General features: G+C 38.7%; 2 protein-coding genes and 1 long non-coding RNA gene across 12 annotated transcripts; 2 read left to right on the forward strand and 1 right to left on the reverse strand.

The window, feature by feature from the left end:
* The first annotated feature begins 3,074 nt into the window (after window positions 1-3,074).
* LOC136683884 (uncharacterized) lies at window positions 3,075-30,582 on the forward strand. 9 transcript variants are annotated; one of them, XM_066659055.1, is made up of 19 exons: window positions 3,075-3,099; window positions 3,195-3,254; window positions 24,191-24,305; window positions 24,586-24,693; window positions 24,782-24,835; window positions 24,914-24,985; window positions 25,190-25,567; window positions 25,645-25,746; window positions 25,862-26,094; window positions 26,184-26,362; window positions 26,443-26,524; window positions 26,599-26,949; window positions 27,051-27,168; window positions 27,304-27,395; window positions 27,511-27,628; window positions 28,139-28,243; window positions 28,934-29,098; window positions 29,514-29,696; window positions 29,976-30,582. In XM_066659055.1, the coding sequence occupies exons 5-18, from the start codon at window positions 24,799-24,801 to the stop codon at window positions 29,678-29,680; spliced, it is 2,199 nt and encodes a 732-aa protein (XP_066515152.1). In that variant the 5' UTR covers window positions 3,075-3,099; window positions 3,195-3,254; window positions 24,191-24,305; window positions 24,586-24,693; window positions 24,782-24,798; the 3' UTR covers window positions 29,681-29,696; window positions 29,976-30,582. The 9 variants fall into 9 exon arrangements, with proteins under 9 accessions (XP_066515152.1, XP_066515151.1, XP_066515155.1 ...); XM_066659054.1 differs by lacking the exon at window positions 3,075-3,099 and having other exon boundaries at window positions 3,166-3,254; XM_066659058.1 differs by lacking the exons at window positions 3,075-3,099; window positions 3,195-3,254 and adding an exon at window positions 21,762-22,003.
* Window positions 30,583-33,057: 2,475 nt separating this feature from the next.
* LOC136683886 (uncharacterized) lies at window positions 33,058-41,865 on the reverse strand. Of its 2 annotated transcripts, none has more exons than XM_066659064.1 (10): window positions 41,365-41,865; window positions 39,352-39,560; window positions 38,895-39,051; window positions 37,424-37,711; window positions 36,975-37,022; window positions 36,590-36,669; window positions 36,271-36,313; window positions 35,441-36,044; window positions 35,045-35,186; window positions 33,058-34,959 (listed from the first exon to the last, which is right to left on the reverse strand). In XM_066659064.1, exons 2-7 carry the CDS (start codon window positions 39,556-39,558, stop codon window positions 36,296-36,298), a joined length of 798 nt encoding a protein of 265 aa, XP_066515161.1. In that variant the 5' UTR covers window positions 39,559-39,560; window positions 41,365-41,865; the 3' UTR covers window positions 33,058-34,959; window positions 35,045-35,186; window positions 35,441-36,044; window positions 36,271-36,295. The 2 variants fall into 2 exon arrangements, with proteins under 2 accessions (XP_066515161.1, XP_066515160.1); XM_066659063.1 differs by having other exon boundaries at window positions 40,944-41,865.
* A 7,560-nt stretch (window positions 41,866-49,425) lies between these two features.
* On the forward strand, window positions 49,426-51,635 carry LOC136683885 (uncharacterized). The gene is made up of 5 exons (XR_010799377.1): window positions 49,426-49,491; window positions 49,753-49,848; window positions 50,576-50,676; window positions 50,821-50,990; window positions 51,490-51,635. It is a non-coding gene; the product is annotated as an uncharacterized lncRNA (long non-coding RNA).
* Window positions 51,636-65,955: the final 14,320 nt, after the last annotated feature.

Genomic DNA, 65,955 nt, shown 5'->3' on the forward strand with positions numbered 1-65,955 from the left:
TGTTTACAGACTCACATTTTTAGTTATACAAATACACGCATTTTTGTGTGTGTACGATTGTTTACATGTGTAAGGAAGAGACGTTATAAAAAAATAACTAAATACTCTATAAAGGACTTAAATCCAGGATAATAAGTCTGAATTAATGAAGACATGGCCCCTGTGCATAACTCGTGCGGGAGCTGGCAACGCCAGCCATGGAGCTTTCCCATTGAAGCCAGTTTGCTACGGTCTCTTTTAAATATCATTTGATTAGAATACAACATTTTACATGTGCTTAATGAATATATTTTTTGTTAAATATTGGTTTTAATCATAACATAAATGTGTCGCTTTGTCAGTTACCAAAGTTACATCAGCCAGTAATGTTAAGCTACAACCCGGTCTCACACCTACTCGTGATATAGTAGTCTGCAATTCGTGACATATCGCATATTTTCAGCATGAATTGCAGTCTCCTATATATGTGACTATACCACGAGTAGGTGTGAGACCGGGTTGTAAGCTATCACTACCTCAGGATGTAAAGGTCTTCCATGTGTCTTAGCAAATTGCAAATAATTTAAATAAATGTTTTACAGTTACTGAAAGACATCTACGAAGAAATGTACTGCTTAAATTTTAATTGTTATTTTATTTTATTTTATTTTTTTTTACAGAATATTTGTATGTTAGCATCTGCTAATGTTAGCTAGCATCCAGTTAAAAGTTCTCCTGTTCCACCTTAAACAGAGTGACAGTTATTTTCTGATGAAACAAGAACAAAAAGTAACTGCTTCAGCATTTAAAAAAGAACAGAAAACTCCAGTATTGTGCTTGTAAATAGGGATTAACATTTAGTGCTAGTTTTGCTATGCTGTGTGTGTTTTGAAAATAACATTGTGTTTGGTATTTAATATGCAGACTTTTAACTTTGGGAATTGTGTCAGTATAACAATTAATTTATGTTTTGTATTCTTTATTCCAGATTGCAAACATATGTTCCTGCACTTTTTTAGACTTCTGTTTTTTTTTTAAACTTCCTGCTATATATATTGTGTTGAAAAAAAAGCGTATTTGACAATACAAGAAATTGTATAAAACTTTATCTAGACAGTATAATAATTACATTAAGCAAGACCATACATATTTTTGCACAAATCACTAATATAAGCCTTTTAAAATTCTAGTCAACTGAATGGAGAAAAAACACATAGGGAAGAAATATGAGCATCTGCAATATCTTCAGACCATTCAGCTATTTATTATAATGTTTGTAACAGCTATTTAATACTAAAATTTAATTCAAATCAAATCAAATTGTATTTATATAGCGCTTTTCACAACAAAAAGTCGTCACAAAGCAGCTTTACAGAGATCCGGGTCCAAGCCTCCTATGAGCAAGCCAGGGGCAACAGTGGCAAGGGAAAACTCCCTCAGCACATGAGGAAGAAACCTTGGAAAGAACCAAGACTCATACGGGGAACCCATCCTCCTCGGGTCCACACCGGAGACACAACAGAGAACAGAACAGAAGTAAAAGTGAAATGATGACAGATGAAGGGGTTATAGTAATGTAAATGTAGTATATTAGTGATGTATGAGTCTGAGGAAGGAGAAGGTGATCAGGGATTCTGTGTGAATTAAAAGTAGGTGCAGAGTTAATCTGAGGTAAAACAGCATGGCCAAGCATGATAGTGTAGATGAGACAAGGCCAGGATCTTGTACAGGATACACAGGGGCTGGATCAGGGCAACACCTGGAGAGCAGCAGGACATCTCAAAGCATGAGAGAGAGACAGGAGAAAGAAAACCAGACAAAGGGAACAAAAAAATACAGAGATTAGTAGGGTCATGGTAAAGAACAGGCAAATTTGTCCTGCGAAAAAAGCTTCCACGGGTCAGGCAAGAGAACCCAGTGACAGACAGCGTGTTGGCGGTTACTAGAAAGCTAACTAAAAAAGCTGTAGCTATGGTAGTATGACAGGGTTAATACAGAACAGTGATAATTAACCTGATGCTGTGTATGGGGAAAAAAGCTTGTTCCATTTAGGGGTGGGGTGGGCGTGGCTAGGTCCCAGAGGAGGTTTCAGAGCACCTGTAAGTCCAAAATCGATGACGAAAGGAGATTCACGGTGAACGTAGTCTTCTAAGACCCACCCACCCTTGAAACTTCTGTCAAAACTCAAGCAAACCACGAAGCAGACTCTGGAGAGATTCCAGAAGCAAAAGACCTTATCAGCAAAATCCAAAAAACAATAATGAAAGCAAAGACTGGCAAAATTCAAATGAAATAATGTCAAATAACTGCAAAGAGTATCTTATAAAAATAAACTTAGCACAAAAAGTAAGGAAATTTGTGTTTGGTAGATTATTTTTTTTTGTTGTAACAATGCTTCTTGGCAGTTTATCTCATACCGTTGGAAAGCCTGTTAATTTCCCCTTTAAACGGTGCCACATTTGTAAGGAACATGCATTTGTGGGATGAGCAGTAGAGCTGAGAATGTGGGTTGCGCCTCTTTAAAAGGTAAATGTGGCATCATTTAACAGGCTTTCCAACTGTATAAGATTTATTGCCCAGAAGCATTGTTACAACCAGGAAATAATCTACCAAACACAAATAACACAATTTTAAGAAATTTGTTTATTGTTTTTTGTAGAAATTTTTAAACAGAATTATATTTCTTAAAAAGTTTAGCTTTTTCAAAGTTTCTGTAAATACAAGGGTGTGTTTAGTGTTGAGTGATATTTTTTTTAGAACTGGTCTAAACTACCTCCATGATAAAGTTTTTATAGCAAAGTTGTATAATTAGTGTTCATTGTAAGTTGAACCAGAAAATTTGCACTGAAATATTTTTAATATGTTTACTGTATCATCTTTCAATAAGAATATAATTAATTAATATAATGTGTGTGTGTGTGTATTTATTTATTTTTTTTCCACATAAGATATCAACACAGAGGTGTCTTACACGAGGGGAAAAAAATTGTTGAACTGATGGAAGATGAATGCTGATGCAGCACCACAGACACTTGTGATAATGGGCATTGCAGCAGTGGTAATGGGCAGTCTTTGAATTTACCACAGCCTTCATGAAGCATTTTAGACAGCTGAAATTCGGTGTGGCTTTTTTGAATTTGTTCTGAAAAACGTGAGTTGGTGTTGTGGGCTGTGTGACAAGAAGTTTGTGCAGTCAACTAATACGTTGTGATTAGCAGCTATCGGATTCTGGAGTTTTCAAGCCCCAAAGAGCAGAGGAGCGCGCGCCATGTCAGGTTGGTAACAGTCATTTTGTTTGAAGTTTGTGTTTTTTTCTTTAGCCATCTCAAGTGAACAAAGTCATCAAAACTTTTTATTGCATTAGGCTTACTTTTCTAATGTTTGCTGCAGCTAGCCAACGTGTCATTATGATGAATAGCAAGTGTTCTACTTAGCTTTTAACCCACATTATGTAATGTCTGAGCTAATAGCCAGGTTGTTAAATTTTGAAATTTGAATAATTACTTACAGTCTACTTGAGGTTGAGAAGTAAAATGTTTCTATCATTGTTTCTCAATATGACAACTTTAGAATGTGATCATATACTTTGATATATGAATCACGCTATATTATAGGGTAAGTGTACTTTTAAGGCCACCAAAATCAGGTTTTCAGGTATGTTTAATAGATATTCTTCTGATTTCTATTTGATATCTGTGGGGAAAAGGCAAGGTCATTTGAAAATGTATGCATTTGTTTATGTACATGTTTAGAATATTAAATGGTGATATTTTATGAAATATGTCAGAAGTGTGGTATGGACCTTATTGACAAAATAAAAATGTTGTTGATTAAGGAGGCCTTGACTTACATAGGGGTGTGATTATTTTCGTAACTGGGATTTTCTCTCAATAGAGTTAATGGTGTTGAATATAGATTCTTATAAACTAGGTGCACTGGGATAGACACTTGACTCCCACAATACACACTCCAGCCACTGGGGGGGGGTCTTACTTTTCTTGAGATCTTGAAGTGGAGCCTTTAAAGGGGAGGACCTCTGGTTTTGGAGGCCAGATACCGGAGCGTCGTTTTGGATATATATAAGATGGTGGAAGTTTTGGCGCTGATTTTTCTCTAGCACTCTGGAAACTGTTGCACCTCCAGATTACTACCTACCCTTTTGAATAATCTCTACATGCTTGGGCTGGTCGACCATGGAGTCAGCGCTTGGGTTCTTCGAGGATCTTTAGGTAAGAAGAGTGAACCCTCCCAAGTTCTCATTTCATCACAATAGATTTCAACACCTTATTTTCGTGATCTAATTGTTGGCTGTGTGATTGTAACTTGATAGTTTTGTGCTCTGTTGAGGTTAGCTGTTTGCTAAGGTGGGTATTGGATTGCAGAGTTGCTTGATTGTATACAGTCTAGACCTTTGGTAATTGGGTATGTTTGGTTGAGTTCTCAGGAAATCTGATTTGGTGATGTTGATTTGACTCAAAAATACCTGTTGGAAATTGTGGCCTACTTGGGGCTTCTTGAGTTGTATGTGTTCTTTCAGAAGTCCTATGAGAGGACTTGAGGTAAGGTGGCCAAAATTGTCAAGTACTTTTAGTTTTGTAGTCATACTTTGGTGGTACTTAGGGATTTTAGGCCAATAGGGGAATATAGGTTACCTCTTGGTGTTTGAATTTTAGTAGCCTTAGAGTTAGGGGTCTCTGGTCTGTCCTCATTTCGGCTGGGGGGCTTTTGGTATTTTTTTAATTTTTTCCCAAAAATGTCTCAGTTTGATCCGGAAAGTTTTATCCAAGCCCATCTGCAGACAACGGACTGGATAAAATTAAAGAAGCCTCAGTTGCTCCAGCTTGCTGAATATTATGAGATTGAGGTAGATTCAGAGTTGAATAAAATTAAGATAGTAGATCCTTGCTCAGTCCCTAGGTTTGAGTGACTCCATCATTGAGGCAAGATTGGCTAGGGAACAAGCAGAGAAGGGTAGGCGAGAGAAGGAGAAGGATAGTTTGCGGGAGCTGGAGTTAGCTAAGATTGAGTTGGAGAAGGTTAAACTCTCGCAGATGGAGAGTCAACAACAGCGCAGACATGAGACTCGGTTTGATGTATCCAAATGTCTACATCTAATGCCAAAATTTCAGGAAGACGAGGTAGATGTGTTTTTTGATGCCTTTGAGAATATAGCCACGGAATTAGCTTGGCTGGAGAATTGTTGGACCGTTTTGGTTCAGAGTGTCCTGTAGGGGAAAGCTCGGGAGGCTTATGCAGCTTTGAATTCTGCACACTCCATGGAGTATGACACGGTGAAAACGGCAGTGAAGAATGCCTATGAAGTTGTGCCAGAAACTTACAGGCACAAATTCCGTTCTCTTAGACGTAAGCTAGCGGAAACCTATTTGGATGTAGCTAGGCAGCAGGAGGCAGTGTTTGAACGAAAGCATGTGAAGTTTATACTTTTGCAGATTTAAAACAGCTTGTTCTTATGGAACAGTTTAAAAATAGTCTACCTGTTCTTTAGGAAGTGTACATTCAGGAGCATGGGGCGACTGAAGTTAAAAAGGCTGCTATGATGGCAGATACTTACGAATTTACCCATAAGGAGTCGAGAGTGAAAGAGAGATCAGTGGTTGGAGAAAGGCTAATATAGAGGTTAAATCAGCAGAGACTAAAAGTCATAGGGAAGGGCCATCTGGCTCTAAACCTCATAGTCAACTTCAAAAACCTGTAAATTCTACTCCCTCGGGAGAAATAATCTGCCATTATTGTAGAAAACCTGGCCATATAAAATCAGGTTGTCCAGTTCTGCAGAAGTGCAGACGTGGGTCTTATACTGACTCTTCAAAATCTGTGGCATTGGTAGTTGGTTCAGAGAGGACTATTAGTTGTGTGGATCCTGAGTCTGAAATAACCCCCTCTCTGTATGATGGGTTTGTCTCCTGCTGTACAGTGTCCATTGGTTCTGGGGAGCCAGAAACCAAAATTAAAATTTTCAGGGACACTGGTGCAGTTCAGTCCTTGTTGTTACAAGGGGTTCGTGATTAGCCAGTTTCAATGACTCTTCAGTGTTGCTTCAGGGTGTGGGAAGTTTGTTTGGTGCCATGCCATTGCATAAAGTGTACCTAACCTCTAACTTGGTAAATGGCTATGTTAATGTAGCAGTAGTGCCATCATTACCAGTCCCTGGAGTTTCTATGCTAATGATCTTGCTGGGGTTCAAGTTTCGGTAACCCCTTTAATTAGTCACATGCCATGTGAGGTACCAGAAACAGAGGCTTTGGCCAGGGAGTATCCTGAGGTGTTTTCAACCTGTGTCGTTACCCGTGCCCAGTCTCGCCCCAAGGGGGTGGTTCCACAGAGAGGGCTGGAGGAGGCAGCATTTGAGCTTGGAGATACCTTCTTTGGAAAACTAGGTTAATCAGATGCAGCTCAGTTTAATAGGGAAACCTTAATCAAGGAGCTCAAGGAGGACCCTGAGTTGGCCTCATTGTGTAAGGGGGCTGGTACACGGGAGGAGACAGAGGAGTCGGCAGAGGTCTTCTATATGCATCAGGGAGTGCTTATGCGGAAGTGGAGGCCTCCTTATCATCCTGCTGTTGAAGATTGGAGTGTTGTGGAGCAGATTGTGTTGCTGAAGAGTTTTAGGTTGAAAGTGTTGCGCTTGGCACATGAAGCACCCATGGCAGGGCATGTGGGTATTCGTAAAGCCCAAGAGAGAGTCTTGCGTTATTTTTATTGGCCGAAGATGCATCGAGATGTAATCTCCTACTGTCGGACATGTCATGCTTGTCAGCTAGCCGGTAAGCCAAATCAGAAAGTGCCTTGTGCACCATTGTGTACTCTCCATTTTTGCGAGTGACGATAGATTGTGTTGGACCTTTGCACAAGACAAAAAAGGGTTATAAGTATCTGTTCACAATATTGGATGTGTGTACTAGATTTCCGGAGGCTGTACCCTCGAGAAACATTAAGGCAAGAACTATAATTGAGTGTTTGTTTCAGTTCTTTTCTCGGTGTGGGCTGCCTCGTGAGATTCAATCAGATTGTGGTTCAAACTTTACATCTGGTGTTTTCCAGGAAGTAATGTGTGAGCTAGATATTAAGCAAATTTGTATTCATTAAAGGAGCAGGAACACTCTTGTCTGTGATGTTTCTCTTTTCTCTGAGACCTCCTGTAACAAAATGCACATATGCCATTTGTTCAAAACTGTGATCTTCAAAATAAAATTTGGGCATTTAAACCATCTAACAGTGATTATGGAAAAGCGAAGAACCACTATGTTAGTACACAATAGGTTTCTGAACAGGGGCTCAAGCACTCATGAATAATAATTTACAAATAAACAAATAAGTGCTCATTTATTCTGGTTCATCCTGAGTAAACAGACCTCGGTGTGCATTTACCTCAGATCAGTATCTGGTAATGAGGGACAAACAGGTTTGTACTCACAGTAAAATCTTTAATGCTTTGTTTTAGACAGAACATTAGCTCAATATCTGCATTGATTGTCGAAGTTTGCAGGTATTTCATCGTTTTAAAACAGTAAAGTACAAAGAGAATTTGTGTGTGTAAAGTTGTTCACTCTTTAATGTTAAAATCTTTCCTGTCTCTCCGCTGCTGAGCTGCAAGTAGGTGTACGCATGTGTAGTCCAAAATGCCTTGGGCACTGAGTTGTCACTCAAAAACTCATTAGCCAATGGGAAGGTACCCCTGAGAAAACCCGCCCACACGAGAGCTTTTTGCCAAAACTGCTTGCAAAACTCAAGGATCCAGTGTACAAAACTCAGAGAGCTCGTGCACAGAACTCGTGCTGCTTGTGCACAAAACTCAGAGAGCACACGCAGAACTCAGAACTCACACACTAAAGCCATGGAGCGTTTCATATTTGGCACAAATCTGATTCCATAATCCTTGGAATCCTGAAGGTTCCAAAAAGCTGTGCAAGCCTATTCTATACTTCACTCAGCACATGGAGCATTTACAAAAGAGGCGTGAGCCTAATCTTTATTTTTTTTAGCACATCTGTAACATTCCAAAATGCTGCGAGAGCCAATTCTTAATTCTCGTAGCAACCGGAGCGTTAAAAAGGGTGGCGTGAGCCTACTGTTTATTTTTAGCGCATCCTGAAGATTCCAAAAAGCTGCAAAACCTGTTCTTAATTCTTGTAGAAACCGGAGCGTTCCAAATGATGACGTGAGCATGCTGTTTATTTTTAGCATGTGCTGAAGGTTCCAAAAAGCTGCACGAGACTATTCTCAATTCTCGTAGCAACCGGAGCGATCCAAGTGGTGACGCAAGCTTGTTTATTTTTAGCGAATCCTGTATGGAACCTGATTGGTGCCAAAAAGAATCGCACAAAAAAAAATTAACATCAAACGTAAAACTTAAAGGTTACCCTCTACTCATGTGTTTACCTAGCTTGACTGGAAATAGGAATCCCATCTTGATATATACAGTTATACATTTTATGGACTAGAAGAGGTCTCCATATCTCAGCTTTGGGATATGGTAGAGCGAAAATAACCACACCACTGTCTTTGTCAGGACTTCCCTGACACACGGTGTGGGTTTGGAGAAGATCTGAGGAGGTCACAGTTTTCACCCCAAAAAAAAAATAATAAAGGGTACCCCTTTGTGTTTTTTTTTTTATACTAAATTTTTGACCGTCTCAGACTTCTACCTCTACCTCTACCTTGCTAGATGTTTTTTTTTTTTTTTTAGCGCATCCGGAATCTTTCAAAATGTTGCGCAAGCCTATTCTTAATTCTCAAAGCATCCGCAGCATTCCAAATGGTGACGCAAACTTGTTGATTATTTTTAGTGAATCCTGTATGGAATCTGATTTGTGCCAAAAAGAATGCACAAAAAAAATTCATCTCAAATGTAAAACTTATAACTTGCAAACAAAAAATCCAGCTCTGACATTTGTGCTCCATGACTTTGTGCGTGAGCGCTGAGTTCAGCGCATGCTCTCTGAGTTTTGTGCGCCAGCTGCACGAGTTCTGTGCGTGCTCTTTGAGTTTTGTACGCCTTGTTCCTGAGTAACTGTAAACTGCTTATGCATGCAAATTCATTAACTACAGAACTTCAAATGTAAAAGATTATGAGGTTATAGTACAAACGATTATGCTACAACTGATGCTAAAGATCTCATCTAAATAACTTAAATTAACCTCCTATTTGCTTTTCTCCCTGCCCACCATTTTTCACTGCCCTACTCATTTTTTTTTACTACAGTCCATCTTTACATAATTACATAAAGAAAATGAATTAGTTCATGTTCATAGTTAATTTTGAAAAAAATGTACTAACTTCACAGCTCCAAAAATAAACTACTTCACGTGCTTTTGTTTATTTTTTTCTCTCAGTAAATAAGCTTCTATAGCTTTCATATAACCTTCTGCAACCCATTAATCACCAGCCAAAACTCACTGCTACTCACTAACAAAAAATGAGTGTATGTGAAATTATATATTCAAAATATTACTTTACACCAAAAAACCAGCACTGAGATTGAGAATGTATTTTAACCCACGTAGCTACTACTTTATGTCTTCTTAATGTGTTTAAGCAGTTTTATTTCTTATTTTATTTCTTATACTGAGGGAAGCGGTTCTGTGACATAAAAAATGCTCACATCGTCTTGTAAAATTCGCCATCAAACCACATAATTACTCAAATTAAAATACTCATGTATGAGCGATTGTCATGTCATTTAAATGTTTTCTATGTCAGAGGGGAAAAAAGAGCTAGCTAGAGTTAAACAGGTTAGCTAAAGTTTGTCATTTGGAAAAAAAACAAACAAACAAAACTAAAAACGGTTCAATATTACGTATGTACCATATAGCAGTTGATAGAATAACGTACATAACATTAACGATGTTGACTACATTTGGGCGATACCAAAATACATATGTATCCAAAAATAGAAGGTTAAATTGACATATTTATGGGATGAAGCTGTTCCCTGAGGCTGGTGAGAGCTGCTCGCGTGCCGCGGTCACTGAAAAGAGTGCGTAGCTTCATCGTCTTCTTCTTCTGTGTTTTTACATCAGTTCTCTTCTGCCACCTTCCGGTTTCTCACTCAGAGTTCATTCATTTTAGAGCTGTCGTTCCAGTCCAGTCGTCTTCACTTAAACTTAAATAACAATCTCCTCCCTTCAGCATGACACTGAATGTTTCCATATGTGTTTAATAAAATGCTCTGATCAGTGTAGTGTGCTAACTGCAATCCCAGTAAACATTTAGCCGTTGATTCAATGTTGAAATAATGTACTTGACTGTGGTCTAATCAACGTTTTTTTAAGGTTGAAAATGAAAATGAAACACTGACGTTGAAAAGACGACTAACTAAGTCACATTAAAGACGTCCTTTTAAAGCCGTTATTTCAATGTGGAAATCACGTACATAAATGTCATCCAATAAACTCTGGATTAAAGTTGAAAAGACATCCAAACATCAACTTTATTTGTATAGCGCCTTTTACAACTGACGTTGTCACAAAGCAGCTTCACAGTTTCAGAACAGAACATTTAAAACAAAGCCCAATGCGAGCAAGCGGAAGGCGACACTGCCAAGGAAAAACTCCCTCAAGGCTGGAGGAAGAAACCTTGGGAGGAACCAAGACTCACAAAGGAGACCCATCCTCCTCTGATCAAACTATAGATTGAATTTTAAATGATCACCAATGAATTGTCATTATGCTACATAATAATAATAATGATAATAATCATAATAGTGACATCAATCTTGGGGCATAATAATAGTGCATCAGATTTGGAAGAATCAGTCAATGTTGCTAATCTGAGTCCATTTCTACTTCAGTGTAGTTGATCATGGTGAGTGGTCAGAGGCTGGCAGCAGTAGATGGAGGTGAGCAGCTGGTCTGGTCTGGTCTGGGCCGCAGGAGAATCCAGCAAACAATCTTCCATCAGTGGGCCACCATTTTCTCAGAAAACAGTAAAGGGAAGCGGTTAGTTTAGTTGAGTGCAGCAGAGAAAAAGAGCATGTGACGGATCTGACTGTAACAGACTGGGAGGAGGGAAACCAGAAGGAGCTCAGGCAAGGACGTCCTTCAGCTCCAAAAAAGAGAAATTGTGAGCACATCATCCGCGTTTACCCTGATTCCCCATGTCCATGAGTTCCTGAAATGACAACCTTAAACTAGACAGAGGTTAGTTGCCAAAGGCTAAACTGAACAAGTGTGTTTTGAGCCTAGACTTAAACATAGTGACTGTGTCTGCGTCCCGGACACTAGCTGGAAGATTGTTCCAGAGCCGAGGGGCTTTGTAGGAGAAAGAGTTTACTCAAGTTTCTGCTGGAGCATTCTGATAAAAGTGCATTGCAATAATCTAATCTTGATGTAATAAAAGCGTGAACAAATTTTTCTGCATCTGGGTGGGATAAGGAATTTCTTAACTTAGCGAGGTTCCGAAGATGTAGGAAAGCTGTTTTTGTAATTTTACCTATATGCTGATCATGATGATAGATCTGAATCAATTATGGCACCCAGATTTTTAGCTGATGAGCTAGGGAGAACAGGGAAGTCAAAATTATGTATTAAGTCTGATACCTTATTTATAACAGGTTTTGGACCTAGAAGGAGAACCTCGGTTTTGTCGCTGTTTAGCAGAAGGAAATTGTATGACATCCAATGCTTCACTTCTTTAACACAGTCCTCCATTTTCTTTAGTGTAGGTTTGTCATCTGGTTTGGCTGATATGTATAACTGTGTGTCATCTGTGTAACTGTGGAAGGTAATGCCATGCCTGCTAATAACTCTGCCCAGTGGCAGCATTTATAATATGAATAGTAAAGGTCCTAGAATGGAAATTCCAGATCTCATTTTTTTCTTACAAAGAAGAAACATTATTTACTTTTACAAACTGGTAGCGATCCTTGAGATAAGACTTAAACCATGATAGGGCCGTTCCTGTTATTCCAACCATGTTTTTTAATCTTTCTAGCAGAATAGTATGATCACTTGTATCAAGAGCTGCACTGAGGTCGAGTAGAACTAGCATGGATACGCAGCCTCGATCAGAGGTGAGAAGAAGGTTGTTTGCTATCTTAACTAAAGCCGTTTCGGTGCTATGGTGTGGCCTAAAACCAGATTGAAATTTTTTATATATGTTATTCTTATGCAAGTATGAGGGAAGTTGTTGGACCACAACTTTTTCTAAGATCTTAAATATGAAGAGAAGGTCTGTAATTGGATAGTACACTAGGATCAAGATTCGGTTTCTTGATCAGGGGTTTAATAACTGCTAGTTTAAATGCTTTGTGTACGTGATCACATACAGTATAAGGGACGAATTTATGATTGTTAAAAGGGGATTGATTATGACTGGTAATACTTCTTTAAATAGTTTTGTTGGTATTGCATCAAGTGTGCAGGTCATACAAACAGGTCAATCCAATTCTAGCTGTGGTAGTGGGTCAAAGTCCTCTAGTCGTCCTTCTCTGTTTTGTTCTATATCATCCACACCAGATGACAGACAGGCTGGATTTAGTATATTGTTTGTCTAATATGTTCAATCTTATTGTTAAAAAAGTCCATAAAAGCATTGCTGGTGTGAACAGCTGGGATCTGTGTATCAGTAGCTGCCCGATTGTTTGTAAGTTTAGAGATTACATTAAAGAGTGCTCTAGGATTGTCTTTATTATTTTCAATCAGTGAGGCCAGATGTGCTGAACGTGCATTGACGAGCGCCCTTCTAAATTCGATAAGGCTGTTTTTCCAGGCACAGTGAAATACTTCCAGTTTAGTCGACCGCCATTTCCGCTCTAATTTCCTTACGGTTTGTTTTAAGGTGAGTGTTTCTTCATTATACCAGGGAGCGAGTTTTTTCTGTCGTAGCTTTTTACGCTTAAGTGGTGCTACACTATCTAAAGTTGATCAAAGTGTGTTATCTAAGTAGTCCATTAGTCTGTCCAGCTCCAGTGGGTCCGCTGGACTACTGACTGAGGTCAATAAATCAGTGATGTTTTCAGTAAATTTAGGGGAAGTAGATGGGGTTAGTGAGCGCTTTATATAGTAATGTGGGCATGTACATTTTTTTTTATATCTAAACTATTCATACGAAATTATGTAGTGGTCTGAGACTGTGGAAGACTGCGGGAGAATATTTAAGTTTTTTATGTTCGTGCCCAGGGTCAAAACCAAGTCTAGTGTGTGATTACAATAATGAGTAGGACCTGATACATTTTGTGTGAAACCAACAGTATCTATGATTTATGTGAATGTTCTTTTTTAGGGGATCATCACTTTTCTCAAAATGAATGTTAAAGTCTCCTACAATTATTAACGTATCACAGGACACTGCTAAATTAGCAGCTAGTTCACCAAATTCTTTTATAAATTCTGAATATGGCCCTGGTGGTCTATAAATGTTTAATAAGGAGATTGTGTTCTTATTTGTGGCGGGGTTAATTATGTTAATGTACATAATTTCAAAGGAAGTAAAGTTGTAACCATGTTTTTGGTTAATAATTAAATTATTTTTGTAAATTATACATAATCCACCCCCTTTGCCCGTCAGTCTGGGGCTGTGTACATATTTATAGCCTGTAGGAGTGGCTTGATTTAGTGCTAAATATTCATCATTTCAGACTGACAGACAGTCTTGATACTGTAACAAATGTTTATATTCCTTAGAGCAAGCTTTGTACATACACCCTTACTATGGGCAAACAAATGGCCATTATCTGTAAGTGTATCCTTAAAATCACTTACCTGTTCGCTGTGTAATCTACTTGCCTGGTTTGTGCTGGTGGGTGGGGTTAGTCAAGTCTGGCGCAGACGTCGGACATCCCATTCCCAATGTATTTTAATTGAATGCAATAGATTGGAAGTGGGACGTCGGACACGGAACTGACTGATCCCATTCCCAATGTATTTGAATTGAATGCAATAGATTGGAAGTGGGACGTCGGACCCGGAAGTGACCGATCCCACTCCCAATGTATTTGAATTGAATGCAATAGATTGGAAGTGGGACGGCAGACTCGGAAGTGACCGATCCCACTCCCAATGTATTTGAATTGAATGCAATAGATTGGAAGTGGGACGTCGGACTCGGAACTGACCGATCCGACTCCCAATGTATTTTAATTGAATGCAATAGATTGGAAGTGGGACGTCAGACTCGGAACTGACCGATCCCACTCCCAATATATTTGACTTGAAGTTAGGCTTACACAACTTCACAGGCTGTCTCGTGGGGTGTGCACAATAAACATATTAACATTTGGGGTCATTCGGACCCTTTTAAGGGGTGTCCAAAACCCATGAATGAAATTTGAATGGGAATAAATTGGGAGTGGGATGTCCAGAAACTGAGCTTGGGGGGGTCTACCGACTTCACGGCGTCGAGTACTGAATCATCTGAGTCCCCCAAACAACATATCAGAAGATGGGGTCACTGGGATCTTGCGTAGTATGTTATGTTCAGCAAATTTATTCATGAAAAATGTTTTCCTTTGTTTGCCCACTTCCAATCTATTCTAACCAAGTCAAATAAATTGCAAGTGGGATCTTACTTCCAATCTATTCCAGTCAAATCAAATAAACTGGAAGTGGGATCCCACTTCCAATTTATTTTACTATTTGGAATTTGGAAATCTTTGATTTTGGGGCCAGAACTGAGGCCTATATTGACAAATTGGGACCCTATCTCACTTCCAATTTATTCCAGTCAAATCAAATAGAATGGAAGTGGGATCCCACTTCCAATCTATTCTAACCAAGTCAAATTGGGGTCAATTTTGACAAATTGGGACCAATTTTGGACCCAATCTCACTATCCCATTTCCAATTGATTTCATTCAAGTCAAATAAATTGGAAGTGGGATCCCATGGAACATGTACATGACTTGGCTGAAATAAATTGGAAGTGGGATCCCATGAAACACGTACATGACTTGGCTGAAATGAATTGGAAGTGGGATCCCAATTCCAGTCTATTTCAGCCAAGTCAAATAAACTGGAAATGGGATACCACTTCCAATATATTCCAATATAGTAAAATAAATTGGAAGTGGGATCCAATTTCGAAAACTTTGACTTTGAGTATTTTGTGCCTGCTGCGAGATCTCTGAGGCTTTTCTTGCGAGCTTTGCGATCTCTTTGAGTGTTTTGTGCATGCTGCGAGATCTCTCTGAGGTTTTTCTTGCGAGCTTTGCGATCTCTCTGAGGTTTTTTTGTGAGCTTTGCGATCTCTCTGAGGCTTTTCTTGCGAGCTTTGCGATCTCTCTGAGTGTTTTGTGCATGCTGCGCGCTCTCTCTGAGGTTTTTTTGTGAGCTTTGCCATCTCTCTGAGGCTTTTCTTGCGAGCTTTGCGATCTCTGTGTGTTTTGTGCGTGCTACGCGATCTGTCTGAGGTTTTTTTTGTGAGCTTTGCGATCTCTCTGAGTATCTTGTGCATGCTGCGCGCTCTCTCTGAGTGTTTTGTGCATGCTGCGCGCTCTCTCTGAGGTTTTTTTGTGAGCTTTGCCATCTCTCTGAGGCTTTTCTTGCTAGCTTTGCGATCTCTCTGTGTTTTGTGCGTGCTGCGCGATCTCTCTGAGGCTTTTCTTGCGAGCTTTGCGATCTCTCTGTGTGTTTTGTGCGTGCTGCGCGATCTGTCTGAGGTTTTTTTTGTGAGCTTTGCGATCTCTCTGTGTGTTTTGTGCGTGCTGCGCGATCTGTCTGAGTTTTTTTTTGTGAGCTTTGCGATCTCTCTGAATGTATTGTGCATGCTGCGTGATCTGTCTGAGGTTTTTTTTTGTGAGCTTTGCGATCTCTGTGTGTTTTGTGCATGCTGCGCCATCTCTCTGATGTTTTTTTTGTGAGCTTTGCGATCTCTCTGTGTGTTTTGTGCATGCTGCGCGATCTGTCTGAGGTTTTTTTGTGAGCTTTGCGATCTCTCTGAGGGTTTTGTGCATGCTGCGCGATCTGTCTGAGTTTTTTTTGCGAGCTTTGCGATCTCTCTGAATGTATTGTGCGTGCTGCGCGATCTGTCTGAGGTTTTTTTTTGTGAGCTTTGCGATCTCTGAGTATCTTGTGCGTGCTGCGCACTCTCTCTGAGTTTTTTTTGTGAGCTTTGCGATCTCTCTGTGGGTTTTGTGCATGCTGCGCGATCTCTCTGAGGTTTTTCTTGCGAGCTTTGCGATCTCTGTGAGGTTTTTTTGTGAGCTTTGCGATCTTTCTGAGGCTTTTCTTGTGAGCTTTGCGATCTCTCTGTGTGTTTTGTGCATGCTGCGCGATCTGTCTGAGGTTTTTCTTGCGAGCTTTGCGATCTGTCTGAGGTTTTTCTTGCGAGCTTTGCGATCTCTCTGAGGTTTTTTTGTGAGCTTTGCGATCTCTCTGAGGTTTTTTTGTGAGCTTTGCGATCTCTCTGAGGCTTTTCTTGTGAGCTTTGCGATCTCTCTGTGTGTTTTGTGCATGCTGCGCGATCTGTCTGAGGTTTTTCTTGCGAGCTTTGCGATCTCTCTGAGGTTTTTCTTGCGAGCTTTGCGATCTCTCTGAGGTTTTTTTGTGAGCTTTGCGATCTCTCTGAGTGTTTTGTGCGGGCTGCGCGCTCTCTCTGAGGTTCTTTTGTGATCTCTCTGAGGCTTTTCTTGTGAGCTTTGCGATCTCTCTGTGTGTTTTGTGCGTGCTGCGCGATCTGTCTGAGGTTTTTTTTTGTGAGCTTTGCGATCTCTGAGTATCTTGTGCGTGCTGCGCGCTCTCTCTGAGGTTTTTCTTGCGAGCTTTGCGATCTCTCTGAGGTTTTTTTGTGAGCTTTGCGATCTCTCTGAGGCTTTTCTTGTGAGCTTTGCGATCTTTCTGTGTGTTTTGTGCATGCTGCGCGATCTGTCTGAGGTTTTTCTTGCGAGCTTTGCGATCTCTCTGAGGTTTTTTTGTGAGCTTTGCGATCTCTCTGAGTGTTTTGTGCGGGCTGCGCGCTCTCTCTGAGGTTTTCTTGTGAGCTTTGCGATCTCTCTGTGTGTTTTGTGCGTGCTGCGCCATCTCTCTGATGTTTTTTTTTTGTGAGCTTTGCGATCTCTCTGAGTGTTTTGTGGGTGCTGCGCGATCTGTCTGAGGCGTTTCTTGCGAGCTTTGCGATCTCTCTGAGGTTTTTTTGCGAGCTTTGCGATCTCTGTGTGTTTTGTGCGTGCTGCGCGATCTATCTGAGTTTTTTTTTGTGAGCTTTGCGATCTCTCTGTGTGTTTTGTGCGTGCTGCGCGATCTGTCTGAGGTTTTTTTTTGTGAGCTTTGCGATCTCTCTGTGTGTTTTGTGCATGCTGCTCGATCTGTCTGAGTTTTTTTTTGTGAGCTTTGCGATCTTTCTGAGGCTTTTCTTGCGAGCTTTGCGATCTCTCTGAGGTTTTTTGTGAGCTTTGCGATCTCTCTGAGTGTTTTGTGCGGGCTGCGCGCTCTCTCTGAGGTTTTTTTGTGAGCTTTGCGATCTCTCTGAGGCTTTTCTTGTGAGCTTTGCAATATCTCTGTGTGTTTTGTGCGTGCTGTTCGATCTCTCTGAGGCTTTTCTTGTGAGCTTTGCAATATCTCTGTGTGTTTTGTGCGTGCTGCGCCATCTCTCTGATGTTTTTTTGTGAGCTTTGCGATCTCTGTGTTTTTTTGCGAGCTTTGCGATCTCTCTGTGTGTTTTGTGCGTGCTGCGCGATCTCTCTGAGGCGTTTCTTGCGAGCTTTGCGATCTCTCTGAGGTTCTTTTGCGAGCTTTGCGATCTCTCTGTGTGTTTTGTGCGTGCTGCGCGATCTCTCTGAGGCTTTTCTTGCGAGCTTTGCGATCTCTCTGTGTGTTTTGTGCATGCTGCGCGATCTGTCTGAGTTTTTTTTTGTGAGCTTTGCGATCTCTCTGAATGTATTGTGCATGCTGCGTGATCTGTCTGAGGTTTTTTTTTTGTGAGCTTTGCGATCTCTGTGTGTTTTGTGCATGCTGCGCCATCTCTCTGATGTTTTTTTTGTGAGCTTTGTGATCTCTCTGTGTGTTTTGTGCGTGCTGCGCGATCTGTCTGAGGTTTTTTTTGTGAGCTTTGCGATCTCTCTGTGTGTTTTGTGCGTGCTGCGAGATCTCTCTGAGGCTTTTCTTGCGAGATTTGCGATCTCTCTGTGTGTTTTGTGCATGCTGCTCGATCTGTCTGAGTTTTTTTTTGTGAGCTTTGCGATCTCTCTGAGGGTTTTGTGCATGCTGCGCGATTTGTCTGAGGTTTTTTTTGCGAGCTTTGCGATCTCTCTGAATGTATTGTGCGTGCTGCGCGCTCTCTCTGAGTTTTTTTTTGCGAGCTTTGCGATCTCTCTGTGTGTTTTGTGCATGCTGCGCGATCTGTCTGAGGTTTTTCTTGCGAGCTTTGCGATCTCTCTGAGGTTTTTCTTGCGAGCTTTGCGATCTCTCTGAGGTTTTTTTGTGAGCTTTGCGATCTCTCTGAGTGTTTTGTGCGGGCTGCGCGGTCTCTCTGAGGTTTTTTTGTGAGCTTTGCGATCTCTCTGAGGCTTTTCTTGTGAGCTTTGCGATCTCTCTGTGTGTTTTGTGCGTGCTGCGCGATCTGTCTGAGGTTTTTTTTTTGTGAGCTTTGCGATCTCTGAGTATCTTGTGCGTGCTGCGCGCTCTCTCTGAGTTTTTTTTGTGAGCTTTGCGATCTCTCTGTGGGTTTTGTGCATGCTGCGCGATCTCTCTGAGGTTTTTCTTGCGAGCTTTGCGATCTCTCTGAGGTTTTTCTTGCGAGCTTTGCGATCTCTCTGAGGTTTTTTTGTGAGCTTCGCGATCTCTCTGAGTGTTTTGTGCGGGCTGCACGCTCTCTCTGAGGTTTTCTTGTGAGCTTTGCGATCTCTCTATCTCTCTGATGTTTTTTTTTGTGAGCTTTGTGATCTCTCTGTGTGTTTTGTGCATGCTGCGCGATCTCTCTGAGGTTTTTTTTATGAGATTTGCGATCTCTCTGAGTGTTTTGTGGGTGCTGCTCGATCTCTCTGAGGCTTTTCTTGCGAGCTTTGCAATCTCTCTGAGTGTTTTGTGCGTGCTGCGCGATCTGTCTGAGGCTTTTCTTGCGAGCTTTGCGATCTCTCTGAGTGTTTTGTGCGTGCTGCGCGATCTGTCTGAGGTTTTTTTTTGTGAGCTTTGCGATCTCTCTGTGGGTTTTGTGCATGCTGCGCCATCTCTCTGATGTTTTTTTTGTGAGCTTTGCGATCTCTCTGTGTGTTTTGTGCATGCTGCGCGATCTGTCTGAGGTTTTTTTTGTGAGCTTTGCGATCTCTCTGAGGGTTTTGTGCGTGCTGCGCGATCTGTCTGAGGTTTTTTTTTGTGAGCTTTGCGATCTCTGAGTATCTTGTGCGTGCTGCGCGCTCTCTCTGAGTTTTTTTTGTGAGCTTTGCGATCTCTCTGTGGGTTTTGTGCATGCTGCGCGATCTCTCTGAGGTTTTTTTGTGAGCTTTGCGATCTCTCTGAGGCTTTTCTTGTGAGCTTTGCGATCTCTCTGTGTGTTTTGTGCATGCTGCGCGATCTGTCTGAGGTTTTTCTTGCGAGCTTTGCGATCTCTCTGAGGTTTTTCTTGCGAGCTTTGCGATCTCTCTGAGGTTTTTTTGTGAGCTTTGCGATCTCTCTGAGGCTTTTCTTGTGAGCTTTGCAATCTCTCTGTGTGTTTTGTGCGTGCTGCGCCATCTCTCTGATGTTTTTTTTTTTGTGAGCTTTGCGATCTCTCTGAGTGTTTTGTGCGTGCTGCGCCATCTCTCTGATGTTTTTTTTTTTTTGTGAGCCTTGCAATCTCTCTGTGTGTTTTGTGCATGCTGCGCCATCTCTCTGATGTTTTTTTTGTGAGCTTTGTGATCTCTCTGTGTGTTTTGTGCGTGCTGCTCGATCTGTCTGAGGTTTTTTTTGTGAGCTTTGCGATCTCTCTGTGTGTTTTGTGCGTGCTGCGCGATCTCTCTGAGGCGTTTCTTGCGAGCTTTGCGATCTCTCTGTGTGTTTTGTGCATGCTGCTCGATCTGTCTGAGTTTTTTTTTGTGAGCTTTGCGATCTCTCTGAGGGTTTTGTGCATGCTGCGCGATTTGTCTGAGGTTTTTTTTGCGAGCTTTGCGATCTCTCTGTGTTTTGTGCATGCTGCACGATCTGTCTGAGGTTTTTTTTGTGAGCTTTGCGATCCCTCTGTGTGTTTTGTGCATGCTGCACGATCTGTCTGAGGTTTTTTTTGTGAGCTTTGCGATCTCTCTGTGTGTTTTGTGCATGCTGCTCGATCTGTCTGAGTTTTTTTTTGTGAGCTTTGCGATCTCTCTGAGGGTTTTGTGCATGCTGCGCGATTTGTCTGAGGTTTTTCTTGCGAGCTTTGCGATCTCTCTGAGGTTTTTCTTGCGAGCTTTGCGATCTCTCTGAGGTTTTTTTGTGAGCTTTGCGATCTCTCTGAGGCTTTTCTTGTGAGCTTTGCGATCTCTCTGTGTGTTTTGTGCATGCTGCGCGATCTGTCTGAGGTTTTTCTTTCGAGCTTTGCGATCTCTCTGAGGTTTTTCTTGCGAGCTTTGCGATCTCTCTGAGGTTTTTTTGTGAGCTTTGCGATCTCTCTGTGTGTTTTGTGCGGGCTGCGCGCTCTCTCTGAGGTTTTCTTGTGAGCTTTGCGATCTCTCTGTGTGTTTTGTGCGTGCTGCGCCTTCTCTCTGATGTTTTTTTTTTTGTGAGCTTTGTGATCTCTCTGTGTGTTTTGTGCATGCTGCGCGATCTCTCTGAGGTTTTTTTTATGAGCTTTGCGATCTCTCTGAGTGTTTTTTGCGTGCTGCTCGATCTCTCTGAGGCTTTTCTTGCGAGCTTTGCGATCTCTCTGAGTGTTTTGTGGGTGCTGCGCGATCTGTCTGAGGCGTTTCTTGCGAGCTTTGCGATCTCTCTGAGGTTTTTTTGCGAGCTTTGCGATCTCTGTGTGTTTTGTGCGTGCTGCGCGATCTGTCTGAGTTTTTTTTTGTGAGCTTTGCGATCTCTCTGAGGTTTTTCTTGCGAGCTTTGCGATCTCTCTGAGGTTTTTTTGTGAGCTTTGCGATCTCTCTGAGTGTTTTGTGCGGGCTGCGCGCTCTCTCTGAGGTTTTTTTTTTTGTGAGCTTTGTGATCTCTCTGTGTGTTTTGTGCATGCTGCGCGATCTCTCTGAGGTTTTTTTTATGAGCTTTGCAATCTCTCTGAGTGTTTTTTGCGTGCTGCTCGATCTCTCTGAGGCTTTTCTTGCGAGCTTTGTGATCTCTCTGAGTGTTTTGTGGGTGCTGCGCGATCTGTCTGAGGTTTTTTTGTGAGCTTTGCGATCTCTCTGAGTGTTTTGTGGGTGCTGCGCGATCTGTCTGAGGTTTTTTTGTGAGCTTTGCGATCTCTGTGTTTTTTTGCGAGCTTTGCGATCTCTCTGTGTGTTTTGTGCGTGCTGCGCGATCTCTCTGAGGCGTTTCTTGCGAGCTTTGCGATCTCTTTGAGGTTTTTTTGCAGCTTTGCGATCTCTCTGTGTGTTTTGTGCAAACTGTGCGCTCTCTCTGAGGTTTTTTTTGCTTTGCGATCTCTCTGAGTATCTTGTGCGTGCTGTGCGATCTGTCTGAGGTTTTTCTTGCGAGCTTTGCGATCTGAGTGTTTTGTGCAAACTGCTGGCTCTCGCTGAGTGTTTTGTACGTCCTGCGGGCTCTCGCTGAGGTTTTTCTTTGCACTGTAAAATGTGATAAGTTGATCTTACTTAAAGGAATTTAGGAATCCGGTTGCCTTGAAATAGTTAAGTAAATATAACTATTATTTTGAAGTTATGTTAACTTAATGTCTATCATTTAAGTGTACTTAAAACCAACCTGGTCTCATGGGTTATACGTACCTCTGAACACTTTTTTGCAGAGGACCAAATACGTACTGACTGGTACATTTTGGTGCCGATTTTAGAAGCAAATCTCCACAGGGGGTGCTAAAGAGAAATGCAGACTAATGAAAAACTGTGATGGTTTTTCTATTAAAACTCTGGTTGACGTTAGGATTTTTGAAGCTGTTAATCGTCACTGTTAATTTTTTGTTAATGTTTAGAATAGTTTGGGATCGCCCATGATGACTGTCTGTTCTTGAGTGAGCAAATCAACTAACTATTGCCTCCTGTAACGTAGCATCTGTGTAGGTGAAGCTATATCGTTTAGTCTGGTTGATGGAGCAGATTGTGCACTTTTTTGCTACCAAACTAAAGGTTCCCATAACCTTTTACCTAGACATATCGGGGAACGAGACGTGCTGTCTACTGATTAAATTATTAAATCGCATGAGTGACTTTTTAAATTACGTGTCTTGTCGTCAGGCGACACCTGAGCATATACGTAGCTTTAGATACGTTTTGTAGCCTGGTGGCTAATGAGTTGGCGTTTGCTAAATAAAACGGTCAGTGTGTTTCTGTGGCCGTAACGATGTACTTTGTAAACACCATCGCTCTTGTTATGTTACAAGAATGTAAAAGATATCGTGGCTCAGTCAGTGGAAAAATAACAGCGTACTTCGGTTGCTATGGTAACAACGAGTCTATGGCTGTGTCTGAAACTTGAAGGTATGTGCCTTGACCTCTTGTTGCCTATGTAGGGCCTTAGAAGGTAGCATTGAGATAAAGGTATTTGAAACCAAATCTCTTTTGGGACACATTCAGCAGGCATTAATTCATTAACAATATTCCAACAGCTTACATCTAGCTCTCAGTGTACATTTAAAAAGTGGCCAAACCGAGTTTTAAAATGCATTAATTAAATATTGGATTTGGGACACTACTTCATACCGTCCTGCTTAGCTTGTGTTGGCAGCATTTCTTCGTCTATTTAGTATTATTATTATTATTATTATTATTATTATTATTATTATTATTGTCATTGTTATTGTCGTTATTATGATTAATGATAATAATAATAATAATAATAATAATACTTTTGTCGCACATTTATAAGCAAATAAATAAACTACATATTCCATTTAAAGAAAATAAGTTAATAGGAAAAAAGAAGCAGAATCTTTTGAAAAAATAAATTTCTTTAGAAATGTAAAATTGAGGCTGTACGGAGTTCCGCATGATTGGTTTTAAGTAGGCCGTTAATCAGTGCAACACCGTGCTTAACGGGAGCAGGAGTGAGCGAGTGAGCGAGTGTGTAAAACTTTGTCACGTTAGTAATGAATGGTACACATTTATATGAGATTAGTAAGAATTATTAAATGTGTGCTGAACTTTTCTACGCTGTGTTCAACTTAAATACGCTGTTAATGTTACAGCAGTATGTTTACACACGGGACCGATTCCCTCCAGTCCACCTTAAATTCAGCCTTTAAACTACTCGTTTTTATCCATTTTCACATGCTTTATTGTTATGCTCTTTAAATGTTGTGTATAACTGATAACCACATCTCATAAACTTTTCCTGCCCTCAACTTGTAACTTGTAATGTAACGTTAACTTAAAATACTTTAAAAACATAATTTAGTGAGTAAGGTGGACATGATTTACTTTTTGCGCGTTTTCATAGACACTTTCGGTGTGCGCATGTGTGAAAATGTGCCTGTGTCTGCTTGTACTTTTGTTTGCGTGTTTGTATTTAAATCGCATGAGTGACTTTTTAAATTAGCCTGGTGGCTAATGAGTTGGCGCTTGCTAAATAAAACGGTTAGTGTGTTTCTGTGGCCGTAACGATGTACTTTGTAAACTCCATCGCTCTTGTTATGTTACAAGAATGTGAAAGATATCGTGGCTCCGTCAGTGGAAAAATAACAGCGTACTTCGGTTGCTATGGTAACAACGAGACTATGGCTGTGTATGTTTGTGTGTCTGCGCGTGCTTGTGCGTTTGTTTGCGTATGTGTACATATACGCCTGTCCATCTATTCGTGTCGTGGATGTACGTACGTTTGCTCATGTTTGTACCTTTGTTTCTTGTGCTCTTGTTTGTGAATGAGCCCGTATGTGTTGAGAGTTGCTGTAAAGTAGTCTCTATATATTTATCCGTATTAAAACCACAGATCCCATGAATCTGCCAAACTATTCGGTACTGTAGTTATAAGAATGTCATAAGAATTAATTGTTTTGGCAGATGACGGACACACAAATCCACTAGTTAGATAAGGTGTGTGTCAGAGGACAAATTTTTATTGTCCCTTGGAAAATAAACGAGGCTTTGTAATCCAGTATTTTTTTAAATGCTGTTCACAAGTAGGAAGTTAATAAAAGTAGGAAGTATAAAATCCACTACTTAAATATTTTAATTTAAAATGTAATTTATCTTGTGACCCTCAGGTGTAAAAACATGGCTGAAAAGAGATCATCTGGTAAACCTGCACAAGAGGACAGAACGGAGGAGGAATTACAACTTGATATTGATGAACTAATGGCTGATTTGGAAGAGATGAAGGTAATTTGTATGAAAATAATTACTGCATCAAACAGTATTTCACAACTCCTTCTCTGCATGGACATTTTATAAGTATGTTGTTTCCTTGTTATAATCATTAATTTTGTTCTTGCAAGTATTTGAGGGTCACTAACAATGAAATTACTGCATTCAAAAAATTATTTATGAATTATTTAGGAATTTAATAGCACTGTTATTAAGTATTTGTGCTTTTTGCAAAATGCTATTTTCTGAAATACCACATTGTTCTACCTCTTAAATGTTTATATGAGTAATATAGAATGAAGAAGTAGTTGAACCAAAAAAAAGCATGTTGAGCCAAAGGTGCGCTGGAAAAAGAGAAATAAAGAAGGATACTTGGTCTATGAGAGGCGAAAACAAAAGAAGGGTATGTTTTGATGTTTTTGATCCTTTGCTCTTTGTGAATTATTTTAGAACTCATTCAATCATAAACTTTTGGATTTGGTTTACTCTAGATCAGTCTCGACGTTCCATGGCTTTTGCAAGTAACCTACAGGAACTTGAGATTGGTAAGCCATTTTTAATTTATGGTAATGTACAAATGGTAATGTATTTATTGAATTAAAAAAAAAATCATATAATTCCAGAAACTGCAAACACATCTAAACCTTCAACTAGCAAACAAGACCTGGCAGATGTAGATGTACAACAAGTTATAGGTGAATATTTTTTATACTTAATGTCATTTTATATTTATTGTAGCACTGTCTTCATTAAGTTCCACTGAATTAGTTACTTTCTGTTTGCACTCGAGAAATAATGTCTTTTTTAAAATTAAATAGGACTGTCTGTTCTCAATGAACAAGCTCATAATGTAAGGAATTGCTGAATGTTTATTAATTAATTTTATTTATTTTTGCAAGATTTACAACTACAACTACTCCAGGATACACTGGACTGTGATGTTGCAGAACCCAGATCCACAGCATCTCACAATTGGGCATTAAGGCAAACTTTGTCTGAAGATCGCTGGCGGGAAGCAAGACCTAAACTCCTTGACAGTTTGCTAGCTTCAGGTCATGTACATCATGGGTATTGTGATCACTGTAAATCAAAAGAAGCAGTGATCAGATGCAAGGAGTGTTTGCCAAAATCCAGTTTCTGTGGAAATTGGGATATTTCCACACACAAATATCTTGTCTTTCACAACAGAGAGACTTTTGTTGATGGGTTCTATAAAACTCTCCCGCCATCAACTGCTGTGCAAGACATCAGTGGACAAAATGTCCTATTTGAACAAGGTAAGAACTACTTAAAAATTAAAAGCATGTTCATATTTTCCCATTTTTGTAGTCAATATATTATTCCGTTCTGATAGCGTGTTTGATGGCAATTACACAACCAGACAGAATCTGTGATTGTGACACTCACAACCTGTCCATTGATACTGGACGACCAGTTGTACTCATCTGTATTAATGGTATGTGAAACTCAGAGTATTTTTATTGTATATTAGGTTAACCTGCTGACATACAGTATGTGTTGATAATCACTGTGTATGTCCTGTATTTTGTTTTCTTTTTAATTGTGTACAGGTCGCTATGATCTCTTTCTGCCTGTAGTGAATTGCAGAACATGTCTTGTGTCATGGACACCTGAGGTACGGGATCTGCTTTTTAGTGGTTACTGGCCAGGAACAGTTGCGTTTCAAACTGTATACCAGGTAGACCTTTTCAGGTCTTTTGAGGAACTAAAGATCACTTCACCTGGGCTTTCAAGACAAGCATTTGTAAAAATGTTACAACAGCGCTCACAACTATTTGGAAGGGTAAGACTGTTGGAAGGCTGTATGTCCACTGCAATTGTCCTGTCTGCAGTTTGGCATGTAACCATGTTTCATTATTTTCCTAATTCCAGAGTGGCAACATATGTGGTGATGTCTTCCAAAAAGCTTTTCTTGAATGGACATACTGTCGTCATGAAAAAGAAAAACTCTGTGGAATTGACCACTTCTCTTGCCCAGCTTGCACCCCAGATACAGTTGCTGTGTCTGCTGATGGAAACAGAAAACTATATTGTTTCAGCAAAACAAAGGGGTATATTATAATTGAGAACATTTTCACTGTATAGAACTTGTGACTGTCTCTTGTAGCATTAAAATATTTTCTTTATGTAGGGTAGAGGAGCAACCATTTTTTGATGGTGATTTTCTGGCTGTAGCAACTTTTGTTGACTGTATTCGTGAGAAGACCAAGGCGGTAAGAAATGTCTTTGGACTGTACACAGTAAATCAGTATTTGCATACATATCTTACATTGACATTGTGTTACAGGTACATGGAAAAGGCATCTGTGGAAAGTCAACATGGGCTGCAGCTAGGGAGACCTCTAAAAAGACAAACACAAAATGCGATGAAGAGGGCCTAGAGGTCGCAGTTTGCAGACACTGTATATTGCTTAGAGGTCTGAACATGTTTAGGGGGGAAATATTTGCTTACCCTCTGTTTTTGCAAAAAGAACTTGCAGCTAAAACAAATTGCCATTTCTTCTGCACTGACATAATGTGTCGGTATTGGCCCTATCTGCAAAAGGTGGCTCATGTGTTCCCAGAATTAAAAATCTTGACTCAGATGAAGCCTTTTCTCTCGGTTATGCATGCAAAGGGGCACTCTACAAAATGTGAGGTAATTGTATATTCCTCAACTAACAGGTAAGTTCTTTGACATGTTGATGTTGTTGTTAAACTCGATATTTATATTCTTGACATCTGATGTATATTCTATAGGTTCAGTGGGGTGGCAAAAATCAAACAGGGGCAGGTACTACCCTAGGTGAAGAAGTTGAACAAGTTAACAGCTTTTTGTCACGAGTGGCTCTAACTACGAAGTACATGAGTAAGGCTGGTAAGAGAACCTTTATTTACAGTTCTCATGTATTGTGCTCAGTTTTTGGCATTATAAACTGCTTGGTTGTTTCTTTACTCATACTTAGTGACTTGCTTATAGTTGAGCAGCACTTTTATTCTTTCATCATCACAGCACGGGTAGACATGATCACTTTGCATGCCAGGGGATGGAATGAGCGAAAGAAAAGAAACCTGCACAAGTACTTGTATAAACGCTATGTGAAGGTAACTGTGAAAGATTTTATTTATTTCAAACTGACTTAAGTCTGCTAATGATTTTCATACCTAATAATAGTATTGCCAAAGGTTTGTTTAACTTTCAATTTATTATACTTTTGAGATTTTACAAACAAGTAAGGAGGTCAAAGAGGACATTGAGGCTATAAAGAAAAGCACAGGAAAATCCGATGAGGAACTACAGCAGTGGGTCACTGATGTAAAACAGTGGGCAGTTGACAGTAAGTATTTACGTGTTGTTGCCTCTTGTGAATTGTAAAGAAGGATCACCATCATCAGTTTTTTTTTTTTTTATGTATTTCCATGCCTGCCGCCTTAACTGGCTAAAACTATCATGTGACCATGCCAGACAAAGATGCAATGTGTTGCATGATCAGTAACTGTTTTAAAAAGGTAAACCTAGGTGAGGTAGCTTTCTCATTCAAAACATTGAGATATTTATTAGTCACCATAAAACATAAAGGGCAAACTGTATACATGTTCTCTGATTCTTTGGCAGAAAGTTAGTGAATGTTCTTTTTTGACTTGTTCTTTTTTTTGACCTGTATTACAATTTCTCTTTATTTTTTGTAATTTAATTATTTTTTTTTTTTTTGCTTTTAGATTTGTTAGATTCATATTTAATGTAAATCACTTTTGTCAAAAAAATATAAATTGTGTTATTTTTCTTTTTTGTATATGGCACAGAAAATGCATGATACTGATTAAATACTTATATAAAAATGTTATAGCTCCAGATGACCTCAGCACAGATGATCCAGTGAGGTTGCAACATTTGATTGAAAGCCTCTTTTTGGGTATCCAGCAAAAAAAGCGGGATCTATATAGAGTAACCGGTAAGTATCCATGACCAAATTGCCTTACTGTCATCATGTATTTGGGTGACAATTTTTTTTTAAATGTGAGATATATATGCCCTATACATTTCTAGGAGTACAGAAAGTTACGCTCCTTTGACCACATATACGTGGTATGGTATTTGTTGACTACAATAAAACACGCACACACACTAGTGCACTCTATGGGTTGTGATCACACACCCAAAGTGGGGGGCAACAATCCCAGCACCCGGGGAGCAGTTATGGGTTCAGTGCCTTGCTCAAGGGCACTTCAGCCCAGTCTCTAACCATTAGGCCACGGCTGCCCTGTCAGATTTAAAGTCCTCTGTGGGAGTCCTGACCATTGAAGAAACAGTGTAATATGAGCATTTTGATTTGTTATGGTACACTGTATCAGTGTACACTGAGGAAACAACCCTACCTTCCAATGTCTGGTGTAAAAATAAGCATTCCTATGTTTAACATTACCTGACTGTCTGCACTACTGTTCTTTTTATTACCAGAAATTTATGATAGTGCTGAATTAATAAAAAGTAAAATTTCAGGTATTGAAGTATTCACAATTACTTTCTTAATTACTGATATACAGTATTGTTTATAAGGTGCCTTTTGAGTGTCCACTAATCAAACTTTATGCATATACTCCTGAAACCTCTTTTTAAATTTTTTTCATGAATTTTACTGCAGACCGTAACAAACAGCGACACAAGATCCGAAGACGGATTGCAGAGGATAAGATAAAGCTGTCTGATGCCATATCCCAATATAATGATCTTCCGACCAGCACAGAATCTGTAGATTCTGTTGAAGATCTTTTGGTATCAGAAAGTCCTATCTGGCCTTGGGATTCTGGTATGATACTTTTAACATGAATTATTTTAGTGAAACTTTATTGAGTACTTCATTGAACTCTGTCTTTGAAAGGTAAGAAGCCTATGTATTTTTCATTTGTTTTGGACTATAGAAGTGTGTGGATTTCCATGAAAATAAGATTTATATATTTACCCCTTTTTCACATACTTGAACTGTGCCATCCCTCCCATAGAGTGACCATCTCTCACACACTTCAGAAGTGACTCCATGCCTGACTCCTCTGATTATGGTGTCAAGGAGGGTCTCTGTCTTCTTTCTCCACACTTGTTGGCTTGTGTTGTCAGGACAGACAGCTGCACCACTAACATTTGCTTTTACTCCCAAAGGCATTAAGAAGTATTAATTAATGTATTTGAATAGGATATTTATATCAATGTGTTGTTTGTATTTCTAGAACTTGACACTTCTCTAGGCATGAAGAAGAAAGTTTTTGACAAGGTGATGCAGCTGGAGAGACTGATCGAAGAAGAGGCTATACTTTTGCGAGAAATGAAACAACATTGGAACCATCTTACAAGAACCTGCAAAGCTTTAAGGGACCAGGCTGGTGTAATATCATAAGACCTGGCAGCATACAGTGAGTATTCATTTCTTAATGTTGTTTGCTCCATATTAGATACATTCTTGAATCATTTTACAGATTATTTTTATGTCCACATTGAAGCATACTTTATGAACACAACCCAACATTCACAACTAGATCATACTTTTCAAACCCTAATACTATGATCAGATGAAGGCATGTTATTTGTGTATACTGCTTGACTATATATGTTCTTTCAACCTTGTACCATTTTTTACATTATATTTGGTGTTTAATTGTGCATTGTACTATATATCCCAATTTGATATTTAGGCTACTCTTGAGGAATTTCTGATCAAGCTTACCATGGCCTGCACAGTGCTGTCCTCCAAAAACTTGAGGAGCTTAAGACTGAGTTGTTAGCTGTGAAAGAAACATACCACCAAATAGTGGTTGGTCATCATGGCACTGTTGTGGAAGAAGAAAATGAAGACCCATATGAGGATGTTTCCACAGATGCATCTACAGATGATGAATTGTAGATTCCATCCACTGCAGTAGCCGAGTACATTTCAGATCTGTTTACATATGTACATTTTTTTTCTTAAACTTACATACATGTAAGCATACATATTTTTCACCTGAATAGGATTACGGTTGATTTTGATTATAATCATCTAAGTTTGATTATTTGATTATAGCTGTTGTGTCCAGAGTTAATATATGAGCATTCAACATTTTAGTTGATTATGGACGTTTGCATCTATTGAATGATTGCATCTGTTAATATTTTGTCCTCTACATATTTGCTGCATTGACTACATTGATTCAATCAAGATCACATGCTTTACATAAACTGTAGCTGAAACTGGGACCCTAATATTGCATGCTCAGTGATGTCCTTTTGATTATTTTTTTTTTTTCTTAATAAATAAGTATAATGGACAAAGATTGTTTTTGATTATTTATTTATTCTTTTGTGGCACACAATCAAATCATTATGTATACTGACAAAAAACATTAAATGAAGTTCAAATTGTGGGCAGGCTCCAAGGTGTCGTCCCATGTTTTCACTCTAAAAGGCATCATGGATGCAAACAAACTTAGTATTTCATATACTGACATTATTTTATTTGAATTTGGTATTATGATTAATTAGGTTCAGTTTTGCAGAAACCTGGTAATAAACTAGTAAAGAAGGAGAATGCATATTTATTAACAAATCAATGCTGGCAAAGGTTCTTAACATAAGGCTTAAGGCAGCCAGCTGATACTTGCCTCTTCTCATCCCTACACACAAACACAGACAAAAACAAGTGTTAGTCATTTCAGCAACAACTGATAAATTTATAATTATACATCCACAGTCAGTTTCAACATCTTGCCTCCTTTTCTCTTTTAAATACAATGCAAAAATCCAATGTTTTTAATACACAGGTATCCTTGTTGCATATGAACATTTAACTACATTCATTCATTCATTGTCTGTAACCCTTATCCAGTTCAGGGTTGCGGTGGGTCCAGAGCCTACCTGGAGTCATTCCACATTCACTCACACCTACGGACAGTTTTGAGTCTCCAATCCACCTACCAACGTGTGTTTTTGGACTGTGGGAGGAAACCGGAGCACCCGGAGGAAACCCACGCAGACACAGGGAGAACACACCACACTCCTCACAGACAGTCACCCGAAGAAAACCCATGCAGACACAGGGAGAACACACCACACTCCTCACAGACAGTCACCCGGAGGAAACCCACGCAGACACAGAGAGAACACACCACACTCCTCACAGACAGTCACCTGGAGGAAACCCATGCGGACACTGAGAGAACACACCAACTCCTCACAGACAGTCACCCGGAGCGGGAATCAACATTTAACTACAACATAGCAAATTCATGATTATATTACAACTATAAATTTTAGTAGAATGTTGATGTGATTTCTTTATATGCCATATGATCCCCCAGTGATGAACTGGAGGTGTTTCTGTGCAGTGCCCAGCCTCAGTGCAGAAAGCATGCAGTTCCTTCACCAATACTGTGGATTTACACTTTGTTATTAAGCTTGCATAATAGTAAATGACCAGGGGCCAGGAAAAATGTGGTATGAAAATGTCAAAAATAATTATTAGCCAAATGAGTAAACTTCCTGACTGGCCATTGACATTAATATGCTACAATGCCAAAGCCATGCAGGGCAACTGAATATATTGTATCAGTCCTTGGTGTAGTAAAATACAGCAAACCTCTAGCCAGCTAGACCTCTAACCAGCTGTATCGAGCTGTCATTCTCTTCCCTGCCCTTGTCTTACAACTAAAACACAGAACATATGATGAGAACGTATGAGCATTACTTTTCCCCTAGCTCATTAACTCTGCACAACTTCATGCTAAATGTTCACAGCCATACCAAAAGTGTTTCAATGAAGACAACAGATGAACCAATTATATTATCATGGGAACAAAAAGCTCACTGAAGCGCATGGGGAGAAAAGGTTAGCGACCTAGCCTAATCCCACAGAAGAGCTACTGCAGGACTACTGAAACGTTTAAGATGGATATGATAGAAATGTGTAAGGACACAAAGTGCATTACAGATTGTTGCATATGAGGCTGCATAGCTGCAGACCAGCCAGAGTTCCCAAACTGACATCTGTCCACCACTGGCAGTGCCTACAAAGGGCATATGAACAACATAACTAGACCATGGAACAATGGAAGATGGTGAACTTGTTTAATATATCTGGTTTTATTTTATATCATGTGGGAACCTGGGAAGACATGACAAGACGATGCTGGGTGAGGCAGTGTTAGTGAAGCAATGTTTTGCTAGGAAACCTGGGGTCCTGGCATTTACATGGGTGTTACTTTGACACATAGCACCTACATATGCACCTACATACACATTAGCACATAGCAAGAACACCCCTTCAGGACAACAGTAGTTGTAATATTAGGGCTGATCTATGTGTGTCCAAATATATGTGTATTTATTTTAATGCATGCTAAGTTACTTTAAGTTGCACCCATAAGTGACACATATATACAAATACACACACACAGCTTGTCAAGTACCTGTAGAGAAGTATTGCCAATAGAATATGACTTCCTGGAACACATAAACACGAATCTAATAGCACCATATCTAATACCAAGTGTTGTCTAGAGAGGTACAAACACCCCAGCATTGAGGTGTGTGATATTGGGAGATGGGGGTGAGGTGATGGTGGTGATCATCCAACATCTTGGACGCACAAACGCTAATCACTGAATGCAGTCAAATCTTCAAAGCAAGGTTCCAAAATCTAGTAAAAAGTCTTCCCTCGACATAAAAAGGAGAAACTCTTTTTAATGTCCTTGATTTCAGAAGAAATAATAAGCAAACAGGTGTCCCAATACTTTTGTCCAAATTGTATTAGTTTATTTTGCATCATACCACACCATCTTACAAAGTCTGTTTTGACCTCTTGAATTGTTATTGTGGCAATCTTAAATATGATTTCATAAAAAAAAACTGTTGGCAAGTATAATTTATTCAGTGATTTTCCAGTTACAATTTAATCAAACATTGTAAAGCATATGTGTGTAAGATCAAGAGATTTTACTGTAATTTCAGCTATATACCAGTACACTGTGAAACTAAATAATCTCTTTCAGGAATATTGTATGACACAAAACATAAGTGCAGGACAGCACAGTATACAGAGTGCAATAATTACAAAGACTTACAGTAAATACAGATCAGGACCAATAGTCAGAAGACTTTAACTATTGAATCTACTAACTAAAGTAGATGTGGAATGAAGTTGTTCATAGAAAGATGTAACATGCTACGACATAAGTATTTTCAGACAGTCCACATATATAAGCACAGAAGTCACATGTAGCATCCAGAACATCAGTAATGGAATACAGTACTAGTTAATACACTAATTTAGTGGCAGTAACAGAATACAGTATTAATACAGTACTCTAGGAGAAAACTGTGCAAGGTGCTACAAAATACAGATTTTTGGAATTACAAAAAATGCATCTCAGTGTTAAGTACAATAATTGCATTGAAAATAATTTTTAAGTGAAACTGTGTCTATGTGTTGTGTTTGAGGGCATGCTTGTGTATGGAGGTTACATAGACATGTCATGTGGTTGTTGTGGCACAGTAGGTAACATCACACTATGTCCCCTTCAGTCCTTGGGTACAACTCCTAATAATACATTGGTCTACCTGCAATACGAATAGCCTTGTATGTCACTCTGGATAAGAGTGCCTGCCAAATGCCATAAATGTAAAAAAAAAAAAAAAGTGAGCAAGTGTGTTTGACAGATAGAGGAGGTTACATAGACGTTAATTAGAGTGTGCATGTGTGTGTTGGGAACTGTCCATTCAGATTCTGGGAATTAAGGAGTATGTTAGCTTGTGGAGGGGAATCAATGTCATACAAAATGTAGCAGTATTGGACTGAATGCTATGGTACCTTCTTCCAGACATAAGTCAGAGCTAACTTCAAATTAAGTAAATATTGAAAATTCACGTAATCAAATCCTCACAGCAATGTTACAAATCTAATAGAAAGCCTTCCTCAGACAGTAAAGACAGTTATTCCAACAAAAGCAGGAGAAACTCAAACATTTGATGATACAGTGTACATTCAATATTGTAGTGTGCAAAGAGAAATGTGGTCATAACACATAAGTGACTCATGATAAATTCAAGTGATCAGATATATTCAATTGTCCTAGTAGTCCTAATATACAAAGAGCAGTTTGTGATAAGAATAGTCATAGCAAGTTTAGTTAAAATGTTATGCCATCAGGATTTGGGTAGGTGTACAAAGAATTTCCATCATCACCAGCAGTTTTACCAGCATTCTGTCCTACACAACCTCCTACAGTGTGATCTGCTTGGATCCAGTGAGAGACTCAAGTCTTCTTTATGAGTTTATTCAGTCCGTTGGCCTCCTTTGCTGTGTTGCCCTCTCCCCAGCACACCACAACATAGAAGATGGTGCTTGCAACAACAGGGTGATAGAACATTTGTAGCATACTGTTGCACACACTGAAGGACCTGGGCATTCTCAGAAACTAAAGCTGGTTCAGGCACTTCTTGTGGATGTCCTCAGTGTTGGTATACCATTCCAATTTTGACCCAGCTGGCCATCATTGTCAACAGTTGTTGATATCTGGGTGAATTTAGGCCTAGACCTCAGAAGACAGATGTCAACAGTTGTCCTTGTACATCACTGCAGCTCTCTCATTGTTCTTATGTGGATCAGGCAGGTGAGAATCTTCTTTGCATTCTCTGTTAGATGTACTTAAGTATGAAAAAGATGTCATTATACAGACATTTAAAATTGGTGAAAAGTATGTACAAAAACAAAGTAAAAGTGAACATTTACTTTGCAGGTTGTCCTTCGTCTGATAGAGAGATAACTTCAGAGAATCACACACACAAGGATCACAAGGTTCTTCTTCCCCTCTTGAAGCTTTGCAACACCAATGACTCTGTGAGACCTCTTTTTGTGTGAAAAACACCCAAGCCTGTAAAACATTGATTTGGAAGGTTAAGCCCGCTTACACAAAATATGTACGCTCAGAGACAAATGATCTTGTAAAGTCAATACAAGGAACAACTGTAAATGAATCTTTTGTGGATAAGGAAGGGACTAGTACAGCAGCATATTAGCAGCATGATGTTTGAGCAATGAACTATACAGGTTGATATGACAATGCATGGCAGTATGGACAGTTAATTTAAATGAGATATTCCAATAGCTGTGCAAATATGAACTTACATGTTTGGCTTTGCTGTGTATGTGACACAAATCTGATGACATCTTTGTGATTAGTGATGAAGATAGCTTGACAAGCTAAAGACAAAACATAACAGCTTATAATGAACAGCGACAGGTTAGGTATAGTTTGCTGTACAATGCATAATTGTGTAGTTTGTCATTTGTTGATGTAGAGTGTGAATATGTACGTTCTTGAATACCTTGCTATACAATGTAATGATTGTGGTTTACATCAACTGAGACCACAAATATTGCTGGGGTGCAGTAAGGACAGCTAAATAGCTTCTTGCAAATGGAATAACTTCATATTGATTATTGTTTAAAATGAAGCAAATGCGAAAATGTAACAGTAAATTAACTGTATGTAGTTTATTGAACAGAGAATGTTAGTTAGACCACAAAACTGACACAGCAGGAGTTTGTAAATATCAAAAAAGCTTTTTTTTTCATGAACAGAACAGTTTAGAAAAATCTAACCTCTTAAATTGTAGCCATTATTTTAAAGTAAATAATATATTAATGTACAAAGATTATACAAATGTTATAACAAATTCATTTGTCAATAAAGGATGATGGCTCCCAGGAATCTTTCCATTTGGTCCCACTGTAAACATAAATGAAATACTGTCAGTAATCATATTTAGGTAATTTTTCAAGCTAGCAAATTGTACATGTAAATATTATATTGTACTTTTATACAGTATTATAATTAAAACAAATATTTCAGGAACTATTGATACTTTAGAAATATCACACTGTTTAAACAGTTGTGGATTGTGAGCCCATTACCTATAAAGTTTCAAATGTAACAACTTTATTTACACACATACCAAGACTTGCACGGAACCCATCGAATTAGGACCTCCTTTTCCCCTATATAATTAAAAAAAAAAAAAAAAAAAAAACGATCATAACACAAGTCTGAAATTTCAGAAAAAAATATCAATATCCAGCTGCATTTGTTTGGCACAATGAATGCATAATACCTCTGCTGTACTTCCTGCAATTGTGGTGGTAATATCAGATACTGATATTAAGATGAATGAAACAGTCTTGTTTATATAACCAAAGATGATTAAAAAAAAAGAATAATAAGTGAACCTGAGTATATCTATATAAAACCTGTGAAAAGGCTTAAGGAAGACCTACATTTTTCACTCTTCTTTTCAAAACACTGGAATAAGGAAATTGGTTCTGCATCTTTCTTCTAGTGCATTCAGGACACTCATCTGAAAGACAGGCCATTACAGCCATTACTGGTTTATTACAGTAACAGATAAAAAGAACATACCAAACAGAGCCTGCATACACCAAGTTTTGACTAATGAACACCTTATTAAATTATAATCATACACAGGATAAGATCCTATGCTAATCCATTAGCGCGGCTCTATATTATAATTATATATATACACAACAATTCAGGTATAATTTGACAAAAACTGCATTTTATATCACTATTTCAGGTTTGTGATAATATAATAATGTATATTAATTATGTTAACATATTTTAAAAAGAGAAAATGTTCATTACGTTTTTGCTTTTTGTTTTTCTTCTCAACTCCTCTTTGCTCGCCTGGCTCTAAATACAATTAATAAGATAAAAGCAATTAATACGAAATAAAACAATATGTAGTGTAACATACAATGCCTTTAGAACATTTTCAGAACTTTGACTTCGTTATGTTGAGGCTTTGGGATAAATTTCAAGTGTCATACAAAGGTTCTGAATACTTATGTCCATACAAATTTTATTTTTTGCCTTATAATAAATTTGCAAACATTTCTAATATTCCATATTCACTTTGTGATTGTGGGTAATTGAACGTAGATTCATTGGGGAAAACTTTGTTTTTAATTTTATTTTATCACAAGGCCTCAACATAAAATGTGAAAAAGTGAAAGGGTCTGAAGACTTTCCAATCGCATTGTAACTACTGTGATACACAACACTTTACTGTCTATTAAGAAAATATACTTCACTTCTCGTTCTTTTTTTGGCCTTTTGGCCCTGGGGACCAGCAATATTGCTTCCTTTTGCGGGTCTGGTGGTCAGGTTGGTGGTCTGCAGATGATGGGTTCCTGGGCTGGCAGATTCCAAATCAGAAGTCTGTGCGTCATCAGTCTCTTGACTGGTGACCTGCAAGCCAGAGATTTCCAGACTGGCAGTCTGTGGGTCTTCAGTCTCTTGACTGGTGATCTCTGAGCTACCATCCAGGACAGTGGTTTTTGGGCACCCAGTGGCCTTGTCCTTCTCTCTTTGAAAATGAACTTAAAGACAAGACAAATTTAATTAACAAGACAACTCCAACACATTTTGCACAATTTTTTTAACAATTGCACTTTATGCCATAAAATCGATGGCTAATTGGCTAATTATTGATGCTACAAGTAAGGGGCTTGCAAAAACTGGTGCAGTATTATTATAATTTGGATTGTAAGTAGATATATAAATATCAAGTATCGCAACATTTGTTTTGCAATATGGTATAGATTCTTAAAAACAAAGTTTACATTTTTAATTTGTAGTTTACAGGTAAAGATTGGTGGCAGACAGTGGTTTATTTTGTACTGTGTTTAAACCCCAACACCTTTCTTTTAATTTGATTTTATGCATATATGTTTTTTATACTAAAACAGTTTTCATAAACTTCGGTTCTAAATTGGTTTCTTACAGTGTCATCAGAAAATTCCGGATATCCATGGCAATGAGAGAGGTAGAGTGCTACAGACACAGCTTATTCTATTGGTTGCATATTTAGAAGGGGGATACACAAAATATAAAAAATGCTGGATTCAAACCATTGTTTCCACAGGAGGACCAATTCATTTTATAATTCTCATTTGGTTGAGAAAACAGGAATTGGGTACTGACATGTGGTGTTAATGCTATAGCTGATCTGTGTAAATGTTCATTTGATTTGTAATTTTTTTTCACCAAGAATAATTACATAACCCTTAAGAGGGGAGATTTAGAATAGCTTTATTTTACCATGGAAATTCATGGAAATTCATTATCTGTAACACTTATCCAGTTCAGGTGGGTCCAGAGCCTACCTGGAATCATTGGGCACAAGGCGGGAACACACCCTGGAGGGGTGCCAGTCCTTCACAGGGCAACACACACGCACAGTCACAGTCACTCACACACTCACACCTATGGAGTCGCCAATCCACCTACCAACATGTGTTTTTGGAGCGTGGGAGGAAACCGGAGCACCCGGAGGAAACCCACACGGACACAGGGAAAACACACCACACTCCTCACAGACAGTCACCCGGAGGAAACCCACACAGACACAGGGAGAACACACCACACTCCTCACAGACAGTCACCCAGAGGAAATCCACACAGACACAGGGAGAACACACCACACTCCTCACAGACAGTCACCCGGAGCGGGGCTCGAACCCACAGTAGCAATATTTAAAAAAACTATTTTTTTATACTTACTCTTTAACATGGCTTCGTACATCATTTTTAACCTCTGAAGCAAATCATCATCTAGAAGGTAATCCCCACCTAGTACTGCATCTGCCACCAAACTACCTTTGCATTTCTTCCCCAAAAGCAATACAGGGAAGAAATCAAGGGTTGCAAGTTTGTCAAGCTGAAAAAAAGACATTAAATAGCATATAAGACGACTGTCACATCAAATAATATGTGACTAAGTGCTTTTTATACTTCATAACCAAATAATACAAAAATACTGTCTTATTGATCAATTTCTCCTGTACAAAATATTGTGTTCAAAAACCTTAAAACTCATGTATACAATACATAATACAATACATAATACAAAAAAAAAAAAAACAGTAAAAGACAAAACAATTATCTGTGAAATATGACTGGGTAACTGACTTAACTTCTTAAATAGCTGGTAGCACCTTTAGCAATGACCTGACCTTACCAATACATGGCTGCTGTTAAGAACAGTCCTGTTGTTGTTCTTTTTGATATATTTTTTCCACTTGTTTTTATTGTCTTCGAATAATTTTCTCTTTTCCTTAAGTTTGGCTTTATATGGTTGTGGCTCTTTGCAAATTGGGCAAGCTTTGTAGGAGACACTTATCTGACCATTGCACCCTGGGCATATCTTCCTGGTGCTTCCTGGCATATCTAAACAAATAGAAAGCAAATGGCATTAAAAACCATAACAACTCATTTCTGTTAATGTGACTACTTATATTTGAGCCCCTTAAACAAGAGGCCCAATTATGCATACAAGTTTTGAAATTAAGTAAAGACATCTGTGACTGGCTGGCCTAGCCACCTCAGTTGTTTTCACTGGGGCACCATATTTGCACTGGCCTTTCACAGACTTCTCTACTTTTACACAGAATATGCCATCATGGCAGAGTCATGGCTGCACTTTATTTTATATGAGTGAGCCTAGTTTAATTTATATATTGACATTAAATGTACATAGTAAATTTGTCTGGTTAATAAGATAAAGACTGCAATATTTAAACGGTTTTCTGTGTCCTGAAAACCATCTTCATCATGAACGACACTAATAGATTGACACGTGCATATTTTCACACATGCGCACAACGAAAGTGTCTATGAAAACGCGCAAAAAGTAAATCATGTCCACCTTACTCACTAAATTATGTTTTTAAAGTATTTTAGGTTAACGTTACATATGAAGTTGAGGGCAGGAAAAGTTTATGAGATGTGGTTATCAGTTATACACAACATTTAAAGAGCATAACAATAAAGCATGTGAAAATGGATAAAAACGAGTAGTTTAAAGGCTGAATTTAAGGTGGACTGGAGGGAATCGGTCCCGTGTGTAAACATACTGCTGTAACATTAACAGCGTATTTAAGTTGAACACAGCGTAGAAAAGTTCAGCACACATTTAATAATTCTTACTAATCTCATATAAATGTGTACCATTCATTACTAACGTGACAAAGTTTTACACACTCGCTCACTCGCTCACTCCTGCTCCCGTTAAGCACGGTGTTGCACTGATTAACGGCCTACTTAAAACCAATCATGCGGAACTCCGTACAGCCTCAATTTTACATTTCTAAAGAAATTTATTTTTTCAAAAGATTCTGCTTCTTTTTTCCTATTAACTTATTTTCTTTAAATGGAATATGTAGTTTATTTATTTGCTTATAAATGTGCGACAAAAGTATTATTATTATTATTATTATTATTATTATCATTAATCATAATAATGACAATAATAATAATAATAATAATAATAATAATAATAATAATACTAAATAGACGAAGAAATGCTGCCAACACAAGCTAAGCAGGACGGTATGAAGTAGTGTCCCAAATCCAATATTTAATTAATGCATTTTAAAACTCGGTTTGGCCACTTTTTAAATGTACACTGAGAGCTAGATGTAAGCTGTTGGAATATTGTTAATGAATTAATGCCTGCTGAATGTGTCCCAAAAGAGATTTGGTTTCAAATACCTTTATCTCAATGCTACCTTCTAAGGCCCTACATAGGCAACAAGAGGTCAAGGCACATACCTTCAAGTTTCAGACACAGCCATAGACTCGTTGTTACCATAGCAACCGAAGTACGCTGTTATTTTTCCACTGACGGAGCCACGATATCTTTCACATTCTTGTAACATAACAAGAGCGATGGTGTTTACAAAGTACATCGTTACGGCCACAGAAACACACTGACCGTTTTATTTAGCAAACGCCAACTCATTAGCCACCAGGCTACAAAACGTATCTAAAGCTACGTATATGCTCAGGTGTCGCCTGACGACAAGACACGTAATTTAAAAAGTCACTCATGCGATTTAATAATTTAATCAGTAGACAGCACGTCTCGTTCCCCGATATGTCTAGGTAAAAGGTTATGGGAACCTTTAGTTTGGTAGCAAAAAAGTGCACAATCTGCTCCATCAACCAGACTAAACGATATAGCTTCACCTACACAGATGCTACGTTACAGGAGGCAATAGTTAGTTGATTTGCTCACTCAAGAACAGACAGTCATCATGGGCGATCCCAAACTATTCTAAACATTAACAAAAAATTAACAGTGACGATTAACAGCTTCAAAAATCCTAACGTCAACCAGAGTTTTAATAGAAAAACCATCACAGTTTTTCATTAGTCTGCATTTCTCTTTAGCACCCCCTGTGGAGATTTGCTTCTAAAATCGGCACCAAAATGTACCAGTCAGTACGTATTTGGTCCTCTGCAAAAAAGTGTTCAGAGGTACGTATAACCCATGAGACCAGGTTGCAACGCAACTGTATTTACTTAATTGATATGAGTTGTTCTGACATTAAGTAGTACATAGATGTAAGTTGCCATTTTAAGTACTGCCAACTTATGTTACCCAAGTTAACATAATTCCACAAGAGTCCTGTTTACTTAATAGAATTTAGGAAACCGATTGCCTTAGAAAAATAAAGTAAGCACAACAAAGAATTATTATTCAGTAGTACTTCTGGTTTATTTTAATCAAATTCCATTACATCACAGAGCACATCAGCCTATCTAAATACATAAAGTTACCCAAAAATAAAATTAATTCCACATTTAAGTCAATTAAAAATATTTTTTAAAAGAAAACCTCCAGTAATCTTTATTCTTGAATGACTCAAATGGCACAGTCTGTGTAATAAACAAAAATGTACAATAATGTTTAATGCACTTAACCAAGCTAAAGTTTTGCACAATAAATTTAAGTGCTTTGACACATTATGAACAACACAAGAACATTTTGCAAGTGCAAACCATATAAATGAGAGCCTAACATCAATAAGAGGGTAAAGCTGGGTCCATCGAAACTTAGAAATCCCTTAAATTATTTTGGGCTCAGATTGCCTACTCCCAGGTTTAGCAAGTCAAATGTGTTCTCCAGTCTTTTGGGATAGTCCAAATGAAGGTTTTATAGTAGTTCAAATGTCAGGCAAATAGCTTGAGCATGGTTTTCAATGTTCTCCATAACGTTACCTTCCAGTATGATATTAATGCTAGATGGCTCAAAGTGTATGGCATTTGGACCTGGTTGCTGGCTGTCTTCAGGTATAACAGTCAATAACCCATCAGGAACCTGAATGAAATCTGTGATGGTATCTGAATCCTGCAGACAAAAGGTAAATATAATGAAAAAATATATTATTGCAAAACCTTCATGTCTTCACTAAGTAAATTTTAATTATACAATTTGATGTAATACTTACAAAACAGACCTTGAAGTACTCACTGCCTAATCTCCAAGATAAACCTGGAAGACAACGAAGGACAGCAGTCCACATTGCTGTAATATCCTGGATCTACAAGTTAAGAAAAAACAAACCAAAATATCTAAAAATAAACATGAGACAAATGTGTGATAAATTATAAGTTAAAACACATAGGTGTCTGTGTTCTATAATATATGTTACCATCCCATTAAAACAGGATTCATCTGCTAAAAAAAATATTATTGGGTGTTTGTGCTGTTTTGTTTAACTTGTCTGTCTTTGGGCTCCATGGTTTTAGAAAGAACCATTAAAAATGAAAGAAACATTACACAGCACAAAAATAACTGATTTGTATTTAATAGTTTTCGGGAAATAGTGCAGCTCCATGGCAAATAAATGTTGGTTCTCATGTTTGGAATTAGTTGATGATGACAAGTCTACAGGAAAACTAACCAACCTTAAAGGAACACTAGCTAAGATCAGTGGAGCATCACAATGATTTTTAAGCTGTAATTAAGCTAAAAAATTAAGGTAAAAAATATTATCTAGTGTTCCATTAAGGAGGTGACTGGATCACTCTTATAAAAGTAACATTCCAAATTGTAATAAAAAGATTCCTTACCTTAATTTCAACTTGGGCAACAATGTCTGCAAGTGTACTGCCAATAATTCCTTTCCTGGATTTAAAGATCTCAAGGAATCGTGGGGTGTGACTGTCCAAGGCCTCAAAAAAGTCTTGTTCAAGATCTTTACTTGCCACCCTTGTGAACTCAGCAAAAACCTTTAGGAAAAACACAGCACACATAGAGCCATAATTCGATTTGTACCACATTAACAGATTACACAAATTAAAATACATTTACTCTTGTAGAAGTAATATGTTCATGTTAATATGATTGTATGTTTTATTTTACATAAATTACATATTTGTTACCATACCTGCTGCTTTCTGAAAAGGGCTGGCCAGCGCTCCAACATGCGTTTCACTGGTGGCTGTAACCACCATGTTTCTGTATCTGTAATGTCTAAGCAGTTGCCCTTTCTTTCATACACAAATTTGCAAAATTTACATGCCCACTGCATCTGATTTAGTTGTGTTCAAGCTGCAAAAAAGAAGAACCTTTTTTAAAAATGGATTCAAACATTGTAGATATAGTGCTCACACAAGGTAAAGTGTGTTTCATAAAATGTCAGCCCTGTGCTTACAAAAAAAAGGCTAACCCGTGTCTTCTATATTATTTATAAAACGTGCTCTGTTAATGTCGACTTGGTATGTGTTGTAAATAATTGTTTTATCCATGTTATACGGAGCGCTGTTGGAGTATTTTTCCGGTGAACACATTCACACAAGACTTGAAGTTATGTAAGACACTTCAGACAAAAGGTTAACCCCAACAAAGTTATGCCTTAACCAGCTTTGCATTTGCCGTTACAAATATGGAGCTTTGCCTGGGTCACGGTTTTTTAAAAAAAAAGTAACCTCTGCCGCTTTTGACTCACCATTGAGTTATGCTATGGCTTCAACAGAAATTTTGTGAGTGCTGCGCGCTCTCTCTGTGTGTTTTGTGCAAACTGCGCGCTCTCGCTGAATGTTTTGTGCGCGCTGCGCGCTCTCTCAGGTTTTTTTTTTTTTTTTTTTTTTTTTTTTGCGAGCTTTGCGCATCCCTCTGAGTGTTTTGTGCAAACTGCGCGCTCTCTATGAGTGTTTTGTGCGAACTGCGCGCTCTCTCTGAGTTTTTTTTTGCGAGCTTTGCGCTCTCTCTGTGTGTTTTGTGCAAACTGCGCGCTCTCGCTGAGGGTTTTGTGCGTGCTGCGCGCTTTCGCTGAGTGTTTTGTGCAATCTGCGCGCTCTCTGAGTGTTTTGTGCAAACTGCGCGCTCTCTCTGAGTGTTTTGTGCATGCTGCCCGCTCTCTCTGAGTGATTTGTGCGAGCTTGTACTTTCCACTTCGGACGTCAGTCGCATGCTGAGCAGAGTGAATGCATGGAAGGTAGCTGGCCCTGATGGTGTACCTGGCCGGGTGCTAAGAGCTTGTGATGTGGAACTTGCGGGTGTCTTCACTCACATCTTTAATGTTTCGCTTGCCCAGGTAGCTGTACCATCTATCTTTAAGTCAGCCATCGTTGTGCTTGTGCCTCACTCACCCCAATAATTTCCAAGTGCTTTAAAAGACTAGTTCTTTCTCACTTGAAATCCTGCCTGCCTGCTACGCTGGACCCACACCAGTTTGCTTATCGTAGCAACAGATCCACCGAGGACGCTATCTCAACAGCACTACACACTGCACTAACCCACCTCGCTTGGAGGCATAAGGAAGCATAAAGTAATCTAAATCTCCCTGGTAGGCGGCTGCGTTGACCTTGGACCTCAGAAAATACAGTGGACCCACACCATCAGATGACATGGGACCCCAAACTGCCACTGACTGTGGAAACTTTGCAGGGTACCTCGAGCAACGTGGATTCTGTGCCTCTCCTCTCTTCCTCCAGATTCTGGGACCTTGATTTCCATAGGAAATGGTCCTTGGTCTCCCAGGACCAAGATGGCATCGCGATCACACTGCGAGGCTCAGCGTCTTACCGGTTTTAGTGATGTTATACTTCTGTACTTAGCTATCTCCAGTTTTCTTGCGCAAATAACTCTTGCGAACTACAGTTACGACAGACAGACACTTTTGGAAATTAACATTCACCGCACAAACACCGGATTCAGCATCGGTTTGACTTTAACCAGCTTCAAAACAACACCCCTCCCCCATCTTGGACTGTCCGATTATCTTTCTTTGTTCCTGCTTCCCAAATACACTGCAGTCATGCATAGGATTAAGCCTTCAACCAGAACTGTAAAGATCTGGATGGATGGGGCTGACTCCTTCCTTCAGCAACAGTTCCAGCACACCGACTGGAGTGAGTATGCTGCCCGAGCCACCACAGTCTCACACATCCACTTGGACACCTACACTAACTCTGTCCTGAAACAAATCAACAAGCGCTCAGGGTACAAGAGTCCTCTGTACCGCCCACTGGGGTTGCTGGCAATATGAAGAGACTAATAGCTATAGCCAAGCACTGCTACAAACGCCGGATTGAGGAGCACTTTACCTCCTCTGACCCTCGGCGTACGTGGCAGGGAATACACGCCCTGACTGACTATAAACCAACTAGCTTTGTTCCATCTACCAACAGTGCTTCAGTCCCTGATGAGCTGAACAACTTCTACGCTCGTTTCGACCAGATGATATTGATATCTTCAATAAATCTTCCACCGACGACAACCCACTTGTACTTTCCACTTCGGATGTCAGTCGCATGCTGAGCAGAGTGAATGCACGGAAGGCAGCTGGCCCTGATGGTGTACCTGGCCGTGTGCTAAGAGCTTGTGCTGTGGAACTTGCGGGTGTCTTCGCTCACATCTTTAATGTTTCGCTTGCCCAGGCAGCTGTACCATCTATCTTTAAGTCAGCCATCATTGTGCCTGTGCCTAGGCATTCTACTGCTTCAGACTTTAATGACTTTCGACCTGTAGCACTCACCCCAATAATTTCCAAGTGCTTTAAAAGACTAGTTCTTTCTCACTTGAAATCCTGCCTGCCTGCTACGCTGGACCCACACCAGTTTGCTTATCGTAGCAACAGATCCACCGAGGACGCTATCTCAACAGCACTACACACGGCACTAACCCAACTGGACTGTCAAAACTCATAGGTGAGTATGCTGTTCATCGATTTTAGTTCTGCATTCAACACAGTGATTCCGTCTATGCTGATATCCAAACTCAACCATCTGGGTATCAGCACATCACTCTGCCACTGGATTTTAGACTTCCTGTCTAACAGACCCCAATCTGTTAGATTAGGCAACCTTCATTCATCAACCATCACCTTGAACACTGGCGTTCCACAAGGTTGTGTTCTTAGCCCGATTCTGTACTCTCTCTTCACCCATGACTGTGTACCTGCCTATGGTTCAAACACCATAGTCAAATTCGCAGATGACACCATGGTGATAGGCTTGATTACAGACAATAATGAAACGCCCTACCGGGATGAAGTACAGCATCTGTCCTTGTGGTGCCAAAACAATAACCTAGTACTAAACATGCTCAAAACAAAGGCGATCATCATGGACTTCAGACGGACTAGGAATCAAGCTCACGCCCCCATTTACATCAATGGAACTGCAGTGGATCAGGTGTCCAGTTTCAAGTTCCTTCGAGGACATCTACCATAAACGCTGCCTGGGCAGGGCACGAAAATCACTATAATATCACTACTGCACTTTATGTAAATAATGTAATATATTGCACTTCTGGTTAGATGCTAACTACATTTCATTGGCCCTGTACTTGTACTCTGCACAATGACAATAAAGTCGAATCTAATCTAATCTAATTTACTTTAATCAGGGAACATAACTTTGGACCACTCAGGAGCAGTCCAGTCCTTTTTCCTGACGCTGTCTCTTGTTCAAGAGTGGCTTGGCATAAGGAACATGACAGCTGAAACCCATGTCTTGCATACATTCAAATTTTATGACCAGCACCTGTATGTGCTTGTATAATTTTAAACTACTGATTCTTAACATTGAAGTTGCCCAGAAGCTCTATTGCAACTCTTCGCTTCCACATTAAATTACCTGACGCTGGATTATAACTTACTTCTGAACGTCATCGTTCCATTATCTTGGGCATGATTTTAATGTGTGAGCAATCTTTTTGTGCTGACTATATGCAGGTGTATTGTTTAACATTCGGATTCTGACTGGTGTTCGCTCAGAAGCTTTTACATTTTTCGCTTCCACCTTAAGTAATGCAGCAGTAACGTTAGGTAACTTGAAAATTTGAAAGTAAGGCGTTCGGACAAGAGTTTCAGAAGGGCAGGCTGGCTCACTGTGGTTACGTGTTTGTCGGTTTACTGGCATTATAAATATATCAAAGATAGTTGGAAACTTTGTGAAAGGACGTTTGTGTTGCCTTATCAAAGTAGCCAACACTTTAAAATGTTAATGTCTATGGATGTTGGGCATGTTAAAAGTATTAAAAACATTACAAAACACTTCAACGAATGATAAATATATACGCCATCCCAATCCCAATATATTTGCCTGTAATGGAATGTAATGGAATATATTGGAATCGAGACGTTCCGGGAGCCACCTGGTGGATTGATGCAGAATTGCGGGTAAAAGGCCCAAACTTTGAGGATTTTTAGCTCCCACCACGTGTGCCCAGGACCCGACCCCGGGCTCTGCAAAAAAAATCGTCTAGGGTGCGCCGCGCGCTAGGCCGATAAGGTCCACCAAGCAGCGTATCATATATGTGGATTGGGATGGTGTGGTACTACGAAGAGGTAAGCAACTGCTATTTTCTCGACTAAATGGCCTTTCGGACCTAAGACCCCACCACCACCTGTTAGGTCTAAATGGAATTGTGGACACATACTCCCATTTGTGGCCAGATGGTAGTATGTCAGTGTAGTTTTTATTTATTTTTTATTAAGTTAATGCAACATATGATTGGTCATTTGAAAATGGTACTCAGGCAGCTAGTACTTAACCTTTTCCATGTTACATATTTCAGATTATTCCAATTTTGGACATTTCAATTCCAACATTACTGATTATACACAGAGTCTTGTACAAAAAAGAAGGCATAGATTTGAAAACGTTCAACGTACACATGTATCATTGTCACAAGCATTTTAAAATGTGCACTGTGTACACATTTGAATTTGATATGTATTTTTGAAATTGTGATGGAGAAAATAAGGACAAGTATTAAGAATTGAAATCTAACAGAGCATTTGGAATCAGAAAGTAGTTTATTTAACCTTAAGGTGGTCAACATACAATAGCAGAGAGTACTATGTGAATGTGGACAAAGGAGATGTTTTCACAGAGATATTTATATAGGTATTTTATACGTCATAACCATAAGATAATCACTCGATGTTTCTGCAAGCTTAGTTTCCTTAGAGACATCTCAGTTTGATATACAAGATGTGGTTTGTTCTAATAAAGCATTGACCTCGAGCTGACGTGACATACACTTAGTTTTTGAGCTCTGTTGACGATTAGAAATGAATATACTGACAAACAAGCAGACAAGTTCTTTCAACAGAGACATATAAAAATTACCATTACAGAAATATCTGAGTTTGGATATCCCTATCTTACTAAGAAAAGTCGACAAGAAATGTTGTAGAGCAAATCAAAAGCTGTTCAGCAACATATAGCAAGTTTTGGTCCCTTGTGTACAACCAAAAATACAACCGCAAAGTTGCTTCAGAATATAGTGCACCTTGTCTGCCCACTGCAACGGGCTTATCCGCGCTATATTTTACCAGCCGTAACTACGAAACCTCATTCTACACACTTAGAGCAGGCCAAGCCATTTAAAATGAAAATAACCTGTTTCCAAATTGAATTATACAAGAACAAGTATAAAAACAACAATAAAGTAATTTTCACTATTAGAATTAACTCACACATCCATTCCCCTCATTTTCCTTCAGAAAAGGGTACTTAAATATCAGAGCTTTACACACTTGCACATACTCATTTGTACACTCTAAAAAGTGTATTTGGGCAGTAGTTCCTATTATAGACTTATTTACATTAACCTCAATTAATTCTTTTGCCTTAGTTCCTACAACTTACTTTCATGAGTTCAATTAACTTAAAAGTCACACATTTTATCTCAAAATAACTTTTTACTTTGAGACTACGTGAAACAATTAAGTTTAAAGCAGCTTTACGTCTGACGTCATTACGTAAGCTTTGCGCGAGGCAGATCTCTGGTACCGACAACAGGTGCGCCCCGCTTTTTCTTCCGAACATCGACGGTCGACGTGACTCGGATAAAACAGTAAGTATGCTACCCACCATAACCAAACATTTAATAAACCTTAAAAAAAAAAACAGACTGCACTGTAAAAAATCTAACTTCAAATTTAGTTGATTATACATTGAAATAGTGAGTTGGGAATAGAACTCAATTGTGTGATAGTTCATCTAACACGAAATGTATTGTTCTGATCAACCTGTAGGCACAACATAAAAAATGTGTTGAGAAGATTTGTTTGGAAAAGTTGCTGATTAAGATAAACCTGCGCATGCTCTGTTCTAGTCATGCGCATGCTCAGTGGGAGGTTCGGGAATACGCGCGAAGGACGGTTGATTCCTCTTTGTTGTGGCTCGAAGTTTGGAGAAATTCAAGATTGAGGTAAATAACTAGTGATAGTTCACAAAGCATTTTAAAGTTACGTTTCTAGTTTTAACACTATCTTAAAGCCGTGAATATGTGAGGGAAATTGCCGTGGCATTGTTATATTAGCTAACTTTGCCAACTCGACTGAGCCATGGAAAGTTTGAATATGAGCCGTTTGTTTCATTTAATCAAATGCCCAACGTAACAGACTCAAGCAGGCTGTAACAAGCCTGAGCGCTTTCTTTATGTTCTATTTTGAAAATGTTATGTATCTTGTTGGCTGGCTTTTTTCCATTCCACCTTAAATACCGGAATAGGTAACGCTATATTGAGCCTCCTCGGTGTTTGTTGAGCTGTTTAAGGTAGAACGGAAAATTCAGGATGCTGACTACAACAACGCTCCTTTAGTCTGATATCATTTATATGAAAGCAGCAGGGTGTTATTACAAGATTAAGCCGTCAAAGATACAAAAATATCCATATTGTCTGAATCAGACCTACTATTTGTTTTTTGTTTTGCTTTTGAGAAGTTCGTAGGTGTCTAACAGCACTAGCACTATACCTAACATCGTCTGTTTCTCAAAACATTTAGCTAAATGTAATATATGTGTGTGTGTGTGTGTAAATAAATTACAAAAACATTAAATAACGTTACATAGAGTTTGTGGTTCTGTAATTGCATTTACAAACTATAATTGTGTACAATGACAATACTAACACTAATATTGTTTTCATTTTCAAGGAAAAAAGGGATACATTAGATGAAGTGCAAAATCTGCTCTTTCACAAGCCAAGACACAGACGTTGGGTTGAAGCACCACAGAGTACGCCATGGATTTCATGGTACACGCTGGCCCTGTTTTCACTCCAATTGTGTGTGTTCCTTGATATGTCGTTTTTCAAAATGTCACAGTAAATTATCTACATGTCACCAAAGTTCTACCTTCAAATGTGATCTTTGTGATTATAAAGATGTTTGCGATATAGCCCTGCAGGGCTGAGTGAGGATTTCTTGGAAGAAGAGAGAAAGGCAATGAGGGCTGAGATAGATAAAAAGGGTCCAAACATTTTCTTTACGGTGGAAGGAGGTTGTTGAGCAGGAACCTCTGGTTGGTCTGGTTCGAGAATGATGGCCAGCACTGTTCTTGGAGAGTCAGGTGAGTAGTGTTTGTTTGCTGTACTTGTGACTCTGGCCCATTTCAGCATATTTTTCTTTTTATAGTTTTTGTAGGATTGTTTCACACTGCAAAACCTAGTGTGAACCAATCTAGTTTACTTGTCTAAAATGATACTTAACTTTTTTTCCCCAGAACAGTTCCAAAACTGTTATAATGCGAAGTCATCAGCTGTTTGGATTATTTACTTATTTTTTTAGTTATTTACTTATTAACCAAGAAGCGTACAGCATTGTCCAACCACAGTAATGTTATTTAAAGGCAACAAGTTTTATCGCGCACAACATTTGTCACGAAAGCGTCCCAAAAGAGCAATTTTCCTGTGGGCTATTTTTTTGGCCTTGGGATGACGGGATGGTTTTTGTCTGGATCCCTGCATAACTGTTATCAACTGAATCAGTGTTTGTCTAGAAATGTTCAGGCTCTGTACGTAATGACTGATAATCTGTATTCTCTATTGTTTACTCCTCTCTCTCTCTAGATATGCAGTGAGTTTCGTAGAATAACTGCCATCAACCTGAAGAGTCAGTTTCATGATGCACTGGACACATGTGCCAAAACTCCTTAAACTGTACAGGAGTAGAAGGGCAGCCTTTGGAGGAGATGGGATGCATCTGTAGTATGTTTAATGCACAAGTTTTTGTGAAAAACTAAGTTTGTGAGGTTTTCACAATAAAATTTTAAAATATTCCATTTGTGCAATGTAGATTTATTATTTTAACCAAGTTGAATTTCTGAGTAGCGTAAAGGTATTTGACTCCTATTTGCAAAACTAAAATAACATGCTAAAAAACACTTTTAAAATTATTTAAATGTAAGCTGTATTTTAAGTACACTGTAAAAAGAAAACAGTTGATCCAACTTAATTGAATTGCTTCAATTGGTAACAAGTAATTCAATTAAGTTTATCCAACTTAATTGTTTAAGTTTAACCTTAAAAAAATAAATTGAAAAAACTTAATTGAATTACTTGTTACCAATTGAAGCAATTTTCTTTTTACACTGTATAGTGTGAGTGATAATGTAATGCTCAGTGTCACTTCGTCAGCAGTCATGGGGGTCCAGGTGTATGGAATGGCGTTGGTCTCTTATAGAACAGCGTTGGGCTCTAAACGTGTGAACACATGCTCGTTAACACGTTATTAAAAATTTGCGTGTTGACACGTAAAATTTTGTCGTGATAACGTGACCAAAATTGACACGTTTACACGCTTCTTAAGGTTTTCGCCAATGGGAGGCCTCAAATCCGGGCGTACTTACATATTCATGATAGGATTTACATCACACCCTGTAGCTGACACGAAACATAAATCCTTTGTGAACGTAGTCCCTAAGTTTCATCTGAATTATTCATAACATAGTGAGCTAAGCACTGACCTGTGGCTACGTTGAGCCCTACATGAGCAGTGTGAAGACAGCAATACTAGTAAGCTGTTTATGTTTCACAATAAAAAAAAACTGTTGTTTAGTACCTTAAAATTTGTAAACATGCATATTATTATATAACTTCATTCATAACATGCTCTAAAGCTTTTCATAATTTTATAAGAAACAAACATCACTATTCACTCACACTGTGTGTGACACATACTGAGGCGTAATTCATTCACATTGATAAATTATGTGCATTCTTTTAATAGCATACTGCTAAACAATACAGTGTCAATACAAACCCATAGTGAAATTAACTTTCCAGATCCTCCTCTTTCTGTAAACATGTATACTATGTGTAAAAATACATTAATTTACTCATGTGTTATTTAATTATGTGTATGTACTTATATATGTTAAGAGAGGATAAATCTCCTTCAAAATTAAATTGAACAAAAAAATCTGAATTAAAAAAGGGCTTTTTTCAGCAGTAAATTCAGTGGTGGTTGAAGTGAGGGGTATATATATATGTGTGTGTGTGCGCTTTTAAACGTATTTATGTTTATATAAATATTATGTTTGTATAATGTTTATACAAAATCTCATAAACATTGTTCAGAACATTAAACACTGGAATTGTTTCCGTTATTTGGTAAGTTAAGGCTTTATGTTGTTTCAGCAATAACGCCATACACCAGTAGGTGGCAGTAAAGCATCATGATTCACGAAATACACAAACTTAACGTGTTAACACGAAATTATACGCTGCGTGTTAACACGGAGAATCCAACACGTTTAGAGCATAATTTAAAACAAATGAAAGAAAAAAAAAACAGGAATTCAAGTTTATAAAATGTATTGGACTAAAAACAATAAGCTCGTAGCCTACTTAGTGTATACTCAAATACCTACATGCAACATTGAGCCATGCTTTGGTACTGCGTTCTTATAATGTTTTTTGTGAATTGACTACACTCGGCTCAGAGTCACAGTCAGAAAACAGCGTTGGCCCACAGCAGGCTCAGTGTCACTTTTCTGAGTGTTCTTCGTCAGTAGTCATGGGGGTCCAGGTGTATGGAATGTCGTTGGTCTCTAAACGTGTTGGATTTGACCATGTTTTTTTTTTTATGAGATTTTGTATAAACATTATACATATATAAATACGTTTTAAAGCACGCACACACACACACACACACACATATATATATATATATATATATATATAAACCCCTCACTTCAACCACCACTGAACTGCTGAAAAAACCCTTTTTTAATTTAGAATTTTTTGTTCAATTTCATTTTGAAGGAGATTTATCCTCTCTTAATGTATATATAGAAGTAGATACACATAATTAAATAAAACATAAGTAATTTAATGTATCTTTTAACATATACATGTTTACAGAAAGAGGAGGATCTGGAAAGTTAATTTCACCATGGGTTTGTATTGACACTGTATTGTTTAGCAGTATGCTATTAAAAGAATGCACATAATTTATCAATGTCAAATCTCAGTATGTGTCACACACAGTGTGAGAGAATAGTGATGTTTGTTTGATATAAAATTATGAAAAGCTTTAGAGCATGTTATGAATGAAGTTATATAATAATATGCATGTTTACAAATTTTAAGGTACTAAACACCAGAGGTTTTTTATTGTGAAAAATTAACTTCCAGTTGCTATGGGGATCAGCTTACTAATATTGCTGTCTTCACACTGCTCACGTAGGGCTCAACGTAGCCATAGGTCAGTGCTTCGCTCACTATGTTATGAATAATTCAGATGAAACGTAGGGACTATGTTCACAAAGGATTTATGTTTCGTGTCAGCTACAGTGTGTGATGTAAATCCTATCATGAATATGTAAGGATTAGTTAAATGCTGTTTTAACTACAGTAACTGAAAAATATCACTGGTGAACAAGACAAAATACATATTCAATTATAACTGATATCACAACAAAAATATAGAATTAGAAACCGTACATAAAAACCCAACCAAAGTGTAGTGTAGCGAAACTGGTGGACTCTCTCTTTGTCTGTGTGTGGATGGATATAATCTCGGTGTGGGGACTAAAACTTGTTTACAGACTCACATTTTTAGTTATACAAATACACGCATTTTTGTGTGTGTACGATTGTTTACATGTGTAAGGAAGAGACGTTATAAAAAAATAACTAAATACTCTATAAAGGACTTAAATCCAGGATAATAAGTCTGAATTAATGAAGACATGGCCCCTGTGCATAACTCGTGCGGGAGCTGGCAACGCCAGCCATGGAGCTTTCCAATTGAAGCCAGTTTGCTACGGTCTCTTTTAAATATCATTTGATTAGAATACAACATTTTACATGTGCTTAATGAATATATTTTTTGTTAAATATTGGTTTTAATCATAACATAAATGTGTCGCTTTGTCAGTTACCAAAGTTACATCAGCCAGTAATGTTAAGCTACAACCCGGTCTCACACCTACTCGTGATATAGTAGTCTGCAATTCGTGACATATCGCATATTTTCAGCATGAATTGCAGTCTCCTATATATGTGACTATACCACGAGTAGGTGTGAGACCGGGTTGTAAGCTATCACTACCTCAGGATGTAAAGGTCTTCCATGTGTCTTAGCAAATTGCAAATAATTTAAATAAATGTTTTACAGTTACTGAAAGACATCTACGAAGAAATGTACTGCTTAAATTTTAATTGTTATTTTATTATTATTTTTTTTTTTTTACAGAATATTTGTATGTTAGCATCTGCTAATGTTAGCTAGCATCCAGTTAAAAGTTCTCCTGTTCCACCTTAAACAGAGTGACAGTTATTTTCTGATGAAACAAGAACAAAAAGTAACTGCTTCAGCATTTAAAAAAGAACAGAAAACTCCAGTATTGTGCTTGTAAATAGGGATTAACATTTAGTGCTAGTTTTGCTATGCTGTGTGTGTTTTGAAAATAACATTGTGTTTGGTATTTAATATGCAGACTTTTAACTTTGGGAATTGTGTCAGTATAACAATTAATTTATGTTTTGTATTCTTTATTCCAGATTGCAAACATATGTTCCTGCACTTTTTTAGACTTCTGTTTTTTTTTTTAAACTTCCTGCTATATATATTGTGTTGAAAAAAAAGCGTATTTGACAATACAAGAAATTGTATAAAACTTTATCTAGACAGTATAATAATTACATTAAGCAAGACCATACATATTTTTGCACAAATCACTAATATAAGCCTTTTAAAATTCTAGTCAACTGAATGGAGAAAAAACACATAGGGAAGAAATATGAGCATCTGCAATATCTTCAGACCATTCAGCTATTTATTATAATGTTTGTAACAGCTATTTAATACTAAAATTTAATTCAAATCAAATCAAATTGTATTTATATAGCGCTTTTCACAACAAAAAGTCGTCACAAAGCAGCTTTACAGAGATCCGGGTCCAAGCCTCCTATGAGCAAGCCAGGGGCAACAGTGGCAAGGGAAAACTCCCTCAGCACATGAGGAAGAAACCTTGGAAAGAACCAAGACTCATACGGAGAACCCATCCTCCTCGGGTCCACACCGGAGACACAACAGAGAACAGAACAGAAGTAAAAGTGAAATGATGACAGATGAAGGGGTTATAGTAATGTAAATGTAGTATATTAGTGATGTATGAGTCTGAGGAAGGAGAAGGTGATCAGGGATTCTGTGTGAATTAAAAGTAGGTGCAGAGTTAATCTGAGGTAAAACAGCATGGCCAAGCATGATAGTGTAGATGAGACAAGGCCAGGATCTTGTACAGGATACACAGGGGCTGGATCAGGGCAACACCTGGAGAGCAGCAGGACATCTCAAAGCATGAGAGAGAGACAGGAGAAAGAAAACCAGACAAAGGGAACAAAAAAATACAGAGATTAGTAGGGTCATGGTAAAGAACAGGCAAATTTGTCCTGCGAAAAAAGCTTCCACGGGTCAGGCAAGAGAACCCAGTGACAGACAGCGTGTTGGCGGTTACTAGAAAGCTAACTAAAAAAGCTGTAGCTATGGTAGTATGACAGGGTTAATACAGAACAGTGATAATTAACCTGATGCTGTGTATGGGGAAAAAAGCTTGTTCCATTTAGGGGTGGGGTGGGCGTGGCTAGGTCCCAGAGGAGGTTTCAGAGCACCTGTAAGTCCAAAATCGATGACGAAAGGAGATTCACGGTGAACGTAGTCTTCTAAGACCCACCCACCCTTGAAACTTCTGTCAAAACTCAAGCAAACCACGAAGCAGACTCTGGAGAGATTCCAGAAGCAAAAGACCTTATCAGCAAAATCCAAAAAACAATAATGAAAGCAAAGACTGGCAAAATTCAAATGAAATAATGTCAAATAACTGCAAAGAGTATCTTATAAAAATAAACTTAGCACAAAAAGTAAGGAAATTTGTGTTTGGTAGATTATTTTTTTTTGTTGTAACAATGCTTCTTGGCAGTTTATCTCATACCGTTGGAAAGCCTGTTAATTTCCCCTTTAAACGGTGCCACATTTGTAAGGAACATGCATTTGTGGGATGAGCAGTAGAGCTGAGAATGTGGGTTGCGCCTCTTTAAAAGGTAAATGTGGCATCATTTAACAGGCTTTCCAACTGTATAAGATTTATTGCCCAGAAGCATTGTTACAACCAGGAAATAATCTACCAAACACAAATAACACAATTTTAAGAAATTTGTTTATTGTTTTTTGTAGAAATTTTTAAACAGAATTATATTTCTTAAAAAGTTTAGCTTTTTCAAAGTTTCTGTAAATACAAGGGTGTGTTTAGTGTTGAGTGATATTTTTTTTAGAACTGGTCTAAACTACCTCCATGATAAAGTTTTTATAGCAAAGTTGTATAATTAGTGTTCATTGTAAGTTGAACCAGAAAATTTGCACTGAAATATTTTTAATATGTTTACTGTATCATCTTTCAATAAGAATATAATTAATTAATATAATGTGTGTGTGTGTGTATTTATTTATTTTTTTTCCACATAAGATATCAACACAGAGGTGTCTTACACGAGGGGAAAAAAATTGTTGAACTGATGGAAGATGAATGCTGATGCAGCACCACAGACACTTGTGATAATGGGCATTGCAGCAGTGGTAATGGGCAGTCTTTGAATTTACCACAGCCTTCATGAAGCATTTTAGACAGCTGAAATTCGGTGTGGCTTTTTTGAATTTGTTCTGAAAAACGTGAGTTGGTGTTGTGGGCTGTGTGACAAGAAGTTTGTGCAGTCAACTAATACGTTGTGATTAGCAGCTATCGGATTCTGGAGTTTTCAAGCCCCAAAGAGCAGAGGAGCGCGCGCCATGTCAGGTTGGTAACAGTCATTTTGTTTGAAGTTTGTGTTTTTTTCTTTAGCCATCTCAAGTGAACAAAGTCATCAAAACTTTTTATTGCATTAGGCTTACTTTTCTAATGTTTGCTGCAGCTAGCCAACGTGTCATTATGATGAATAGCAAGTGTTCTACTTAGCTTTTAACCCACATTATGTAATGTCTGAGCTAATAGCCAGGTTGTTAAATTTTGAAATTTGAATAATTACTTACAGTCTACTTGAGGTTGAGAAGTAAAATGTTTCTATCATTGTTTCTCAATATGACAACTTTAGAATGTGATCATATACTTTGATATATGAATCACGCTATATTATAGGGTAAGTGTACTTTTAAGGCCACCAAAATCAGGTTTTCAGGTATGTTTAATAGATATTCTTCTGATTTCTATTTGATATCTGTGGGGAAAAGGCAAGGTCATTTGAAAATGTATGCATTTGTTTATGTACATGTTTAGAATATTAAATGGTGATATTTTATGAAATATGTCAGAAGTGTGGTATGGACCTTATTGACAAAATAAAAATGTTGTTGATTAAGGAGGCCTTGACTTACATAGGGGTGTGATTATTTTCGTAACTGGGATTTTCTCTCAATAGAGTTAATGGTGTTGAATATAGATTCTTATAAACTAGGTGCACTGGGATAGACACTTGACTCCCACAATACACACTCCAGCCACTGGGGGGGGGTCTTACTTTTCTTGAGATCTTGAAGTGGAGCCTTTAAAGGGGAGGACCTCTGGTTTTGGAGGCCAGATACCGGAGCGTCGTTTTGGATATATATAAGATGGTGGAAGTTTTGGCGCTGATTTTTCTCTAGCACTCTGGAAACTGTTGCACCTCCAGATTACTACCTACCCTTTTGAATAATCTCTACATGCTTGGGCTGGTCGACCATGGAGTCAGCGCTTGGGTTCTTCGAGGATCTTTAGGTAAGAAGAGTGAACCCTCCCAAGTTCTCATTTCATCACAATAGATTTCAACACCTTATTTTCGTGATCTAATTGTTGGCTGTGTGATTGTAACTTGATAGTTTTGTGCTCTGTTGAGGTTAGCTGTTTGCTAAGGTGGGTATTGGATTGCAGAGTTGCTTGATTGTATACAGTCTAGACCTTTGGTAATTGGGTATGTTTGGTTGAGTTCTCAGGAAATCTGATTTGGTGGTGTTGATTTGACTCAAAAATACCTGTTGGAAATTGTGGCCTACTTGGGGCTTCTTGAGTTGTATGTGTTCTTTCAGAAGTCCTATGAGAGGACTTGAGGTAAGGTGGCCAAAATTGTCAAGTACTTTTAGTTTTGTAGTCATACTTTGGTGGTACTTAGGGATTTTAGGCCAATAGGGGAATATAGGTTACCTCTTGGTGTTTGAATTTTAGTAGCCTTAGAGTTAGGGGTCTCTGGTCTGTCCTCATTTCGGCTGGGGGGCTTTTGGTATTTTTTTAATTTTTTCCCAAAAATGTCTCAGTTTGATCCGGAAAGTTTTATCCAAGCCCATCTGCAGACAACGGACTGGATAAAATTAAAGAAGCCTCAGTTGCTCCAGCTTGCTGAATATTATGAGATTGAGGTAGATTCAGAGTTGAATAAAATTAAGATAGTAGATCCTTGCTCAGTCCCTAGGTTTGAGTGACTCCATCATTGAGGCAAGATTGGCTAGGGAACAAGCAGAGAGGGGTAGGCGAGAGAAGGAGAAGGATAGTTTGAGGGAGCTGGAGTTAGCTAAGATTGAGTTGGAGAAGGTTAAACTCTCGCAGATGGAGAGTCAACAACAGCGCAGACATGAGACTCGGTTTGATGTATCCAAATGTCTACATCTAATGCCAAAATTTCAGTAAGACGAGGTAGATGTGTTTTTTGATGCCTTTGAGAATATAGCCACGGAATTAGCTTGGCTGGAGAATTGTTGGACCATTTTGGTTCAGAGTGTCATGTAGGGGAAAGCTTGGGAGGCAGAAACTTACAGGCACAAATTCCGTTTTCTTAGACGTAAGTTAGCGGAAACCTATTTGGATGTAGCTAGGCAGCAGGAGGCAGTGTTTGAATGAAAGCATGTGAAGTTTATACTTTTGCAGATTTAAAACAGCTTGTTCTTATGGAACAGTTCAAAAATAGTCTACCTGTTCTTTAGGAAGTGTACATTCAGGAGCATGGGGCGACTGAAGTTAAAAAGGCTGCTATGATGGCAGATACTTACGAATTTACCCATAAGGAGTCGAGAGTGAAAGAGAGATCAGTGGTTGGTGGTTGGAGAAAGGCTAATATAGAGGTTAAATCAGCAGAGACTACTAAAAGTCATAGGGAAGGGCCATCTGGCTCTAAACCTCATAGTCAACTTCAAAAACCTGTAAATTCTACTCCCTCGGGAGAAATAATCTGCCATTATTGTAGAAAACCTGGCCATAGAAAAATCAGGTTGTCCAGTTCTGCAGAAGCGCAGTCGTGGGTCTTATACTGATTCTTCAAAATCTGTGGCATTGGTAGTTGGTTCAGAGAGGACTATTAGTTGTGTGGATCCTGAGTCTGAAATAACCCCCTCTCTGTATGATGGGTTTGTCTCCTGGGGTACAGTGTCCATTGGTTCTGGGGAGCCAGAAACCAAAATTAAAATTTTGAGGGACACTGGTGCAGTTCAGTCCTTGTTGTTACAAAGGGTTCGTGATTAGCCAGTTTCAATGACTCTTCAGTGTTGATTCAGGGTGTGGGAAGTTTGTTTGGGGCCATGCCATTGCATAAAGTGTACCTACCCTCTAACTTGGTAAATGGCTATGTTAATGTAGCAGTAGTGCCATCATTACCAGTCCCTGGAGTTTCTATGCTATTGGGGAATGATCTTGCTGGGGTTCAAGTGTCGGTAACCCCATTAATTAGTCACATGCCATGTGAGGTACCAGAAACAGAGGCTTTGGCCAGGGAGTATCCTGAGGTGTTTTCAGCCTGTGTCGTTACCCGTGCCCAGTCTTGCCCCAAGGGGGTGGTTCCACAGAGAGGGCTGGAGGAGGCAGCATTTGAGCTTGGAGATACCTTCTTTGGAAAACTAGGTTAATCGGATGCAGCTCAGTTTAATAGGGAAACCTTAATCAAGGAGCTCAAGGAAGGACCCTGAGTTGGCCTCATTGTGTAAGGGGGCTGGTACACGGGAGGAGACAGAGGAGTCAGCAGAGGTCTTCTATATACATCAGGGAGTGCTTATGAGGAAGTGGAGGCCTCCTTATCATCCTGCTGTTGAAGATTGGAGTGTTGTGGAGCAGATTGTGTTGCTGAAGAGTTTTAGGTTGAAAGTGTTGCGCTTGGCACATGAAGCACCCATGGCAGGGCATGTGGGTATTCGTAAAGCCCAAGAGAGAGTCTTGCGTTATTTTTTATTGGCCGAAGATGCATCGAGATGTAATCTCCTACTGTCGGACATGTCATGCTTGTCAGCTAGCCGGAAAGCCAAATCAGAAAGTGCCTTGTGCACCATTGTGTACTCTTCCTGTGGTGGAAGAGCCATTTTTGCGAGTGACGATAGATTGTGTTGGATCTTTGCACAAAACAAAAAAGGGTTATGAGTATCTGTTCACTATATTGGATGTGTGTACTAGATTTCCGAAGGCTGTACCCTTGAGAAACATTAAGGCAAGAACTATAATTGAGTGTTTGTTTCAGTTCTTTTCTCGGTTTGGGCTGCCTCGTGAGATTCAATCAGATCGTGGTTCAAACTTTACATCTGGTGTTTTCCAGGAAGTAATGTGTGAGCTAGATATTAAGCAAATTTGTATTCATTAAAGGAGCAGGAACACTCTTGTCTGTGATGTTTCTCTGTTCTCTGAGACCTCCTGTAACAAAATGCACATATGGCATTTGTTCAAAACTGTGATCTTCAAAATAAAATTTGGGCATTTAAATAATCTAACAGCGATTATGGAAAAGCGAAGAACCACTATGTTAGTACACGATAGGTTTCTGAACAGGGGCTCAAGCACTCATGAATAATAATTTACAAATAAACAAATAAGCGCTCATTTATTCTGTTTCATCCTGAGTAAACAGACATCGGTGTGCATTTACCTCAGATCAGTATCTGGTAATGAGGGACAAACAGGTTTGTACTCACAGTAAAATCTTTAATGCTTTGTTTTAGACAGAACATTACCTCAATATCTGCATTGATTGTCGAAGTTTGCAGGTATTTCATCGTTTTAAAACAGTAAAGTACAAAGAGAATTTGTGTGTGTGTGTAAAGTTGTTCACTCTTTAATGTTAAAATCTTTCCTGTCTCTCCGCTGCTGAGCTGCAAGGAGGTGTACGCATGTGCAGTCCAAAATGCCTTGGGCACTGAGTTGTCACTCAAAAACTCATTAGCCAATGGGAAGGCACCCCTGAGAAAACCCGTCCACACGAGAGCTTTTTGCCAAAACTGCTTGCAAAACTCAAGGATCCAGTGTACAAAACTCAGAGAGCTCGTGCACAGAACTCGTGCTGCTGGTGCACAAAACTCAGAGAGCACACGCAGAACTCAGAACTCACGCACTAAAGCCATGGAGCGATTCATTTTTGGCACAAATCTGATTCCATAATCCTTGGAATCCTGAAGGCTCCAAAAAGCTGCGCGAGCCTATTCTATACTTCACTCAGCACATGGAGCATTTACAAAAGAGGCGCGAGCCTAATCTTTATTTTTTTTTAGCGCATCTGTAACATTCCAAAATGTTGCGCGAGCAAATTCTTAATTCTCGTAGCAACCGGAGCGTTAAAAAGGGTGGCGTGAGCCTGCTGTTTATTTTTAGCGCATCCTGAAGATTCCAAAAAGCTGCAAAAGCCTGTTCTTAATTCTTGTAGAAACCGGAGCGTTCCAAATGATGACGTGAGCATGCTGTTTATTTTTAGCATGTGCTGAAGGTTCCAAAAAGCTGCACGAGACTATTCTCAATTCTCGTAGCAACCAGAGCGATCCAAGTAGTGACGCAAGCTTGTTGTTTATTTTTAGCGAATCCTGTATGGAACCTGATGGGTGCCAAAAAGAATCGCACAAAAAAAAATTAATATCAAACGTAAAACTTAAAGGTTACCCTCTACTCATGTGTTTACCTAGCTTGACTGGAAATAGGAATCCCATCTTGATATATACAGTTATACATTTTATGGACTAGAAGAGGTCTCCATATCTCAGCTTTGGGATATGGTAGAGCGAAAATAACCACACCACTGTCTTTGTCAGGACTTCCCTGACACACGGTGTGGGTTTGGAGAAGATCTGAGGAGGTCACAGTTTTCACCCAAAAAAAAATAAAATAAAGGGTACCCCATTGTGTTTATTTATTTTTTTATTTTTTATTTTATTTTTTTTTTTTTGTACTAAATTTTTGACCGTCTCAGACTTCCTCTAAACTCACGTTGTTGATTTAGGAGACCCTGACTTACACAGGGGTGTGATTATTTTCATCCCAAAGCTGAGATATGAGGGCTAACGTAACTGGGATTTTCTCTCAATAGAGTTAATAGTGTTGAATATATTGGAATTAAACATATGGGCTTGTTATACGTCCAATAAACTTTACAGGTTTTGCGACACAACAGAGGTGTTTCTGCACTTTCTGGCCTATTTCAAGCTAAAGTCTTCCATTTCCTTTGTTGCTTTAGGATGTCTTCATGCTGTTTATAGAAAAATCCATAGTCAGGATTTAAAAAAACAATTCAAACAAGAAGTTCAGCGCATGCTCTTTGAGTTTTGTGCGTCAGCTGCACGAGTTCTGTGCGTGCTCTTTGAGTTTTGTACGCCTCGTTCCTGAGTAACTGTAAACTGCTTATGCATGCAAATTTTGCACTTTACAGGTTTTGCGACACAACAGAGGTGTTTCTGCACTTTCTGGCCTATTTCAAGCTAAAGTCTTCCATTTCCTTTGTTGCTTTAGGGTGTCTACATGCTGTTTATAGAAAAATCCATAGTCAGGATTTAAAAAAACAATTCAAACAAGAAGTTCAGCGCATGCTCTTTGAGTTTTGTACGCCTCGTTCCTGTAACTGTAAACTGCTTATGCATGCAAATTCATTAACTACAGAACTTCAAATGTAAAAGATTATGAGGTTATAGTACAAACGAGTATGCTACAACTGATGCTAAAGATCTCATCTAAATAACTTAAATTAACCTCCTATTTGCTTTTCTCCCTGCCCACCATTTTTCACTGCCCTACTCCCACACTACTTTTTTTTTTTTTTACCACAGTCCATCTTTACATAATTACATAAAGAAAATGAATTAGTTCATGTTCATAGTTAATTTTGAAAAAAATGTACTAACTTCACAGCTCCAAAAATAAACTACTTCACATGCTTTTGTTTATTTTTTTTCTCTCAGTAAATAAGCTTCTATTGCTTTCATATAACCTTCTGCAACCCATTAATCACCAGCCAAAACTCACTGCTACTCACTAACAAAAAATTAGTGTATGTGAAATTATATATTCAAAATATTACATTACACCAAAAAACAAGCATTGAGATTGAGAATGTATTTTAACCTATGTAGCTACTACTTTGTCTTCTTAATGTGTTTAAGCAGTTTTATTTCTTATACTGAGGGAAGCGGTTCTGTGACATAAAAAATGCTCACATCATCTTGTAAAATACACCATCAAACCACATAATTACTCAAATTAAAATACTCATGTATGAGCGTTTGTCATGTCATTTAAATGTTTTCTATATCAGAGGAGGAAAAAAGAGCTAGCTAGAGTTAAACAGGCTAGCTAAAGTTTGTCATTTGAAAAAAAAAAAAAAAAAAACATATTTATGGGATGAAGCTGTTCCCTGAGGCTGGGGAGAGCTGCTCACGCGCCGCGGTCACTGAAAAGAGTGCGTATCTTCATCGTCTTCTTCTTCTGTGTTTTTACATCGGTTCTCTTCTGCCACCTTCCGGTTTCTCACTCAGAGTTCATTCATTTTAGAGCTGTCGTTCCAGTCCAGTCATCTTCACTTAAACTTAAATAACAATCTCCTCCCTTCAGCATGACACTGCATGTTTCCATATGTGTTTAATAAAATGCTCTGATCAGTGTAGTGTGCTAACTGCAATCCCAGTAAACATTTAGCCGTTGATTCAATGTTGAAATAACGTACTTGACTGTGGTCTAATCAACGTTTTTTTAAGGTTGAAAGTGAAAATGAAACAGAAGTTGAAAAGACGACTAAAAAAGTCACATTAAAGACGTCCTTTTAAAGCCGTTATTTCAACGTTGAAATCACGTACCTAAATGTCGTTCAATCAGCATTTTTTTAAGGTTGAAAATGAAAGTTGAAAAGACGTCCAAACACTGACGTTGAAAAGAAGACTAAAAAAGTCACATTAAAGACGTCCTTTTAAAGCCGTTATTTCAATGTGGAAATCACGTACATAAATGTCATCCAATAAACACTGGATTAAAGTTGAAAAGACATCCAAACATAAACTTTGAAAAGACGTGTACAGTAGGTTCCTTTAAGAATTTAATGCTTCAGACTGGTTTTTAATCAAATCAACTTTATTTGTATAGCGCCTTTTACAACTGACGTTGTCGCAAAGCAGCAGTTTCAGAACAGAACATTTAAAACAAAGCCCAATGCGAGCAAGCGGAAGGCGACAGTGGCAAGGAAAAACTCCCTCAAGGCTGGAGGAAGAAACCTTGGGAGGAACCAAGACTCACAAAGGAGACCCATCCTCCTCTGATCAAACTATAGATTGAATTTTAAATTATCACCAATGAAGTGTCATTATGCTACATAATAATAATAATGATAATAATCATAATAGTGACATCAATCTTGGGGCATAATAATAGTGCATCAGATTGGAAGAATCAGTCAGTGTTGCTTTTCAGTCAGAGTCCATTTCTACTTCAGTGTAGTTGATCATGGTGAGTGGTCAGAGGCTGGCAGCAGTAGATGGAGGTGAGCAGCTGGTCTGGTCTGGTCTGGGCCGCAGGAGAATCCAGCAAACAATCTTCCATCAGTGGGCCACCATTTTCTCAGAAAACGGTAAAGGGAAGCAGTTAGTTTAGTTGAGTGCAGCAGAGAAAAAGAGCATGTGACGGATCTGACTGTAACAGACTGGGAGGAGGGAAACCAGAAGGAGCTCAGGCAAGGACATCCTTCAGCTCCAAACAAGAGAAATTGTGAGCACATCATCCGCGTTTACCCTGATTCCCCATGTCCATGAGTTCCTGAAACGACAACCTTAAACTAGACAGGTTAGTTGCCAAA

Source organism: Hoplias malabaricus, unplaced genomic scaffold (assembly GCF_029633855.1).
Source record: "Hoplias malabaricus isolate fHopMal1 unplaced genomic scaffold, fHopMal1.hap1 scaffold_210, whole genome shotgun sequence".
Classification (NCBI taxonomy): domain Eukaryota; kingdom Metazoa; phylum Chordata; class Actinopteri; order Characiformes; family Erythrinidae; genus Hoplias; species Hoplias malabaricus.

Coding starts and splice junctions, on each gene's coding strand:
- LOC136683884 (XM_066659055.1), top strand. CDS start 24,799: ATGGCTTTTGCAAGTAACCTACAGGAACTTGAGATTG. Junction 24,836..24,913: donor CCTACAGGAACTTGAGATTG/GTAAGCCATTTT, acceptor ATATAATTCCAG/AAACTGCAAACACATCTAAA. Junction 29,099..29,513: donor TATCTGGCCTTGGGATTCTG/GTATGATACTTT, acceptor TTGTATTTCTAG/AACTTGACACTTCTCTAGGC.
- LOC136683886 (XM_066659063.1), bottom strand. CDS start 40,983: ATGGTAACAACGAGTCTATGGCTGTGTCTGAAACTTGAAG. Junction 37,712..38,894: donor GTACGAAGCCATGTTAAAGA/GTAAGTATAAAA, acceptor CTTGTCTTTAAG/TTCATTTTCAAAGAGAGAAG. Junction 36,670..36,974: donor GAAAAACAAAAAGCAAAAAC/GTAATGAACATT, acceptor CCTGTCTTTCAG/ATGAGTGTCCTGAATGCACT.